Source organism: Marmota flaviventris, chromosome 5 (genome assembly GCF_047511675.1).
Source record: "Marmota flaviventris isolate mMarFla1 chromosome 5, mMarFla1.hap1, whole genome shotgun sequence".
Taxonomy (NCBI): Eukaryota; Metazoa; Chordata; class Mammalia; order Rodentia; family Sciuridae; genus Marmota; species Marmota flaviventris.
The window spans coordinates 34,350,974-34,412,618 of record NC_092502.1 but is presented as its reverse complement, the minus strand read 5'-3'; the positions used below and the strand labels follow the sequence as shown (position 1 = coordinate 34,412,618).

The 61,645-nt window shown below is 39.5% G+C and overlaps 3 pseudogenes; 2 read left to right on the top strand and 1 right to left on the bottom strand.

The window, feature by feature from the left end:
• The first annotated feature begins 9,033 nt into the window (after nt 1-9,033).
• On the top strand, nt 9,034-9,788 carry LOC114084551 (E3 ubiquitin-protein ligase TRIM52-like; annotated as a pseudogene).
• A 1,189-nt stretch (nt 9,789-10,977) lies between these two features.
• Nucleotides 10,978-55,699, top strand: LOC114083701 (zinc finger protein 354A-like; annotated as a pseudogene).
• Nucleotides 20,237-22,251, bottom strand: LOC114082454 (zinc finger and BTB domain-containing protein 18-like; annotated as a pseudogene).
• Nucleotides 55,700-61,645: the final 5,946 nt, after the last annotated feature.

Genomic DNA, 61,645 nt, shown 5'->3' with positions numbered 1-61,645 from the left:
CTTTCAAAACATAGGTTTTTGAGGGACATCTAAGATCCAAACCATAACATTATGTAAACATGTCCCTGCAGGGGACGTTCTAAGACCCTAGCTTGAACATCAGCTTGCTGGGGGAACACCTGCTGCTGACTGGGTCACAGAACGTTCAAGGTACTCTGTGACTTTTGGTCAGGGAGTGGAAAGAAAGTGGGGAAAACTAGAGGACACTGAAGGACCCCCAAAATATATATAATTTTAGGAATGGGAGGTGAAGGGCAAGTTAGGAGGGCTCTGAGCACCTTTGGAAGCAGAGAAGAGGCCTGCAAATCTGGCAAGGTCATGATGAAAGCTTTGCAGTTTCTTCCCCCCTGAGAAAAACAGCCTTCCCACCCAGCAGGGCACATTGATTTAAGTGTCCTGAGGGCACCACCACTGGCCACTGCTGGCACTGCTTCCCTCCCTGTGCCCAGACTGGACTGGCCTTGGGATCTCACTGTAGGAAGACAGGGGTACTCCCCAACTAGTGGAGTGCCAAGTTCTTGGACAGCCCTGAGATCTACCCCCTATTGGTACAAATCTCTCCTGCTAACCACTCAGGAGTTTAGTTTCAAAATAGCAACCGTGGGCTGGGGATGTGGCTCAAGCAATAGGGCGCTCGCCTGGCATGCGTGCGGCCCGGGTTCGATCCTCAGCACCACATACAAACAAAGATGTTGTGTCTGCCGAAAACTAAAAAATAAATATTAAAAAAAAAATTCTCTCTCTCTCTCTCTCTCTCTCTCTCTCTCTCTCTCTCTCTCTCTTTAAAAAAAAATAGCAACCATTTGGGACATCAGTATTCAGAGAAGTTTCTGGCTGCTCTGGTAGCTGGATGCTTTGTGATTATGTGAATGAATAATTGAATATATTTTTTTTTAATTTTTTATTCTTTTTAGTTATATATGACAGTAGACTGTATAACTTCACATTTCTATGGCTGTACATGATGTGGAGTTACACTGGTTGTGTATGCATATATGAACATAGGAAAATGTCTGATTTATTCTATTGTCAATGAATTTATTCATTACTGTCATAATGAATTTATTCATGAACAATAGTGAATTGTAGACATTCAATGGATAATATCAGAATCCATATACACCAAATGGAAGCCTTTCTTATATCCCTACTGTTCCCTGACTTGGAACAAACACCTTTCCACCCTGTGGCCTTCTGGAATTCTCCAAGTTCAGTTTCTTACTCTTCCAAGATTCTCATGTGGTCTTTCTGGATATCCCTACTGTGAGATTCTCCATTGTCCACAACCACGTCTTCCATGGGGCCATTATGAACCTATCACCCAAGTCAGACAATGAAAGCAGGGCCTGGGCCAAGCAGAGAGACAAGCACAAAGGCCAGCAGAACTTGTGAGCTTGTCTTTTTTTTTCTCCTCTTAACTTCTTAGAAAAGCTCCAAGACCATGGTGAAAATGGAAGAGGACGCAGGCTGTCTCACGTGTGTCTTTTTATTTTCTTTGCTACTGTACCAGCCCATCACCGAATACAATTGGCCCTCAATAACCACAAGTTCCTCTTCCATGGATTCAACCCATCACAGATCTAATATTCAGGAGGGAAATGCATTGGTGCTGAATATGTACAGATTTTTTCTGGTCTTTAATCCCTATATAATATAGTACAACAATTATTTGCCTACCATTTATAATGTATTAGGTATTAACAGCAATGTAGAGATTATTTAAATTATCTGGAAATATATACTTAAGTTATATGCAAATGCTATGCCATTTCATATAGAGGACTTAAGCATCTGACAATTTTGGTATAAGTGAGTGGTCCTGGAACCAATTCCCCATGGATACAGAGGGATGACTGTAGTAAGATCCAGAACAGAGCTCCAGAGCCTCACCTCAAGGTAAACAGCTGGGGAGAAGGGAGTCAGCTTTCCAGCTGCCCACACTTAAGGTTGAACTCCTAGCCAGGTCTCTTTCGACCCTCTTCCTCCACAATAGTGGAACTACATATTACAGCCTGTGCATTTCCCCACAGTTTGTCCCTAGTAATGTGCATAATTATCAATTGGAGATTGATCTACTCTCTCTCTCTCTCTCTCTCTCTCTCTCTCTCTCTCACACACACACACACACACACACACACACACACACACAAAAGATGGAGATTCTGAAACTGAACCAACCACTGACCAAGTCTGAGCATCAGGCACAAACAATTTCCAGCCTTCCTTTCTCTCCATGCCTCCAACTCCAGGTGCCCCAGGATCTAGTGGGGTAACCATACTACCAGAGTATCTTAAGTCTTCTCTTTGAAGGACAGACACACACACACACACACACACACAGAGTGACACTTATGTGAGAAGTGTGCCATCCCCACATATTTTGTCAACTTCTGTTTTCTAGCTGTTCTATCCATAGCCTGCCAAATAAGAAGTCCTCAAACCTAACACCTAAGGGAGTTTTGAGGGTCTTACCAAAGGGAAGCACGTTAGAAAAACAACTAAGATGAGGAATGGACCTTTCTTCTAGGCAGTTTCCTAAACCCACAACTAAAGATATAGACAAAACATATAGCCAGTACCATTCTTTGGAAGAGAAACTAAACATCATCTTCATATCCTCCTCCTCATCCCAGCAACTAGGATAAAAGTCCTCCTATTTTTATTTTCTTCCAGCCCTTCTTCCTCTCAGTGCCTCCAACTCCATGCTGGGGATTGAACCTAGGGCCTTATACATTCTAGGCAAGCATTTAACCACTGAGCTATATCCCAGCCCCTAGTCTTTCTCATTGTGGGCTGTCTTGCATTGAGCAAACATGACAAGAAAAGCTAATGCTTATATAGTACTAGCATGTGAAACTGTAAAAAGTTCCTTTCATATTAACTCATTTCACATTCACAACAACTTGGTAAATATATTCTTATTCCTATTTTAGGATGACACAACTACAAGAGAGAGTTGCCATAGGGCTGGGTGTGTAGCTCAATGGTAGAGTGCTGTCCTAGCATAAACAAAGCCCTGGATTTGATCCCCAGCACTGCTGAGAGAGAGAGAGGAGGGAGAGAGACACACATAGAAAGAGACATAAGCGCATGCCCAAAATCCCACAGCTAGGGAGCATCAAGGCAGACAGCAAAGGTTGCTCCCCAGTGTCTCAGAACCTTGGTAGAAAACATTAGGTGCTCAAAACATGCTAGCCAAGATATATAAATAATATAGATGAGAGGAAGAAACAGAAATAAATGGGTGAGTTGATGTCTACATATTTTAATACATAAATGTCCCAAAGCATCTATGTAACCTCTCAGGGTTCAGATCCCAGTTCTGTCACCTATCTGATCATGCGACTAACCATTTTGTTTCTCAGTTTCTATATCTGTAAGATGGAGTAATAATATTATAAAGATATGTGAGGATTATATGCCTTAATACCCATATGCAAAAGTACCTAAAAGTTTTTTACACATAGCAAGGGCTATATGAATATGTAATTTAAAAATACATTTTATCATTGGAAATAAAGTTATATAGAGAGGTTTTTCTACTAGGAATAAAATGTGGTGGATGACCTGGGCACTGTGGCACATGCATGTAATCCCAGTGGCTTGGGAGGCTGAGGTAGGAGGATCGAGAGTTCAAAGCCAGCCTCAGCAACTTAGTGAGCCCCTTAGCAAATCGGCAAGACTCTGTCTCTAATAAATTTTAAAAAAAAAAAGGTCTGGGGATGTGGCTCAGTGGTTAAGCACTTCTGGGTTCAATCCCCAGAACCAAAAAAGAAAAAAAAATGTGGTGGGTGAACTACCACTTTCAGCCAAGATGAACCAACAGATAAGATTTACCTTCCCACTTGAAAAAAAACAAAAAAACTTTTGGTTTTAAAGATACTTGGCATCAAGCAAGGAAAACTGATCTGAGACAGGAAACAAGGCAAGCCCTATAATCGCCCCAACTTAGTGCCTCAAATAAGTGCAGGGAGGGGAAACCCAGGCAGAATCAGGTAAGCCCCTGAGTTGAGATGTAGCTGAGATTTCAGGCTGACCAAGACAGCTGGAGTTCATAGGACAGGGTAACAGGAAAAGGCTGTAGGATTCAGGGAATCTGCAGAGGGCACTGAACTTTAGTCCTGAATGCATCTCACTGCTGTTTCTTTCCCAGTGCCTCTTGGATAGTGGGCACATGTGGCCCTAAGTGTGCCAGATGTACTTTAAGGGCCTGCTTCAAGAGCACCCTCAGCAGAGCTCCCAGCTGGGTTCAGGAGAAGGCTAACAGTCCTCCTGTGAATAGGACAGCTGCCTGATTGAAGAGATGGCAAGGTCGTGAGAGAATTGAAAAATAAGCCCCCCTTCGACCCTGGAAAATATCATCTCCCAAATTTTGAGGGAATCTAAATGAAATCCCTCTTAAGCTGCCACTCAGATCTGGGCAGCGGGTGGGGGTCTTAGTTCTTTTTCTATAACAAAATAGTTGGTATGAGGTAATTTATAAAGAAAAGATTTTGATTGGTTCATGGCTCTGGAGGCTGGAAAGTTCACAAGCACATGCCAGCATCTGCTCAGCATCTGGTGAGGAGGGCCTTCTTGCTGTATCATAAATGGTGGAAGCCATCACACAAACAAGGAGCAAGAAAGCCAAAGAAAGCTCACTTTTTTCCTATGGGTACATTATAATTATAGAAAATAGTGGGATTCATTATGCCATATTCATATATACACATAATATAATTTGCTCAGTCTCCTTCACCAGTACTTTCCTTTCCCTCCCCTTTTCCCTTGCCCTGATCTACTTGCTCTGCTGCTCCCAAGATAACCCATTAACCATTAATCAATGAATGGGGTTCATCTAGAGCCCTCATAGCCCAATCACCTCCCAAAAGTCTTTCCATAAATCAACATTGCTATATTGAGGACCATGTTTCCAATAAATGCACTTTTGGGGGGACACATTTGAATGGGGTTCATCTAGAGCCCTCATAGCCCAATCACCTCCCAAAAGTCTTCCCACAAATCAACATTGCTATATTGAGAACCATTTCCAATAAATGTACTTTTGGGGGGACACATTTGAACCATAGGAGGTAGTAATTTCCAAGTGAAAGCAAGATGAAAAATGTATGCACTAAACTTTACAGATGCTCATTTGCCTAGGTATTCTTGAGAATGAATGTTTAAGTTCCATTTAGGCCCCTTGTCTTCTATTATCTTTCTCTATCCATCTTCTTCAAGCCCAGCTTCTTGCTCTTTCCTTCAGTTATCCTTCTTCCTTCCTGAGCTCAGCATCTGTCTATTCCCTCAGTCTTCTCCCTAACTCCTTCTCCCACTTCACTAACTTCACCCTTTTTGTGAAAAGCAGAAGTTGAATTAAGGTATAGGTGCAGAATTCTAGTTTGGTTTTTTTTTAATCTGGCGACTGAACCCAGGGTACTTTACCACTGAGATACATTCCCAAAATCTTTTATTTTGAAACAGGGTCTTGCTAAGTTGTTTAGGGATTGCTAAATTGCCGAGGCTGGCCCCAAACTTGCAATCCTCCTGCCTCAGGCTCCCAAGCTGCTGGGATTACAGGCATGCTCCACCACACCTTGCTCAGTTTCAATTCTTGTTGTTCAGATATCCCCCCACTTCACCTCATGGCTATTTGGGCTCAATCCTGATCTCCAGGAAGGCTCCCAGATTACATAATAGAAATTAAAAATAAAACAACATGAATAGGTGTTCCATTTTAGGCAGGTAAAGCCTGAGTTTTAATTCCTTTCTCTCCAGATATAAGACCCTCAGAACCACTAAAATGACATGTGGTGAGCTATATATTACCACAATTTCCTTATCACTCCACTCTATTCTAAGTGGGAGTCTCTGAAGCCAATTTGTTACAGAAAAAGAATACAGCTAGGTCATGAGAATATAGAGATAAGTCCAGAGGGCACTGTTCCACTTTATAGATGTCAATTAATCCTACTGCACTACAACCCATGAGGTGTGTGCTACAATCATCTTTTATTTGACACATAGGAAAACTACATCACAGAGATGTTAAGAAATTAAGCCAAAGTCACGCATAGAGCAAGTGATAGAGTTAAGATCTGAACACAGCCTGGTACCAGCCTCAGGAAGAGTCTCATTTAGGAGTCTATGTCTGGGCAGAGCTGAAGAATAATTAGCAATATCCAGGTGAAGTAGTGAGACAAGTCTTCTAGGTGGGAGAATGTTATAGTTTGGATCTTAAATGCCCCCCACTGAAGTCCTCTGAATTGAAGGCTTATTCTCCAACCCATGATACTATAGGGAGGTGGTGAAACATTTAGGAGGTGGGGCCTAGTGACAGGAATTTAGGCTCTTGGGAGCATGCCCATGAAGGGATATTGGGACCCCCTTTCCTGCTTCTTTTTTGCCTCCCAGTCACCATAAGATGAGCAGCTTTGCTTCACTGACTACTCCCTGCCATCATGTTCGGCTTCAACAAAGTAGTGACATCAGAGTGGGCACTGTCAGTGATAAAGGAGAGGGACAAGTTCCCTGGTAGTCGATGATAGACATGGAGGTATGCTACTCTGATCTTCCTTCAAGAATCTGCCATTCACATTCAGGGGACTGAGGTGAGCCAATGGGATCAGCTCAGGGACTGCAGGATTTCGAGTAGAGCTGATATTCTCCCCACTTAGCTCTCAGCCAAAGACTAAGATTTTTATACTTTGAGTCCTTTTGTTCCAACAAAATCTCAGACAGAGCCTATTTTATAATGCAGATAAAGCTGTTCTGATTGAAGTAAGAGTGGAAGACCCAGGATTCAACTTTCTATGTTCACAGCACTCCAAGGTTATTCAAGGCAAAGTTGGGGAAATGATTGCCAGCCACTGAAGGAATTTTTTTAATTTTTTTTAATTTTTGTAAGCAGCAAAGAGGAGTTTATTGTGAGCTAACTCAGTCCTCTGCGCTCACAGCAACTGGTGACGCTGAGAGGCCCAGAGTCCAGGGTTTGCAGCAGTTTTATTCACTCTTTGGGGAAGGCAGGGACTTCACATACATCACAGCATCTCTTAGCAAATCATCACACACCGCAGGAAAATCATAAAACAACTCTAAAACATGATTAGCACATTCACTGGCGGGAACAAGTTGGGTAGGGGTGATTGGTTAGTACAAGGGGGGGATTCGTTTGAACTGATTGGTTTAACCCATGAGGGGTGTACGTGCTGAACTACATAGTTTCCCAACATGTTATCAACCACCATAAACTACTGGGAGGGTCACCTGGCATCCCAGGTATTTTCCCTGTCTCATGCTGATTGGTGGTTGCTAGAGGGTTGCTATATGGGTCCTCACCTAGCCTGACAGAGTCAAGGACACCTGGCACCACAGATCTCTCCTATTATTTGCAGACAAACAACTCAGCAGGGTGGGTATGTGCCTAGGAGTGCTCTGTGGGTTTTTCCAAGGACAAGGGCCATGCCCTCTTCCGTGGACAGGCTTTGCTCTGAGTTAGAGGCTGGTTTCTCAAAAATGGAGTCACATCAGTTTCTCGATGTCAATGAGTACGCCCTGGATGACTATTTAGGTTCCCTCCCAAAGCCTTCCTACAGACTGTTTTTAAGTGTGTAGCCAAGTTCACAAACACTCTGATTCAGCATACATACTCAAGGTTATAAACATTTGTTTATGAGCATGCACCCACTGATGTAACCTGCTGGCAATGTGCCTTCTCTGCTCTGCAATATAAACAGGCCTATGAGGGCTAAATGGAACTCGTTGTGGGGGTGGGGGGGTTAAAGCTGGAACTGGAGGCTGCTTAAAGGCTGCTGCCCTCTCTAAATAAAGTATGTCTACTATCCCAGCTGCATCTTGCATCTTCTTCCACCTGCCCAGATCCTGAATCTACTCCCCAGGATCTGAGCCTCGGCAGGACAAATGTGTATGATGTGTGAACTGATTACAAATGAATGGGATGGGACTGTAGCTCAATGGAAGAGTGTGTCTCCTGAATGCACCAGACTCTGGGTCAAATCCCCAATACTGGAAGAAAAAAAGCATGGGTGGTTGGGTAGATAGGTTCTGAATGAAGAAATAGATGAAAGATGAATGGAAGAATTATGAATGCAAGGAGGTGAAAAGATTTACAGAAGTCGGTGTAGGGTGTGCTGAATTTGCTGTTTCCAAGCTGTGTATGGGCAATGGAAATGGTCACAGATGTCAAGGTCGCAAGAAAGGTCAATGTTAGAAGACCGAGGCTCCTCCAGTAGCAAGAAAAGAGGAGGCAGAGAAAAGTTGGAGGTGCAAGACCCTTCAGCATCATGGCCTACTCTGCCCATTTCAAGCCCCACCGCCCCATTTCTGCAGGCCCAGCCGTTTCCTGCAGACCCCGCCCGCGAGCTTGGCCGCCTTTCACCCAAGTCCTCACACAAAGTCCTCAGGCCTTCTTCCTAAAAGAGTTAAGTAACGTAAAAAGCCCCCCACTAGAGCTTGACCGCAGTGCACGCCACCCTTTGGGGTCGGTTTCTCTACACCTCCTCTGCTGCGGCCTCTTGCTCTCGGTGTCTAGCAGACTACAATGAACTTTACGTGGTCGGTGACTTAATTGGATTCTGCGCCTCCGCCCGCCCGATCCAACCAATCAGTCTTTCCAATCAGTTGTGGCTTGATGGACTGCAGGAATTCCAGCCAAGGTCGTCTCCAGGAATGCCACGGAGCTGCGGTCCTCCGACCATGTACCCCAGCCCCTCTTAAGTGAGGCGGGATTGGCTTACGTCATTTCCGGTTGCCTGGGTCAGAGTGAGGAGCTGTGGTTGTGCAAATCCCGAGAGCCAGGAGACCGGATTTGAGACTTTACACTGAGACTCGAATGGAGCTGCTAATCTCAGCATGGTCGTGGACCTGTGGTTCTGATTGTGGACCTGAACTGCGCAGAGCCTGAGAAAGGAGATCAGGGTTAAGGAGGAAAACGGGTTGAGTCACAGCGTCAGGTCACAAAGTAAATCAGAGGCAGGCTTACAGGCAAGTCCCTGCTCCTCAGCTTTCAGTTGTTGCAGGGCTCAGCTCTATAAAATGGCTGGTTATGCCAATACTCCCAACACTATGCAGACACTTAAGGAAAAAGCGGAATGTGGCATCTGCCTAGAACAACACTTCAATAATCCTATGTCCATCAGCTATGGGCACAACTTTCCGCCGACCGTGTGTGACCCAGCCGTGGGGCTTGAAAGATGAGGCAGATTAAGATGAGAAGAGGAGGAGGCAGTGGCGGGTGTTCGGTGGATGGGTCAACTCCATTCGGGAGGTCTTGTATCGTAGGAATGCTTTTTGTTCCAAAACCGAGAGGATGATTGAACTCATTGTTGGTGACGATGGTATCAGGAATAGGGACAATGAGGACCATGTGTAAGACCAGGAGGAAGAAGAGGAAGTTTGGAACTATTACTTTAGGATTGGGACATGACCTGAGAATTGATGTCTATCCAGAAGAGATAACTAGAAGAATATGATGAAGACCACGAAGAGCTGTATCCTGTCACCCACTCGCTTTCCCCACTCCCTCCACCGCAGTTAACCTGTCCCGATGCCAAAAGAGCTTTACAGTCGCAGCTTTCTTCCTACCTTACAGCTGGCCAACAAAGTCCATATAATTTGCCAAATGTGCCCCACTATTTATGAACGAAGTAGGGGGAATGAGCTCCAAACACCAAGAAGCCTTGAAACTCTTCTATGAATTGGACAAAGAATCTATTTATGTGGTGTGCTGAGAATCAAGGAGCCACAAACAGCACAGCCTGGTGCCACTGGATGGAATGGCTCAGGAGTAAAACGTGAGAATAAGAAGACAATGGGGGAGGGGGTTGGCAAGGAAAGAAGGGAACTTGTTAATAGTGGCATCCCTTCCCCACACTGCCAGGTACTTGAAAGTTGAACTTTTCTATATTTGGAGGGGAAGGGAGCACAATGAAGAGAGATGGGCATTGTGTGGAGAAAGGAGATAAAATCATGAAGGCTGGAGCTGGCTTCCTCAGAAGAAACTGAGCAGACATATGGCAGTCATCAGAAACCACTAATGTTGATACTTTCAGTTTACCTAAGAGTAAGGGGTATGGGTAACAGATATTTAGTGCTTGATTTCCCTGTAATGTAAGTCTTGAACAAGTATAATTTGAATAACTTGACTAAAGTCTCAAAGACCCTCACAGACAGGAATAAAAGACCACAGTACATAGTAGATGTCTGGAACCTCAGAGCACAAACAATGTCAAAAACAAATGTTTAGTATACAAAAATGCCAGGTGGGAATCTTCAACTAATAGGAGCAACTGGCCATGCCTCACTCCCAAAATCTGGAGTTGCTTCCCCACCTTCTGTATAGTCCTTTTTCTTCTGGAGAAAGGCAGAAGACATAAACATCTTTGATAGATCACAGTGAATCTCATGTCCTGACCACTTTTCCTTTCCTGGCATTTTATCACAGTGGAAGGAGGAAGGCTTAGATAACATCTCTGCCACTTACTAATCTTGGGCAGGTCTCAACCTCTTTGAGCTTCTCTTTCCCCCTAGATTAGAGAACATGTATCTGAAAGTATTTTATAAATTAAATCACTAAACAGATATTTGCTTTTTTATTTAGCTTCTAATTTGCCTTCCTTTCCCTGGGTGCTGATATGGTTAATGTCTTGTCTGCTAGTCCTGATCTCCCTAAGCATTAGAGAATTGTTTTAATAGTCAGCAGGAGTACTATTTCCTTACCAAGTCTTGGTGAATTTGACCCCTACTTGTAGTATCCAAGGAAGAAGAGGTAGTCTGTAGGCCAATAAAGTTCTTAACTAGCTATTTAGTAGCAATTGCTTACAGCTTAGTAATGTTTTACAGTTTATAAAATGTATTTATTTCCTTATGTTTTCCTACAACAGTGGTTTTCAAACAGTGGTTTTTTTGACCAGTTAGGGGGTTTTATAATGAATGGGTCATGCCCAGCATTACTTTAAAATGAAATAAAAGAAAATAATGAAGCACATGGAGAATAGTAAAGGTAAGCACTCCTTTATGGAACTTTTATGTGTGTGTGTGTGTATGTATGTGTATATATATATATATATATATATATTTTACACACATGTGTATATACACATGTGTGTGTGTCTATATATGTTTATGCTTCATTTTAGAAAAATGGACTTTTTCTAGGTTGCATTGAAAACAAACACAGAACACTGCCCTATAAGCATCATATATTAAATATTATGATCATCCTTATTTTACAAATTTAGCTACAAAATTCACTGCTACCTTTATCAGATCCTAGCACCATCACTTCCTCAGGGTAATAATTAAGTTTGCTCATGGAAGAAACTATGTCCTGTGCTTCTGGGTTTTACTACACTGAAGCTAAGAAGGAAAACTTCCATTCTTCTTCTAGAATTTTCTGGAGAAGATTTTGAAATTAAAATTTTAATGGAAAGCTAACTTAAGAAAAAATAAATTATTCCTTTACTTGAGGAGACCAAATGATTCTTCAAACCAGAGAAGTTCCTTATATAGCATATCAGTAAATATAAACAAACATCAAAACTAAAAGAAACAAATTAAGATAACCCCTTTCTTAAATAATAGGATAGTGAAAAATAAATACTAGAGGTGTAGCTCAGTGGTAGAGTGCTTGCCCAGCATGCACAAGACTCTGAATTCCATACCCAGAAAAAAAAAACAAAACTGTACAGTAAAAGTACACTTTTATTTCAAACATACCAGGATTTAAATGATGGTGGTGCCAAATACAGGAATCATACTTACCAGGTAAAAATTTCTATTGTACGTAAGTCATATATATATATATATATATATATATATATATATATATATATATATATATATATATATAAACTGATAGTAATTGACATGTTCTCTTTCATTAAACAGTTCATAGTTTGTCACTTCCTTTCACTGGTGATCACATAAATTATAATAGCATGATTTAGAATTTGACTTAACTCATAATAGTTAACATTATAAAGAACTATTTTTGTATGATGGTCTACTTAGTGTGTATACATTGTAACTACCAGCCAGGTGTGGCTACATAGAATTCTCTCTTGCTAGTTACTAATTCAGCACAGATTTTTTTGTCTACTTTGGAAATAATCAAGCTTTTCAGTTTTAGGAGCATTGTGGAGAGAAGTTGTTATTAATAGACTTAAGAATGTCAAGTGATTTTCAGGCATAGGAGAAAAAGGCACTTCTCCCACACAATTGATATTAGCACTGCAGGGTATGGAGACAATAAAAGTTTATAAAATATTTATTGTTGTAATGTTTAAAAGAAAAAATGATTAATTTTCCATAATGTAGGAAATAAGTTTGGAAAGAATTCCTCGGCTGCTAAGTCTACAAAGGAGACAGAGTAAGAAAGTACTGAGTAAGGCCTATATGTAATCAATAAGGAATATTGGTCGGGTAGCCATATATGTTCACTGTGGGCATGGTATCATTTATACAGCTATTTCTCTTGCATATGCAGTACAAATGTTTTGTTTTGAGGTCCATGTTCTTTTTTTTTTTAGTACTGGGGATTGAACCCAGGGGTGTTTAACCACTGAGCCACATCTCCAGCCCTTTTTTGTATTTTATTTAGAGACAGGTTCTCACTGAGTTGCTGAGGCTGGCTTTGAACTCTTAATCCTCCTGCCTCAGCCTCCTAACCCACTGGGATTACAGGCATGCATCATCACGCCCTGCTGATGTTCTTTTAAAAATTTATTTTGTATAAGAAGAGGCTTTTTAGCTGTAAAAAGCTTACTTATTTACATCTTCCTTTTAGACTGTCCTGTAATGTAGAGCTCATCTTGACTCTGCAAGCTAGAATCAGGAGTATGAAAGGAAAATCATTTAAACTGAGTGGTGTACACTTCTGTAATCCCAGCTATTGGGGAAGCTGAAGCAGGAGAATCAAAAGTTCCAGGCCAACCTGGCCAACTTAGTTCTACCCTGTCTCAAAAATAAATAAATAAATAGATAGATAGATAGATAGAAAGTAAGATCATTTACATTTGACCATGGGCATGATTAGCTGGTCAATGAACAAAGATTTTCATTTCCTGAGGCGGAACTGGATGCCTTTATTGCTCTGCCACCCTGCCGCTGCCAATAAAATCATTCCTCACTCTGCAAGAGGGACCAGATGATTCCATCACAATACTCCTTGTTTTCTGTTTTCTCCTTTGAGGTAGCTAAAAAGGGCAGCCTCCCTAAAATCTTTTTGAGGCTTTTAATCAAGCATATATTCACGTTACAATGCAGAAGACAGGGTTAACTTCTTAATTTGATTTATCCGACACCATGCCAGACACTTAAAACAGGGGAGTGTTCTGCAAAGTGTAATTTTCAGCAACTGTAGGACTGAATAGTACTGGAATATTAACAGGAATCTTCAAAGACCATGAAAGTAGCTAGTTGCAGTGGCGCATACCTATAATCCCAGCAGCTCTGGAGTCTGAGGCAGGAGGATTGCAAGTTCAAAGCCTTGGCAATTTAGGAAGGGAGGGGAGGGGAGGGGAGGGGAGAAGAGGGGAGGGGAGGGGATGAGATGTACCTCAGTGGTTAAGCACCAGGTTCAATCTCTGGTACCAAAAAAAAAAAAAGAAAAGCCCGTGAATGAAAGCATAATATTAAATAGCTCTTTTAATTACAAAGAAGAAAATGAAGAAACTTATGATGCTTCACATTCCAAGTTCTACCACAACTTTGAAAGGAAATTAAGGAATCCCAGAATGTCTTCATCTACTTCAGTATTAGCTCTGAATTAATGACTAAGTTTATCAAACTTCAGGCCATCCTTTGTTGCTTTTAGTTGAAATTATCTACTAATGACAAAACCTACTTTGCTGACATTACAAATAAGATTCTCAGGGCTGGGGATATAGCTCAGTTGGCAGAGTGTTTGCCTCACATGCACAAGGCCCTGGGTTCAATCCCCAACACCAAAAATAATAATGTTCACAAAACTATGGATGTGCTATTTTCACAAGCCTTATACTTGACCACTAAAGTATATTATTTTTGAAGCTGTATCAAATGAACTGATTTTGGGAAAAATTTATAGGAGTCTATGCTTATGGTCTACAGCAAGGCCATGTTTTAGATCTGGAATTTTGTCAAAAACTGAAGAAACATGGTATTCAAGAAGTACTTCAGCAGTTATCACCACGTCTATCAATTATCTATTAGAAATCTTTCAACTTTGCCATCACCATGAACCATTGTAGAGGATAGTACATTCCATCCCGGTTTGCTTTAGAAGGTCTGAATATCATTCAGAGTTTTCTGTTATATACTGAAGTTCCTTGATCAAAGAGAACTATATTCATCCAAGCTTATGGACAGAAGAGCCCCAACATGAAATAATAGTGAAAAAGAATGTGTACTTTTCAGATTTTAAACATTAAAACTTTTAGCAGTTCTAACAAACTGGAGTGTAAAATACATTGAACCTGAAATATCAATGGGCAAACACCAACATTATTTATTATAAAATATTTCAAACAAAAATATAGCACATACATGTATATATGAGCAAATGCTAAAAGTGTCTAATTTTCTTGGCCAAGGACCAAATTTGAGAACCAAATTCATGAATATTATTTCAAGGAAAAAAGTGAAATATTCAGAATTACTCTGGGTGATGTGTTCCTGAATTATAACCTACCTATGGTAGTTTGGAAGAGAATTGTGTTTCATTCCAGTGTTCAGTTCTCATTGGAAAAGTTTTAAGCGTTTGTAGAATTCAAAGAAGCTTTGACTAGAAATTTCCAGATGAATACTCTAGAGAAACTTGGTATAAAAGGTCTAAACAGATGAGATGTCTTTATTCCATTCCATTCATTATTCCACTTTGTCATTACATCTTAAAAGATTTTTTTATTATTTTATTAATATAGATAACGTTAAAAGTAATTTATATTTTGTTGCATCTTCGATATGACCCAGGAAAGAAAAGTTTAGGATTAACAGTGACATGGTTTTCACATCACCTGAATAAATTTTTTCCTTCTAAAATTGGCATTGCTTTGATTATTGATTTAGTCATGCTTAATTTAAAATTTTTATGAAAATTAGGGTTATAGTACTAAAACACTGAAAAAAAACCCCCAGCATAACCATATGCATTTCTGTTGAATGAATGTCTTCCCTGTCGACTGATGTATTACAAATCAGACTTTTTAAAAATTTATTTTGATACCAGGATTGGACCCAGGGACACTTAACCACTGAGCTACATCCTCAGTCCTTTTTGATTTTGAAATTGTCTCACTAAGTTGCTGAGGCTGGCCTTGAACTTGTAATCCTCCTGCCTTCTAAGGCATGCATCACCGAACTCAGTCAGACAGCTTGGTCCTCTCTACTCCTGTGACTATTCCAGACCGCATCTTCAGACAGATTTACTGCACATCTGAAATCTTCAACTGCAACTGCACTGTGACCTTAGCTCTTAAGTACACTTAATCATCAATTACTCCTGCTCTCTAGCTTTATGGAGCCCACTATTCCATGAACTCCATATGTTTTGTTTTGTTACTGGGTTTGAACCCAGGGGCACTTAACCAGTGAACCACATCCCAACCCCCCAACCCCGAATTTTTTTTTTTTGATACCAGGGATTGAACCCGGGTGTATTTAACCACTGAGCCATATCCCTGGCCCTTTTTACTTTTTGAGACAGGGTTTCACTAAGTTGCTTAGAGCCATGATAAGCTTCTGAGGCTGGCTTTGAACTTGCAATCTTCCTGCCCTGGCTTCCTGAGCCGCTGGATTACAGGCAACACCCCACCCAGCTATGAGGATTTTTCTATATCAGCATTATTGATGCACTGAGTAACATCATTATTGGGGTAGGGGAGAATAAAATACTTAACAGTATCCCTGGACTCTGTCCAGTAGATGCAAGTAAGCACCCTACCACCATTGTGAAAACCATAAAAGTCTCCAGACACTTCAAACTGTCCCCCTGTGGGGTCACTGAAAAATTATCCCCAGTGGAGAAGTTCTAATCTAGATTTAAAATGTGATCATACCCAGTGCATGGCCAGGTGTTCAGAGTGTTCAGTAGAATGACAATCTGACCTAGCTGATACCTTATTAACAATAGATTTAGCATCAGTGGATTAATAAGTGTAATGCACTCTTCTTCCAGTTCTTGGAATGGATGTGGCAAAGTCAGCAAACTTTTTTAAAATGTTAGAGCTGTTCATGTCACTTCCATTTGAGAAAACGAAAACCGACAGATAAAGCAGTATACAAAAATTAAGATCTAGAAACTAAGAGTAATAAAAGGCAATTGCTTCAGATACTCCTCAATTTCAGTAGGACTATTGGGCATTCTTTAGTTCTTTTTTGTTGTTTAAATATTATGCAGAACCAATAAGACCATAGCCTCCCTGCTTTTGTCATAGTGGGAAGTGACCCAGGACTGAAACATACATCAGCCCTAAAGCTCTTCCTTAAAACCTAAGGCTCTGGAAGGGCAGCAGAATAGAATAGACAATATGACTGATGTATGTACATTCCATGTATGTATTATATGTCAAAATACATTCTGCTTTAATGTATGAATAAATAAATAAATAAATAAATAAATAAATAAATAAATCTTATGGTTAAAAAAAAAACAACCCTAAGGCTCCTCTGCTATACCCCCTGAAATCCCTATAGTTTGGGTGTGTTTATTTGTTTTTTTTTTTTTTGTCACTGGTGGAGAACAAACCTAGGACCTTGTTCATGATAGGCAAGCACTTTGCCATTGAGGTCTATCCCCAGCCCTGCCCCCCTTCTTTTTTGAATAGATCTCAGTTGGCCCAAACTGGCCTTAAACTCCCAGGCTTAAATGACACTCCTGCTTCAGCTTTCTGGGAAATGGGGATTATAGGCATGCATAATTATGCCTGGTTTAAGCATTGACTCTAAGCTGTTTCCCACCCCCAAGCATTGATCCCTTCCTTAAAATTTTTCCCATAACAGTGAAATTATTATTTATTGGCTGGTAAAATGAGGTTACAAGAAGGAGAAACAAGGACACTAGCCTTCTATATTAAATCTAATAGGACTTTCTGTAATAGTAAACCAGGTTAGTGGTACACACTGGTAATCCCAGTGATCTGGGAGGCTGAGGCAGGAGGATCACAAATTCGAGGCTAGCCTGGGCAATTTAGCAAGACCTCTCTCAAAAAATAAAAAAGAAAAGGACAGTGGTGGGGTAGAGCAGGGTGGCTCAGTGGTAAAGTGCACCTGGGTCCAATCCCCAGTACCAAAAAAAAAAAAAAAAAAGAAGAAGAAAAAAAAACTTTCTCCAGTGATCGAAGTGTTCTATATCTATGCTGTACAGTACAGTAGGTACCACTAGCTACTAGCTATATATGATTATTGAGCTAGTGAAAATCAGGAATTGAACTTTTTTTTTTTTTTTGGTATGGGGATTGAACTCAGGGGTACTTGGACAGGGTCTCAATGTTGCTTAGCGTCTCACCACTGCTGAGGCTGGCTTTGAACTCAGGATTCTCCTGTCTAAACCTCCCAAGTCTCTGGGATTATAGGCATGTACCACAGTGTCCAGCTAGGAATTGGATTTTTAATTGTATTTAATTTTGAGTAGCCACATGATGCTAGTAGCTATCAAATCATATTAAATAGTACAATTATATGCCAACAAGGTAGGTTGGACTCTGGTTCTTCTTAGGACCCTCAGTAATTGAGCTCCTGGGTATGGAGAATAGCTCACCTCTACATTGAGAAGTGCAGGAGATGTAACAAGGTTTGTTATTGGTGGATATGCAAAGAAGGAATAAAATGGCCCTTAAAACCTGTGTTCCCATTCCAAAGAAGGTAAAAAAAATGGATGTCTTAGGGATTTGAATTAGAAATAGTCCTGAAAAACAAGGAGGCTCACCCCTAGAATGCTATCTCCCCTGCTGAGTTTCATACTTAGGTCTTCCCATCCTTTCCTTCATCTTAGAGGACTGGGATCCAAATGGGGGAATCAAGTAGCACAGAAAAAGATTCCTAGAGATCACATCCCCCTATTTTTTTCCTGCCATTTTCTTCCTCTCTCCCTCCCCTACATCGAAGGATAAATTTCTCAGCAGATCCTTGCTGTTTAACCTATTTTTTTTTCCTCAGTTCATATAATTTATTGCAGTTAGCACACAGTTTAAAATTCACCAACACACCAATAGTACAAAACTAAACAGCATTATAAATTATTCCCCCCTCAGGAAAATAAAACATACTATGATTGTCAAAGCTAGATGTCAGTCTAAGTTTTAGAACAAAGGAAGAACATGAAACTAAGAAAAGGAAAAAGCAATCACTCACGATGACCACAAAAAGAAAATCCAAAAGAAAGTCCGTTTTCTCACAGACATTGATTGTCTTCTCTAAATTAATAAAAATTATTTTAACATAAAGTGTATTTAAAAAAACTCTAGAAACTCTTCAAGTAACTAAAGATAATGCTCCAAGGCCATTTTCACAGCTTTTTTTTGTTGTTGTTTGTTTGCTTTAAATGCCATTACAGCCAAATTAACACACATTTGACCAAATATTTCCAAAACAGTCCAGCAACACACAATGGAGTTTTCCATTCAGTATCTTAAGCACAAAAATAGGCTATGTTTACAGTAGTTAAGGAGATCAAATTTTAAACAAAAGCAATAAAAAAAAAAAAAAGGGAAAAACAGCAAACGTTTTCCATGCTACTCCCATAGACCTTATTTGTAAGTGAAAGACAGGAAAACAAACACTGTGCAAAATGCTTTTGCCCTGTGTGCTGGTCATTAAAACCACACGTTGGGCTGCAGCCTCTGCTGCCGATACACATAGTCTACTAACCCCCTTCCCCATGTCAATCAAGGCAGTCCAGTCCTTTCAGCCTGGGGCTTTTTCAGTCCATAGAATCTTTTCATGAGTTTGGGGGGGGCGGTGAGAAGGGAGGGAGGGTAAGGAAGAAGGGGAGAAAAAGAAAAGAGGAGCAAAAAAACAGAGAAAATGACCTATTGTCAATTTGTGCAGTAGTTATTCTAAAAATGCTCAACTGGGTAAATGTGTACACCTAAACTTTGAGCTGGTATGGGTTTTGTGCAATTAGAAGTTTGTTATAAATGCACACTGCACATGCAAATCTTTAAGCCGTTTGTAAACATTTATATGTTCCTTGTTATGTAGCAAAGTTATCAATTTGCAGCTTAAGTTTTTATTCAGCTTAACAGTTCAACTTAAAGACAGTGGGAAAGTCAATTTAAATTATATAAAATAAAAAAAAAACAGTGCATTTATGTTCTTCATAACACCAGTTTTTTTTCCAAATGGTGCTATTTTTCTAAGGAAATTAAATAATTTTAAACTCACTCGTTAAAGTTATACAATGCAAACAAAGACAAAAAATATATTGAACTCATGCATTTCTGTAGCGTTAATATTTACTTTTCAAGACTCAACTAAGAGCATTAACACAACCTGTCAAGTTCTTTGACATCCCCCCCCCCCAGCCCATGTAATCAATTACAGTAAAGAAGAACAGTAATTCACATTTTTAAACACACAGTTCAACACTGCTGAAGCTGCAATATCCTTTTTCATCCCAAGCAAACCTTCACAAAGACAGTATCCCAGTGATCCCAGTGTACTTGCAGAATTTCTCTCATTGGGAACCGTCAGAAAACCAGAAGTTGCCACAGAAAGTTTTAAGTCAACTGCTTGTTTAAAAATAGATAATCCAGCATTTCAGAAATTTTCCATTTGGGTCTAAAAGCATTCAGGTTTCCAACAGCCAGAAAAGATTCATGCAATTTGAGACATAGAGGCTAATAAAACTGGAGGGAATTTCTCTTTACTTTAAAAAACAAAAACAAAACAAAACAAAACAAATGTGGGGCACAAAGAGAGCTCAAAAGACAACACTGTGTTGACAAAATTAAGCCGTATGAAAGCATTTTTGTGATAGGACGATTTGTTTAGAAGTTTCTTATTGGCTTACTTTGCCTACCCCTCAAAGGAAAGACACCTCTCTATTCTCAGACTTGCTCTAAAAAGTTTCTTTTATCAGAATGCTAAATTAGTGAGATTCTCATGCTATTATTCTAAAGTGCAAAAACAAGTTAAGATCCCAACTTTTTAGTTCCAGGAAACAAGACTGCTTTTAGACCATACCACAACTATATATATATATATATATATATATATATATATATATATATATATATATATATATATATATATATAATAATTATTTCCAAAGTTCTTGAGAGCTATCTTCTAAGGTCCAGTCTCTGACAGTAGGCAAGCTCAGTGCTTCGCTTTTGACCGACAAGGAGTTCACCAACTCACAGTGGAACTTGCGAATGTGTCTGTACAGGTCTCCAGACTGCGTGAACCTGCGCTCATACCACTTGCAGGCATGCGGCTTCTCGCAGGTGTGCACCACAGCATGGCGGCTCAGGTTGTGCGAGTACTGGAAGCTGTTGCCGCACTGGGTGCATGTGTAGGGCTTCTCCCCCGAGTGAGTCCTCTCGTGGCGCTTGAGGGTGTACATGCACGAGAAAGTCTTCCCAGAGAGCACGTGGGCACATTGACATTGGCGGCGGGCTTGCTGCGGATGCCATCCTGCTCAGGAAAGTGAGTGCTCAGGTGGATCTGCAGAATGTGGGGGCTGGGGAAGACTTTGTTGCACAGGGGGCACATGAAGATCTGGCCCGCAGGGCTCAGGATGTTGGAGACATAAGGGAGCAGACTGCTCTCCATGCCCCCTTCCACCTGGACACGCTCACTCTCTGTGGTCATCATTTCATCATCGCTGGCTTTGTCCTCCCGATCCAGTTCCCTCAAGACCGAGTCCTCCTTCAGAGGAGCCAGATGGGCCGGCCCATACTGTACCCTGTTATTAGTGCTCACACTTTCTTTCACAGTGCTATGTTCCATGTCATAGTCATTAGTGCCAACATCACTCTCATCACAGGAAGCCTCTTTCTCCACCTTCACCTGCACCAGGTTACTTCTCAGCACGTCCTCTGGGACAAAGACTCTGTTGAGCTGCAGGGGCTGGCTACTGTTTTTCCAGCTGCTGTGGCGTGTGGCTCTGCCTCTCAGCCAGCCTGAGGGATGCCTGCTGAGTCTGAGGGCAGTCGCATCCACATGTTCCCAGGCTCAGCCGCCAAGTCCCTTTTGCTAGGCAGGATGTTCAATTTTTCATCTTCTCCTTCATCTTCATCACTGGGCAAGTCGCCTGCCATGTGGCTGCTGCCATCAGAGAGGCTCTCAACTTTGTCTGAACAACTTGAAGCATCTTCTTCCTTTTTGGTGCTGTCTGCCTCAGTGGTAGCTTTCTCTTTCAGCTTCTTTTTACAGACTTTGACAATGTCATACATGCGGAGATAACTGGCAGCTGCTAGCACGTCTTCAATGGGCAAGTCTTTGAACTGGAGTTTCCCTTCATACATGAATTCAAGCAGGAGAGCGAAAGCCGGGGCTGTAACAATGTCGCTGTTCAGATGAACAACGTCTCTTTTGTCCAGCTGGTCCTTGTGAAAGAGGTGGAAATGCATGCTGCATGAAGCCAGTACAGCTCGGTGGGCTCGGAACTGGGCATCTCCCACCAGAACAGTGCAGTCACAAAGAAAACCCTGGTGTCTCTGCTCGCTCAGACACTGCAGCAAATGTCTACTATGGTCTGGAAACTCCATACTGTCTTCATAACACGGAGCGGCCCTAAGTCACCGCGTCCCCGCTGCCGCCGCGTCCTCCTCAGAAAAGTACGGAAGGTACAAAGATATTTTCTTCTGTACTTCCTTTACTTTCATAGTCCTCCTCCATTATCAATGTCCACTACTAGGGGCATACTCTTGCTACCAATGATGAGCCTACATTTATACATTATTATCACTCACACATTTAATTTATATTAGGATTCTTTCTTGGTGCTATACAACCTGTGGCTTTTAGAAAAATGGATAATAGCATCTATTCATAGTTGTAGCTTCAGAAACAAAATGTTTTATTGTCCTTATCTTCTTCCTAATCACCTCAACACACACGTAACCCCTTCCAACCACTTATCTCTATTATATCTGGAATTTTTTTTTCCAGAGTAACCTTATATTTGGAAAAGTATAGTATATTTAAAATATGAAAGTTCCAACGAAATTAAATCTAATCATTTAGAAAATACTTTTTATTTTTTCTTTCTTTTGTGGTGCTAGTGATTGAATACATTACGTCATGTAATATAGGCACATTGTCTATGAATGGGCTACATTTATAACCCTTGTTTTCCAATTTTTGTTCACCGGTATAGACATGAGGACATATGGATTACATGCAGAAAAAGCAGGAAGTCTATAAAGATTTGCCACATAATGAAAAGGATTGGAAAAAAAAAATTGGATCATGCTGTACAAAACAGTGCTAACTGTAATATCCTACTCTACTGGGACCACATAAAATCTTCTCAGTGGAATCTGACAATCTCAAGAAGTCATAGTTTATACAATGGTCATCAAAATGTATTTTACAGCCTTGCCATAGGAAAACTTTCTAGAAAGAGAGTAGTAAATATGAGTTAAAATTATCTCCTCTTCAGTTGTCAGAATGAATCTTTGATGGTTTGGATGTGAGATGTCCCCAAAAAGCTCAAGTGTGATATAATGCAAGAATATTTAGAGGGGAAATGATTGGGCTCTGAGAGTCTTAACCCAGTCAGTGAATTAACCCCCTGATGGGATTAACTGGGTGGTAACTGAAGGCAGGTAAAGTGCGGCTAAGGATGTGCATCATTGGAGGTTTGCCTTTGATATTTTATATCTGGTGAGTAGAGTCTCTCTGCTTTCTGTTCAACAAGTGAGCTGCTTCCCTATGCCTTACTCTTCCACCATGATATTCAGCCTCATCCTCGAGTCCCAGGGAATGGAGTTGGCAGTCTAAAAACTGAGACCTCTGAAACCTTCAAATAAACTCTTTCCCCACTGTAATTGTTCTGGTCAGGTCCTGTAGTCACAGCAATAAAAAAATCTGACTAAAACAGAATCTCAATGAAATTTGCTATGTACATTTATGACTGCCCCATAGTGAATCTCATCAACATGTATGTCCCCAAGGTAGTATTTTTTTTTTAAAAAAAGGATATAAATAAACAGTTCACTACAGTAGATGAAAGGAAACAAAGCAAGGGGGGGGGGGGTGAAAAAAAGGGTATCTACTGGGGACTAAATTTAAAAGAAAAAAATGAAGCTTTAGAATTTGATCAAAATGAATCTTTATGTTTAAATTAAAAGAACCAATAAAAACAAAGAAAAATAATTACATTGCCACATGCTTGAGGTAGTATATTGAGTAAAATAATTCCATAAAGTGCTTTAAATTTAGCAAATCCAACACTGTCTAAAATTATGTCCCCTTCTTTGTATAAGCCCCTTCGGATTTATTCATACTATATGCTTTACATTTTTGCCATTACACATTAATGACATTCTTCAAATAATCTAAAAAGTAATTCTAATATTTTTAGAGAAGAGTATGAAATCAGACTATTTAATTTTAACAGAACTGACATTCTTTTAAAATTTTTGTTATTTTTATTACTATTATTCAGTTCTAGGGATGGAACCCAGAATTCATGCATTCTATGCAACACACTACCATTAAGCTCCATTCTGTATCCTATCAGTAGATTTTCTCTTGGGGGAAATGCCAAAAGAGTCACATTGTTTATTTCATAATTTAAATGCATTGGAAAGGACTTTTTCTCACATCAGAGAGACAATGGTTGGCACATTCTGAAAACATAATAGTTTACTTTTATACTTTCTCATATCAGCTATTTCTACATGACAACTTGCTGCTACCTCCCTAGTACTTCTAAGTTTTTCCTATGACAGCAAAGTATATACCAGAATGTACGAACTCTCAAGGATGTCATCTTTTTAGTGCCCCCCCCCCCCCGATTGATCCCAATCCCTGAGTATTCATGGTAATGCACACTTAGATTTAAAAGTTACAATGCTATTTTTAGTTCATATATACATATGCTTGTTCAGCTATTATTCCCAAACAGCAGAATTCTGTTTTGGCAACTTGGCCTCCTAGCTTTAGCCACACACATTAAGAACTCTGGCCCTGTCCCACAACTCAATCCTTTATGTGGAACAACCCCCATGTTAGCCTAGACCTTCCTGGTGCATTATCCTTTGAGGACTTTGTCTTTTCTTGCATAAACTAATCATCCAGAACTATCAGATAGCTTCAAATAATATCACTGAAGAGATGAGAATTTCCAATCATCTTTCCTAAAAGATCTGTTCCTCAAAACCTCTCATCCCTTGAAGTATATTTTCTTTTACTTCAGGAGTCCCAATATTAATGTTTCCCAGGTTGGATGTTTCTAGTGATTTGCTTTCCAAAGTAAGAAAATTTCTCAAACTATTGCAATCAGTCTAAAGTTTTCAGCATATATCAAGTTCTCCCTTACAAGGAAGAGATAAGTTCTCTGAGCTTAAAGTAGATTCATTGAATCTAAGAGCGCTAAGCCCCATTATGACTTATTAGTATCCATGTGTAAAGAGGATTTGGTTTTCCAAGTTAGTTAGAGGTCGACATGGAGATTTAGCTTCCTCTAAAAATTATCCGTTGATTCTTTTCAACTAGGTGGAGAAGAATTAGTAGCAGTCCAAACCAATTCTTGGCATTGGTTAATTTTCCATTTTTGATATTATTGATTAGTTCCACAATAGGGGATGAATATATTCTCTAAAGAGATATCATACTTATAAATAAATTCTTATAAATTATTTAATGTCTAATTTGCCCTGAGACATAAAGCACAAAAAAGACTACAATCAATAACGAAAATTAGAACTCAAAAGCATTTTTCAGTAATTTCAACACTTGAATATTAGAACCTGTGAAGAATACACATTGGAGGCGGGCCTGCGACCCACCGGCAGAAGAGGAGCAGTCGCCTGCTGAGAGGCTGAGCCGCCCCCTCCCCCTGCGCCGGCATAGTAGAGGGAACTGGGACCAAAGACAGAGCAGGCCCAGCGGCCTGCTGAGGGGCAGAGCCGCCCCCCACCCCCCTCGCCTGCCAGGTAGGGGAAGGGTGACCACCGACAGAAAAGGCCCAGTGGCCCAGGGCGGGACAGAGCTTCCAATCACTCCTGCAAGGTAGGCGGGCCTGCGACCCACCGGCAGAAGAGGAGCAGTCGCCTGCTGAGAGGCTGAGCCGCCCCCTCCCCCTGCGCCGGCATAGTAGAGGGAACTGGGACCAAAGACAGAGCAGGCCCAGCGGCCTGCTGAGGGGCAGAGCCGCCCCCCACCCCCCTCGCCTGCCAGGTAGGGGAAGGGTGACCACCGACAGAAAAGGCCCAGTGGCCCAGGGCGGGACAGAGCTTCCAATCACTCCTGCAAGGTAGGCGGGCCTGCGACCCACCGGCAGAAGAGGAGCAGTCGCCTGCTGAGAGGCTGAGCCGCCCCCTCCCCCTGCGCCGGCATAGTAGAGGGAACTGGGACCAAAGACAGAGCAGGCCCAGCGGCCTGCTGAGGGGCAGAGCCGCCCCCCACCCCCCTCGCCTGCCAGGTAGGGGAAGGGTGACCACCGACAGAAAAGGCCCAGTGGCCCGCAGCGGGACAGAGCTTCCAATCACTCCTGCAAGGTAGGCGGGCCTGCGACCCACTGGCAGAAGAGGAGCAGTCGCCTGCTGAGAGGCTGAGCCGCCCCCTCCCCCTGTGCCGGCATAGTAGAGGGAACTGGGACCAAAGACAGAGCAGGCCCAGCGGCCTGCTGAGGGGCAGAGCCGCCCCCCACCCCCCTCGCCTGCCAGGTAGGGGAAGGGTGACCACCGACAGAAAAGGCCCAGTGGCCCAGGGCGGGACAGAGCTTCCAATCACTCCTGCAAGGTAGGCGGGCCTGCGACCCACTGGCAGAAGAGGAGCAGTCGCCTGCTGAGAGGCTGAGCCGCCCCCTCCCCCTGCGCCGGCATAGTAGAGAGAACTGGGACCAAAGACAGAGCAGGCCCAGCGGCCTGCTGAGGGGCAGAGCCGCCCCCCACCCCCCTCGCCTGCCAGGTAGGGGAAGGGTGACCACCGACAGAAAAGGCCCAGTGGCCCAGGGCGGGACAGAGCTTCCAATCACTCCTGCAAGGTAGGCGGGCCTGCGACCCACCGGCAGAAGAGGAGCAGTCGCCTGCTGAGAGGCTGAGCCGCCCCCTCCCCCTGTGCCGGCATAGTAGAGAGAACTGGGACCAAACACAGAGCAGGCCCAGCGGCCTGCTGAGGGGCAGAGCTGCCCCCCACCCCCCTCGCCTGCCAGGTAGGGGAAGGGTGACCACCGACAGAAAAGGCCCAGTGGCCCAGGGCGGGACAGAGCTTCCAATCACTCCTGCAAGGTAGGCGGGCCTGCGACCCACCGGCAGAAGAGGAGCAGCCGCCTGCTGAGAGGCTGAGCCGCCCCCTCCCCCTGCGCCGGCATAGTAGAGGGAACTGGGACCAAAGACAGAGCAGGCCCAGCGGCCTGCTGAGGGGCAGAGCCGCCCCCCACCCCCCTCGCCTGCCAGGTAGGGGAAGGGTGACCACCGACAGAAAAGGCCCAGTGGCCCAGGGCGGGACAGAGCTTCCAATCACTCCTGCAAGGTAGGCGGGCCTGCGACCCACCGGCAGAAGAGGAGCAGCCACCTGCTGAGAGGCTGAGCCGCCCCCTCCCCCTGCGCCGGCATAGTAGAGGGAACTGGGACCAAAGACAGAGCAGGCCCAGCGGCCTGCTGAGGGGCAGAGCCGCCCCCCACCCCCCTCGCCTGCCAGGTAGGGGAAGGGTGACCACCGACAGAAAAGGCCCAGTGGCCCGCGGCGGGACAGAGCTTCCAATCACTCCTGCAAGGTAGGCGGGCCTGCGACCCACCGGCAGAAGAGGAGCAGCCGCCTGCTGAGAGGCTGAGCTGCCCCCTCCCCCTGCGCTGGCATAGTAGAGGGAACTGGGACCAAACACAGAGCAGGCCCAGCGGCCTGCTGAGGGGCAGAGCCGTCCCCCACCCCCCTCGCCTGCCAGGTAGGGGAAGGGTGACCACCGACAGAAAAGGCCCAGTGGCCCGCGGCGGGACAGAGCTTCCAATCACTCCTGCAAGGTAGGCGGGCCTGCGACCCACCGGCAGAAGAGGAGCAGCGGCCTGCTGAGAGGCAGAGCCGCCCCCTCCCCCCCGCGCCTGCAAGGTAGTCGGAACTGAGACCTCCATCAGAACAGGTCAGACCTGCAACTGAGAGACAGAACAGGCCCAGTGGCCTGAGGAAGGGTAGAGCCGCCCCCCCCCCCACGCCTGCAAAGTAGGCGGACCTGCGACCCACTGGCAGTACAGCCCCAGAGGCCTGCAGAGGGGCAGTGCCGCTGCCTGCGCCTGCAAAGTAGGCAGAACGGCGACCACCGACAGAACAAGCCTAGCGGCCCGCAGAGGGACAGAGCCGCCGCCCGCGCCTGCAAGGACGGCGGACCTGCTACCGACTGGCAGAGCAGGCCCAGCGGCCTGCCGGCGTGGTAGGCACATTGCCCCAATTGGCGGAGGGGCAGAGCCGCCGCCCGTGCCTGCGAGGGAGACTTTGCAACTATACAAGACCAATATAAATATATAGGGGGAAAATTCAATAGCACAACAGTTTCACCAAGAAGAAAGGAACGCGAACAGTATGAAGAGACAAGGAAAGAAAGGACCACAAGCATTGCAGGTCAACTCAACTTTAGAAGAGGTAATAGCTGCAGCTGATGGAATGTCAGATAAAGAATTCAGGATATACATGCTTCAGATGATCTGGAGTCTCAAGGAAGACATCAGACAGCAAAATCAGACAATGAAAGATCACTTCAACAATGAATTACATAAACAAATCCAAGAAGCAAAAGATCAACTATACAGGGAAATAGAGGTTATAAAAAACAAACAAACAGAAATCCTAGAAATGCAGGAAGCAATAAGCCAACTTAAAAACTCAATTGAGAATACTACCAGCAGAGTAGAACACTTAGAAGACAGAACATCAGACAATGAAGATAAAGTATTTCAACTTGAAAAGAACATAGACAGCTCAGCAAGACTGTTAAGAAACCATGAGCAGAACATCCAAGAAATATGGGATAACATCAAGAGACCAAATTTAAGAGTCATTGGGATACAGGAAGGAACAGAGTTTCAAACCAAAGGAATGAGCAATCTATTCAATGAAATAATTCGAGAAAACTTCCCAGACTTGAAGAATGAGACAGAACCCCAAATCCTAGAAGCCTACAGGACGCCGAATGTGCAAAATCATAAGAGACCCACACCTAGACACATTATAATGAAGATGCCCAACATACAGAACAAGGAGAGAATTTTAAAAGCTACAAGAGAAAGGAAGCAGATCACATTTAGGGGTAAGCCAATCAGGATAACAGCTGATCTTTCAACACAGACTCTGAAAGCTAGAAGATCCTGGAATAACATATTTCAAACACTGAAAGAAAATGGGTTCCAACCAAGAATTGTGTTTCCAGCGAAATTAAGCTTCAGGATGGAAGATGAAATTAAAACCTTCCATGATAAACAAAAGTTAAAAGAATTTGCAGCTAGAAAACCATCTCTTCAAAACATCCTTGGCAAAACATTACAGGAAGAGGAAATGGAAAATAACAATGAAAACCAACAGTGGGAGGTAGGACACTAAAGGGGGGAAAATAATCAAAGTGGAAAACAAACCATGTTTAGTAACATAAATAAACAAATATGGCTGGAAGAACAACCCATATCTCAATAATAACCCTAAATGTTAATGGCTTAAACTCACCAATCAAGAGACACAGGCTAGTAGAATGGATCACAAAACAAGACCCAACAATATGCTGCCTACAGGAGACGCATTTGATAGGAAAAGACATACATAGGCTGAAGGTGAAAGGTTGGGAAAAATCATATCACTCATATGGACTTCGGAAACAAGCAGGAGTATCCATACTCATATCAAATAAAATAGATTTTAAGCCAAAGTTAATCAAAAGGGATAAAGAGGGACACTACATACTGCTCAAGGGAACCATACACCAACAAGACATAACAATCATAAATATATATGCCCCAAACAATGGTGCAGCTATGTTCATCAAACAAACTCTTCTCAAGTTCAAGAGTCTAATAGACCACCATACAATAATCATGGGAGACTTCAACACACCTCTCTCACCACTGGACAGATCTTCCAAACAAAAGTTGAATAAGGAAACCATAGAACTCAATAACACAATTAATAACCTAGACTTAATTGACATATATAGAATATACCACCCAACATCAAACAGTTACACTTTTTTCTCAGCAGCACATGGATCCTTCTCAAAAATAGATCATATATTATGTCACAGGGAAACTCTTAGACAATACAAAGGAGTAGAGATAATACCATGCATCCTATCTGATCATAATGGAATGGAACTGAAAATCAACGATAAAAGAAGGAAGGAAAAAGAATATATCACTTGGAGAATGAACAATAAGTTACTGAATGATCAATGGGTTATAGAAGACATCAAGGAGGAAATTAAAAAATTCTTAGAGATTAATGAAAACACAGACACAACATATCGGAATCTATGGGACACATTGAAAGCAGTTCTAAGAGGAAAATTCATTGCTTGGAGTTCATTCCTTAAAAAAAGAAAAAACCAACAAATAAATGATCTCATACTTCATCTCAAAATCCTAGAAAAAGAAGAGCAAAACAACAGCAAAAGAAGTAGAAGGCAAGAAATAATTAAAATCAGAGCTGAAATCAATGAAATCGAAACAAAAGAAACAATTGAAAAAATTGACAAAACTAAAAGTTGGTTCTTTGAAAAAATAAACAAAATCGACAGACCCTTAGCCATGCTAGCGAAGAGAAGAAGAGAGAGAACTCAAATCACTAACATACGGGATGAAAGAGGCAATATCACAACAGACACTTCAGAAATACAGAAGATAATCAAAAATTATTTTGAATCCTTATACTCCAATAAATTAGAAGATAGTGAAGGCATAGATAAATTTCTTAAGTCATATGATCTGCCCAGATTGAGTCAGGAGGATATAGACAACCTAAACAGACCAATATCAATTGAGGAAATAGAAGAAACCATCAAAGGACTACCAACTAAGAAAAGCCCAGGACCGGATGGGTATACAGCAGAGTTTTACAAAACCTTTAAAGAGGAACTAATACCAATACTTTTCAAGCTACTTCGGGAAATAGAAAAAGAGGGAGAACTTCCAAATTCATTCTACGAGGCCAACATCACCCTGATACCTAAACCAGACAAAGACACTTCAAAGAAAGAAAACTACAGACCAATATCTCTAATGAACCTAGATGCAAAAATCCTCAATAAAATTCTGGCCACTCGGATACAAAGGCACATCAAAAAAATTGTGCACCATGATCAAGTAGGATTCATCCCTGGGATGCAAGGCTGGTTCAATATAAGGAAATCAATAAATGTTATTCACCACATCAATAGACTTAAAAATAAGAACCATATGATCATCTCGATAGATGCGGAAAAAGCATTCGACAAAGTACAGCATCCCTTTATGTTCAAAACTCTAGAAAAACTAGGGATAACAGGAACATACCTCAATATTGTAAAAGCAATCTATGCTAAGCCTCAGGCTAGCATCATTCTGAATGGAGAAAAATTGAAGGCATTCCCTCTAAAATCTGGAACAAGACAGGGATGCCCTCTCTCACCACTTCTGTTCAACATAGTTCTCGAAACACTGGCCAGAGCAATTAGACAGACGAAAGAAATTAAAGGCATCAAAATAGGAAAAGAAGAACTTAAATTATCACTATTTGCAGATGACATGATTCTATACCTAGCAGACCCAAAAGGGTCTACAAAGAAACTATTAGAGCTAATAAATGAATTCAGCAAAGTGGCAGGATATAAAATCAACACGCATAAATCAAAGGCATTCCTGTATATCAGCGACAAATCCTCTGAAATGGAAATGAGGACAACCACTCCATTCACAATATCTTCAAAAAAAATAAAATACTTGGGAATCAACCTAACAAAAGAGGTGAAAGACTTATACAATGAAAACTACAGAACCCTAAAGAGAGAAATAGAAGAAGATCTTAGAAGATGGAAAAATATACCCTGTTCATGGATAGGCAGAACTAACATCATCAAAATGGCGATATTACCAAAAGTTCTCTATAGGTTTAATGCAATGCCAATCAAAATCCCAACGGCATTTCTTGTAGAAATAGAGAAAGCAATCATGAAATTCATATGGAAAAATAAAAGACCCAGAATAGCAAAAACAATGCTAAGCAGGAAGTGTGAATCAGGCGGTATAGCGATACCAGACTTCAAACTATATTACAGAGCAATAGTAACAAAAACAGCATGGTACTGGTACCAAAACAGGCGGGTGGACCAATGGTACAGAATAGAGGACACAGAAACCAATCCACAAAACTACAACTATCTTATATTTGATAAAGGGTCTAAAAGCATGCAATGGAGGAAGGATAGCATCTTCAACAAATGGTGCTGGGAAAACTGGAAATCCATATGCAACAAAATGAAACTGAATCCCTTTCTCTCGCCATGCACAAAAGTTAATTCAAAATGGATCAAGGAGCTTGATATCAAATCAGAGACGCGCCGTCTGATAGAAGAAAAAGTTGGCTACGATCTACAGTCGGTGGGGTCGGGCTCCAAATTCCTCAATAGGACACCCATAGCACAAAAGTTAATAACTAGAATCAACAAATGGGACCTACTCAAACTAAAAAGTTTTTTCTCAGCAAAAGATACAATAAGAGAGGTAAATAGAGAGCCTACATCCTGGGAACAAATCTTTACTCCTCACACTTCAGATAGAGCCCTAATATCCAGAGTATACAAAGAGCTCAAAAAATTAGACAATAAGAGAACAAACAACCCAATCAACAAATGGGCCAAGGACCTGAACAGACACTTCTCAGAGGAGGACATACAGTCAATCAACAAGTACATGAAAAAATGCTCACCATCTCTAGCAGTCAGAGAAATGCAAATCAAAACCACCCTAAGATACCATCTCACTCCAGTTAGATTGGCAGCCATTATGAAGTCAAACAACAACAAGTGCTGGCGAGGATGTGGGGAAAAGGGTACACTTGTACATTGCTGGTGGGACTGCAAATTGGTGCAGCCAATTTGGAAAGCAGTATGGAGATTTCTTGGAAAGCTGGGAATGGAGCCACCATTTGACCCAGCTATTCCCCTTCTCGGTCTATTCCCTAAAGACCTAAAAAGAGCATGCTACAGGGACACTGCTACATCGATGTTCATAGCAGCACAATTCACAATAGCTAGACTGTGGAACCAACCTAGATGCCCTTCAATGGATGAATGGATAAAAAAAATGTGGCATTTATACACAATGGAGTATTACTCTGCATTAAAAAATGACAAAATCATAGAATTTACAGGGAAATGGATGGCATTAGAGCAGATTATGCTAAGTGAAGCTAGCCAATCCCTAAAAAACAAATGTCAAATGTCTTCTTTGATATAAGGAGAGTAGCTAAGAACAGAGTAGGGTCGAAGAGCATGAGAAGAAGATTAACATTAAACAGGGATGAGAGGTGGGAGGGAAAGGGAGAGAGAAGGGAAAATGCATGGAAATGGAAGGAGACCCTCAGAGGTATACAAAAGTACATACAAGAGGAAGTGAGGGGAAGGGGAAAAATAATACAAGGGGGACAAACGAATGTCAGTAAAGGGGGCAGAGAGAGAAGAGGGGAGGGGAGGGGAGGGGAGGGGAGGGGGGATAGTAGAGGATAGGAAAGACAGCAGAATACAACAGACACTAGTATGGCAATATGTAAATCAATGGATGTGTAACTGATGTGATTCTGCAATCTGTATATGGGGTAAAAATGGGAGCTCATAACCCACTTGAATCAAATTGTGAAATATGATATATCAAGAACTATGTAATGTTTTGAACAGCCAACAATAAAAAATAAAAAAAAATAAAAAAAAAAATAAATAAAAAAAAAAAAAAAAGAATACACATTGATTTATTTGGGATTCCAATTATAGTTGAATAAAAAGATCAAATTATGCCATTATATTTCTATTTCTTTTGACATGTTTTAATATTACCTCATTGAGTCTTCCTAACAACTTTGTAAACTAAAGTGGTACAACCCTTATTTTTTAGAAGAAGCCCTTAATTTTAAGAGAAATTAATTGTGCAAGAAGAAAGAGCTATTATTTACATGACATTTTCTGAGTTCTAGCTATATCAGTTAATATACTCACCTATATTGTTCTCGATTCATGATCATTTTATCTTACTTTGTTTTCTTAATATAAGCTTATGGGTGCAATGGCATGTGTATTTACCACAGCTACTTGGGGGAGAGAATGAGGCAGGAGAATTGCTTGAACCAAGGAATTCCAGACTAGCCTGTGCATCATTGTGAAATCCCATCTCAAAAACAAAAGAAAACCAAACAATTTACAAATAATTGTCAAGTTAATAAAATGTCTGGGCTTACAAATTTGAAGTGCATATTATAAAGTTCTGATATAAGATCTAATATTGTTTAAAATACTATTATATATTGAATGTTTGGTTACTGTTTTTATATCAATATTAAAATGCTAATTTGATTATTTTTTTATCTATAGCCTCAAGAAATTAATTCTTCAATATATGAAAGTAGAATCTAAACATCCTGAAAACATCAACCCAGGTAAGACTTCTGAAAGTGAATTGATCATGGTATTCATGGCTTATGTAAGAAAAGTAAGAGTATGGCAGGTGCAGTGTTGGCAAACCTGTAATCAGGTGGCTCAGGAGGATGAGGCAAGAGGGCTGCAAGTTCAGAGTCAACCTCAGCAATTTAGCAAGGCCCTTAGCAACTTAGCAAGACACTTTCTCAAAAATTACAAAAGGACTGTGATGTCTCTCAGTGGTTGAGCTCTCCTGGGCTCAATTCCTGGTACCAAAGTAAGTAAATAAATAGGAGTAAGAAAGTTTGGATTGCAAAGGAGCAGTGGAAAAATTAATTTTTTTCTTAATAATCTAGAATTCATGATTATTTAAGCCATTAATTGTAGGAAATTTATAATCTGAAATGATATTGTCTGAAGAAATTTTAGGCTAACTGAATCTTGGCCCCTGAAATCTTATATTTATGTGCATAAATAAGTAAAAAAATTCAAATTAGTATGTTGTCTTTCCTATATAATGACATTGTAGCAAAGTGGACTTGTAATAAAAACAGATGTTCTATTTTTACTATAGATATCAACTCTTACTGGGTATACAAATTCGTGGATTTTACAGTGATATTTCCATACATATGTAAATAGTACTTGAATCCCAACCACTTTCCCTACTTCCATTTCTATCTGTCCCTTCATTTCTTCAACCCTTATTACCTTCCCTCTTCCCTAATAACCCCTTTTCCATTTCCTAGCCATTCTTAATTTGTTTTCAAATTGCACATGGTATAGAGAATGTGATATTTGATTTATGTTTCTGACTTATTCTGCTTAACATAATAGCCACCCTTTCCATCCATCTTAAGTTTTTGTCTTTGTTTCTTTCTTTTCTCTTAAGGGCTTGAAATATAGCATTTCATGTTCCCTGGCCTTCAGAGTTTCTGTTGATAACTCTTATGTTCTTCTTATGAGTTTATTCTATAAGTGCTTTGGTCTTTTTTACTTCTTTAATGTACTTTTGGCAATTTTTATAACTCATTACTTTTCCTGATTATCATTGTGTAGTAAATGTGTTCATAACCGGTTAGGGAGTGTCTGTAGACACCCAACTAAAGTGAATAAGACTGGGATTACTAAGTAAGCCCAGTGATAGAGTATCAGAGTGATACTAACAAAGGGAAGGGCAAAACTGAAGAGAAACAGCACTGTGTTTAGTAGAAATAAGGGTTGTAGAAAATTGACCAAAACCTTGGGGTTTATGACCAGTTTGATTAACAGAAAATGGATATTAAGGACATAGAATATTGGAAGCTCTCTAGAAAGGCCTATTAAAAATAGGATTTGAAGGAAGTCCTGATAGGTTGTTATTTTCTTGTTTGTTTAACTGGAAGAAGTGACAAAATTCAAGGTTTTTCTTGAAAGATGTTAATATAATTTGAGCCATGGGAAAAGTCTCCAGAGTTTAGAGATGTGAGAGTGGCTTAGGGACTCTAAAAACCCAGGGGACTAGAATTTGTTGGACACATGGATCTACAGCCTATAGCAAGTGTCCATTCTCCTCTACTTCTTTTCTCAACTCATTGATGTCCTTCTTATGTGCACATATAGTAGATCATGAAAATAATTGGCTGGCAAAGTCATCGAAGAGCTTCAGTTAGGTAGTTGGTAAAATGTTTATGCTAAGGCCTGTGACTTGAGACTCCATTCAGTTTGTTTCCCACAAGCAGAAGGAACTGTGACTCTTGGTCCTTTGAGTGTAACTTGTATCAGGAATCTGCATCTTCATACAATGTAGGTTTAAAGTTTGGAGGGTCCCACTGAGTCCTACAGATGAGAGAATGGGGAGTGGAATCCCAGAGGAAGGAGGATATTTAGATAATATTTAGGGAAACACAGGTATGATTACCAGTACTCTGTTTTTCTAGCAATCTTTCCCCTTGGGTATCTGAGGGCCTGTAAAGGTTATAGGTGCTTGCTAGTTTATGCAGATTTGAATAAAGTGGGATTTATAATACATTTATAATAAGTATTCCCAATAACAACATATACATTCATTTCTTGACTTTGAACATTCAGTGTTCAAAATTTTTTTTTAAGGTTTCATGTTTTCTTTTTCTTTTTTTCTGGTACCAGGGATTGAACTCAGGGGCATTTGCCTACTGAGCCATTTCCCTAGCCCTACCTTTAATTTTATTTAGAGATAGTGTCTCACTGAGTTGCTTAGTGCCTCACTTTTGCTGTCTTCTTTTTGTTTTTGTTTTTCTTCTTTGCAATGGGGACAAAACCTAGGGGTGCTTGAACGCTGAGACACATCCCCAGCCCTATTATTTTATGTTTTGTTTTGAGACAGGATGTCACCAAATTGTTGGGGGCCTCACTAATTCACTGAGACTGTCTTCAAACTTGAATGCTCCTGCCTCAACCTCCCAATTTGCTGTGATTACAAGCATGCATCACCACACGCTGCACAGTGGAGTATTTTCAGTAGGTGATATCCATGCTGAAGAACTAATACCACCATTTTAAACTACCTTACTTGGTCTTTGATCCATGGATAACCAAGAGAGAAGGCACTGTGTTTCTTGCTACCTTGTCTTGGGTTATAAAATGGGTGTTCCACTTAAGGTTAAAAAAAAAGTGTGTGTGTTTGTGTGTGGATGTGTGTGTGTGTGGTGGCAGCTATTAATTGGATTTTAAGTTCAGCCTTCAAGACAGGCAGTTTCTGAGAATAAGTTATTCTCAAGTTCTGCCAATACATTGACTGTCAGTCTGAAATGGAATTAAGCCTACCATCATTGAATATTTCATAGTTTAAAAAAAGTGGAGGCAGAAAGAGCTTTATAAAACAGAGGTTATGTTTTAATCATATCAGTCAAGAAAAACAATTTAATAAAGTTAAATCTCAGTTTTTACTAGAGTTTATTAAAAATACTATCCAACTACTTTATTATACATTTTTGCTTTACAGGATTTCTAATAAAACTGATCCTGATGATCATTGTCTCACCTTGGATGAGGCCAACTATAAATATTAGGACAAGGTAAAGTGATCTTTTGTGAAATTAATTTTCTTGCTCTGAATTTTTGGTTTTGAGGTGTTAAAACTTAGCAATGGTTGTCTGAACTGTTTTATGCAAATTTGCTCAGACAAAACCATTTTAAGAGAATTATGTTGATATTTTTTATCTTGTACAAATGCCAATGTTCCCTTGAGGAGTTTAGTTTGGTGGGGGATGGAAGAAACAATTGTACTGGTAAATACATATTGATAGAAAAATTACATCAGGAATAAATTTCTTATTGCAGAAGCAATAGGAAATTTGGTCAAGGATTTTTTTTGTTAGATTTACATTAGTGTGACGTTTAAATCATACTTACATGATTTATAATAGTCATGGCCAAAGTAGTTTTTGTAGAATCATGTAATTTCCCTCATGCCTTTAATTTGAAATAAATGAGGCACATTGGATAGAGTTTTTTTTTTTTTTTTTTTTTTTTTTTTAATTAGACCCTTTATATTTTACTCAATATATTTCTAGGAGACTTTTCATTATTTCTGTCCTTGGTTCCATTTTTACACTAAAGTAACATTAGAAATTATGGAAACATACAAATTTAGAATAGGTATATTAATGTTTATATTAGAGGCTGCAGTTGCAGCTCAGTTGTACAGTACTTGCCTAGCGTGTACTGTGCAGCAAGGGGTTCAATCCTCAGCATCATATAAAACTAAGTAAATAAATGTATAAAAATGTAATAACATTATAAAAATGTGTGCATTAAAAAGGGATTTCTTCATGCCTTCTGACTCTTTCCACTAAGAGTATATTTGAAACTCTTTATCTTATTGAAAATTAGTTGTTCTTGTGAAAAATAATAACCACTACTGGAAGCATAAACTCTCAACATATGATAAGACTTTAGTTTTATATTTTTTGTATCATAGTATTTTAAAACATTCAAATACTTATGTCACATTCTGAGATCTCATGTTTTAGAAATTTTTTACTTAGTTATTTAAATATTCATTTAATAGCTTTTTAAATTTTAATAAGCTAGTCAAGGTTAATAAATATATTTGCATATATCCTGGAGCAGCTACAATATGGTTCAAATGTTAAGAAAATAGCTTCTTAATTTTTTGAACATTAATAAATGTGTAAAAACACATGAAAAAAATTCTTTTTTTTTTTTCATTTTCTTTTTTTTTGGGGGGGGGTTACTAAAGATTGAACTCAGGGGCACTTTACCGCTGAGCCACATTCCAAGCCCTATTTTGAATTTTATTTAGAGACAGAGTGTCACTGAGTTGCTTAGAGCCTCACCATTGTTGAGGCTGGCTTTGAACTTGCAATCCTCCTGTCTTAGCCTCCCAAACCACTGGGATTACAGAGGTGCACCACCACACCTGGCTTAGAAAAAAATTTCTATAGAATGAAGTGTTCTAAATAACATAGCATGCATGAGATGACTATTATTTAACTACTGAATTCTAAAAATATGCTTTAAGTTTGAATTTTCTTTTGATATCTGAGATGTATAAATTCAGGTGAGTTATCTTGAATTAGTGCCATAAAGAAGATGCAAACTAGTCAGGGAATTTTCATAAATATGAAAGTAGGAACCAGAATATTCTTCAAGCATCCTCTAATTATGAGCATAGATTTGGACTTAAGATGAACATTTGTTTCTCACTCTTTGTTTATTCTTTTAAATTATTAATCCAAGACTCAATATTCTCTTGAAGAATACTTCTCTTCATTGTATGCTCTTTGAGTCATCTCTGTCTCCATTCTTTGGTTATTTGGTTAATTTTTCCTTTTAGTATCTGTGAGGTTTTCATTCAGTGATATTGCCCCCACAAGGTTGTTTTTGTCATTCTTCTCTATCTTGGAAGGCTCAACATTTATATTAACATGTATTTTTAGCTATTTAACACACAAGATGGACAAAACTCATTCTGTTGTGATTTCTAACCGTTTTATTTATAAGATACTCTTAAAGCTTAGGTCTCCTATTTTCCCTCAAGAGATAATTTATGCCAATATAAGTCACAAAAACACATTAAAATATCACACATAATTATTTTTAATTTCTAAAAGTGTTTTTTTTCAAAAGCACTCTAAACTACAGATGGCTCCAATTTCATCCTAGGTCATTTGGATTAATAAACTAATTTAATGGATGTCAGTATTTGTGAAATTATCTTGGAGGTAAGGGGAATAACATTTTGGAGATCTCTCATCTTCCTCACCCCATGAACAGACATAGCTTAGTAAGTGGCAAGATTAAATTGAGTTTACATTGGAATGGCTCAGAAACATGTTCTCCTTCTCTTGTATCCTGCAGTAATGGAAAATATTAAGTTAATTTTTCAAATTTGGTGCATATTACACCTAAATATTTTTTTCCTTCCTAGGATATCCCCAAAGACAATGGAGAATTACCTCACACTTCTAATGAATCGAAGAATGATGGTAAAATATTTGAAGAGTATCTATTGCAGAGCTGATTATTGATTTAAAATTATGGAACTTTTTCTGTACTCTCTATTTTGCTTTTGTTTTTGTAGAAGAAACAAATGAAACTGAGGAATCCAAACTTAAAACCTTACCTGAAAACTGTGATGTTGATATTAAAAATAAAACTGTGATTGGAACCACTCCTGCGGAGGAAATCAATATAAAGAACTATCACAGTAATTTTTCTTCTTCAGTTGGCTCAAAGGTAAGATTTTTTAAGAAAATATTTTTCTTACTGTTTTTACATATCATCTCTCATATGCACATAATGATGCCAAACAGCCTAGAAATAAACATAAGGCCATAGAGTCCTAATAACAAGGATAGCAACAGTTTTAAGTATACCATTAACAATTATAGAATGTGGTGGGACTAATCGTCAGGATGGCCTTTGGCCTGAGCCTAAGCAACTCCATTTTAACTTCATTTTAAAAGACCTGCAGTTTCACCAGGCACATCCACAGATCCCTCCAGAATGGCCTCAAACAAGTTACTTCCCCTCACCCTGATAAAAGAGAGTGAAGCCTCTGGTAGGCTGTCCTCGCCTGATAAGAGGGAAAGGCCAGAAGATCAGGATGGAGACCACCAGACCAGATGGTTCTGACCCTAGGATAAATAATGTCACTGAGAAATCCAGTGGTAGTTCATAAGTATGAAAAGGGGGTCAGAAGCCCCCAAATTTAGTATAAATGATACAGCAAATGAACAGGGATTTGTTGAAGACGCTATCTTTTCTCCAGTGCATGTTTTTGGCACCTTTGACTAATTTAAGACAATTGTAATTTTGTGGGCTAGTCTATATGTCCTCTATTCTGTACCATTGGTCTACCAGTCTGGTAGATGAAAGGAAACAAAGCAAGGGGGGGTGAAAAAAAGGGTATCTACTGGGGACTGAATTTAAAAGAAAAAAATGAAGCTTTAGAATTTGATCAAAATGAATCCTTATGTTTAAATTAAAAGATCCAATAAAAAACAAAGATAAAAGAATTACATTGCCACATGCTTGAGGTAGCATATTGAGTAAAATAATTCCATAAAGTGCTTTAAATTTAGCAAATCCAACACTGTCTAAAATATGTCCCCTTCTTTGTATAAGCCCCTTCGGATTTATTCATACTGTATGCTTTACATTTTTGCCATTACACATTAATGACATTCTTCAAATAATCTAAAAAGTCATTCTAATATTTTCAGAGAACAGTATAAAATCAGACTATTTAATTTTAACAGAACTGACATTCTTTTTTTTCTTTTTTCTTTTTATTTCTTTTTTTTTAATGGTTGTTCAAAACATTACAAAGCTCTTGACATATCATATTTCATACATTAGATTCAAGTGGGTTATGAACTCCCATTTTTACCCCAAATACAGATTGCAGAATCACATCGGTTACACATTCACAATTTTACATAATGCCCTATTAGTAACTGTTGTATTCTGCTACCTTTCCTATCCTCTACTATCCCCCCTCCCTTCCCCTCCCATCTTCTCTCTCTACCCCATCTACTGTAATTCATTTCTTTCCTTGTTTATTTTCCCATTCCCCTCACAACCTCTTATATGTAATTTTGTATAGCATTGAGGGTCTCCCTCCATTTCTATGCAGTTTCCCTTTTCTCTCCCTTTCCCTCCCACCTCAACAAATGGGACTTACTTAAACTAAAAAGTTTTTTCTCAGCAAGAGAAACAATAAGAGAGGTAAATAGGGAGCCTACATCATGGGAACAAATTTTCACTCCTCACACTTCAGATAGAGCCCTAATATCCAGAGTATACAAAGAATTCAAAAAATTAGACAATAAGATAACAAATAACCCAATCAACAAATGGGCCAAGGACCTGAACAGACACTTCTCAGAGGAGGACATACAATCAATCATCAAGTACATGAAAAAATGCTCACCATCTCTAGCAGTCAGAGAAATGCAAATCAAAACCACCCTAGGATATCATCTCACTCCAGTAAGATTGGCAGCCATTATGAAGTCAAACAACAACAAGTGCTGGCGAGGATGTGGGGAAAAGGTACTCTTATACATTGCTGGTGGGACTGCAAATTGGTGTGGCCAATTTGGAAAGCAGTATGGAGATTCCTGGGAAAGCTGGGAATGGAACAACCATTTGACCCAGCTATTGCCCTTCTCGGACTATTCCCTGAAGACCTTAAAAGAGCGTACTACAGGGATACTGCCACATCGATGTTCATAGCAGCACAATTCACAATAGCTAGACTGTGGAACCAACCCAGATGCCCTTCAATAGATGAATGGATAAAAAAAATGTGGCATTTATACACAATGGAGTACTACATAGCACTAAAAAATGACAAAATCATGGAATTTGCAGGAAAATGGATGGCACTAGAGCAGATTATGCTAAGTGAAGCTAGCCAATCCCTAAAAAACAAATGCCAAATGTCTTCTTTGATATAAGGAGAGTAACTAAGAACAGAGTAGGGATGAAGAGCATGCGAAGAAGATTAACATTAAACAGGGATGAGAGGTGGGAGGGAAAGGGAGAGGGAAGGGAAATTGCATGGAAATGGAAGGAGACCCTCAGGGTTATACAAAATTACATATAAGAGGAAGTGATGGGAAAGAGAAAAAAATACAAGGGGGAGAAGTGAATTACAGTAGAGGGGGTAGAGAGAGAAGAGGGGAGGGGAGGGGAGGGGGGATAGTAGAGGATAGGAAAGGCAGCAGAATACAACAGACCCTAGTATGGCAATATGTAAATCAATGGGTGTGTAACTGATGTGATTCTGCAATTTGTATACGGGGTAAAAATGGGAGTTTATAACCCACTTGAATCAAAGTGTGAAATATGATATATCAAGAACTATGTAAAATGTTTTGAACAACCAACAATAAAAAATTTAAAAAAAATAATAAAAAAAAGAATCAAAGGCGGGAAATGTGACGATTCCCTCTGGTCCAGGATGGGAGTGTGTCGGTGGGGACCAGCAACCATTAGTCTTCATCAATGAATATTTAGGTTTTTTCCATTTTTTGCTACTGTAAACACCATGATAAGTTTTCTTGTATGTGCAATTTTGTGTACTGTTCATTATAGTACAAATACAATCATTGGTAAGTTAAGAATATAAACATTCCCAGGCTTTGTAATACGTATTATCAAATCTGTCAGATCGTTCTAATTAACACTCCCACTAATGGCCTTAATCCCTTTACGCATCTTTTGTAGTGGTTAACACAAGGCCAGTGTGTTAGTCAGCTTTCCATTGATATTACAAAATACCAAGGTAATAAGCTTGTAAGGAGGAAATGTTTATTTAGGCTCATGGTTTCAGAGGTTCAGCCCATGGTTACTTAAGCCTGTCATTTTGGGCCTGTGGTAGAACATTACTTCATGACCAGAAGTGCATAGCAGAGGAAGCTGCTCACATCATGTCTGCTGGAACATAGAGAGACAAGAAGGGGCCAAGGTCCCAAATCCCCTACAAGAGCTCACCCTATTGGCTTAACTTCCTTTCACTAGGCCACAGCTCTTAAAGTTTCCACCATCTCCCAATAGCATCTTGGGCTGGGAACCAAGCCTTTAACACCTGGGCCTTTGGGGGTCGCTCAAGATCCCAAGATATAGCAGCTACATTCATAATTCTTTCTGTTGGGTGGGTTTTTATCACTGGATGAATATTCATTAATTGAAAGACCTGGCATCTTGAGAACCTTAAATAGTATCAACAGGATTTCATGATAGCCTGTCCTCCTCCATTTCCTCCATCTACATGAATGTGAGGGCTGGTCCTGGGTGAGCTGGAGTAGCTTGTTCTTACAGGTATCTGACGTTCAAGGATGTGGCTGTGCTCTTTACTCGGGATGAGTGGAAAAAGCTGGATCCTTCCCAGAGAAACTTGTATCGGGAGGTGATGCTGGAGAACTATAGTAACCTGGCCTCACTGGGTAAGGAAATCCCCTCTGGACACAGTTCAGAAATTAGACTTCAGCACCTGCTTCCCTGAATAAAAGCTGTTGGCCATCAAAAAAGTTGAGGTTTGCCTTATGATTATACAAATCATATCTTTGTAAATAAATATTGAGAACATGTTCTCCTTACAGGCATGGAATTACCCTGTGTATAGGAATGGAGGAGGTGGTCTTGGTAACCATCACCTTCCTTCTATGTTTTTTAAATTTTAATTATTTTCTATTAGGAGGACTCCCATTTATCAAACCAAAGGTGATCTCCCTGTTACAGGAGGGAGAAGATCCCTAGAAGGTAGAGAAAGAAAATTCTGGAAGCACCTCTCTTGGTGAGTGGGTGGCACTATTTATGTTTAAAGAATATTATGTGTTTGTGAAATATGCAAATAAGCACAGAGAGGAATTGCTGCAGGTGTCAGTCTGGTTCAGAAGAAGGTGCAGCTTGGAGTGTGTTAGTTGGGAAACTTCCTTTAGGGTTCTCAGGCCTCAAGAAGTTGATGAGGAAGGGAAAGCCCAGGTTCCTAGACACCTGCTTCTGCTTTTTTGTGCATAATCACTTCACAAAATGAATCTCTCTAGAGCTCTTTTTATTCTTTCCTGTTATTTCTGAAAAGGGCTGCATTTTATGTATTCATTCAACAAGCAGTGTAATTTAAGGGAATATAAATAATTCATTCTAGCTGAAGCTGCAGGTATGAAAGAGATAAGGAAGACAATGAGATGGGAGGCTGTCTAAGGGCCACACTGTAAGTGCTTTGGTACAGTTCTAAGAGATTTGAACTGTTCCATGGATGACCAGAAATATTTGAGGAATTTAAGCAGAAGAATTTTTTTATCCCTGATATTTTAGAAAAATTGGTCTGAATCAGAAACAAATGTTCCTTAATAAAGGAATGGCTAAAGAAAAAATGATGTGTCCCTACTCTGGCAAACGTTGTCACAGTTTAGAAAGAAAGAACACCCTAATGTGGATGGAGCTGCAAGGCACATCAAGTTATAAAATATCACCATATGTTAATATTTATATTTAAAGAATATTAAGTGTTTGTGAAATATGCAAATAAGCACTGAGAGGAAGGTTCAGAAAACACACAAAAATTACAAGGACACACCTAAACTGGTAACAGCAGTTACTCTTGGAATGAATCTAATAAAAGGGGACTTTGTTTCCATGTAATGTTTTAATTTTCACAAAGAGAATATGTTCTCGAAGGTATCTTGACTGGAAGTTAATAAGAATGGTCACTTAGGAGGCATTATTGAAGTGAGGCAAAACTAGAGGTTGGAAGCCTCACAGAATTCATGGGAATCCAGGCAGGAAGCCAGTGGGCCTGGACTAGAGGCACCTGCTGTGAGGATCAGGGAGTGGAGGAGGAGTCAGCTTGATAAGGGAGTCTGAGGAATTCAGTGTGGAATGGTTTTTATTTAAGATGTAACATACATGGGTAGAGGTTACAGATGGGCAGTTATGTAAGGGAGACAGACTGGTTGGCGCTCCAAGTAGAGGGCAGGAACCCTCAGTTCAAAGGGGTAATTACCACCTTGAGTTGACCAGGTAAAGGAACAGAACAGAAAACAGAATCCTAGGAAACAAACATTTGAGAGATGGTTAAGCGAGAAAGGACTTTGTGACCAAATCTGAGGTTAAATTATCAGAGGAGAGAAACAGAAGAGGTGGCTGTCATCCAAGAAAGGCTGGGGATTTGAGCTTGTGGAGGCATAGGAAGTGGTGTCAGGGAAGGTCTGGAGAAAGGTCAGTTCAAGCAAGAAAAGTAGAAGAAACTGCAGAAGACAGCAGTGGAAACAGATCCTGCTGAGCCCCGGCCCTGTAACAGGATTTGGTCTGAGAATTGGAGAGCCTGGGAAGGGCTGAAGAGTTGTGAGTTTCCTGGAGCTGCACAGGTTCACCCTCCACAGAGCAGCTTCCAACTGACTTAGGGAGCCTGAGAACATAGAGAGGAGACACATAGGAGGCTATGTCAGAGACAGCCTCCCATGTCCCAGCCTAGGGAAGAGCATGGGACAGACTGCCTTGGTACAACAGTGCCTATGCTGGGGGAGTTCTCTTCTCAGTTAAGGTGACAATTTTTGAGATGAAAACCCCAGTTGTCTATCTTTTAACCCTCATTTTGGAGAAATTAATTCTTTGGAAATTGCCAGAAACCACCCCAACATAAAAAGAGAGCCGGGAAACTTTAGAGTTAGGAGGCATCAGTCTGGCTATTATATGAGACCTGACTCTGGTTTGAAAGATCAGAGTCCTCTGAACAGCCCTTCCCAAAAGGAGCTCACTCCCCAAGAGCACAGTTGAAGGACCTGGATGTTCTTAGAAGTACCTACTGTTATAATTCACTTTCAGCCAGAACCAAAATCCTAACCCTTGAAAAACCAGTTACAGAAAAGCTCATGCTCTGAGACCAGGATTCTCTAGAACTTCCAGTAGCCTCAGAATGCACTTTTACAAAGTTACTTTTCAATTCAGAACTGTTAATAAATAGGAACACCCCCCCCCCAAAAAAAAAAAAAACAACAAAAACTTATGAGAAAACAACTGTGTCATCCCTGGCTTTCTAAGTTTAAGTTAAAAGACAGGAGGATATGGCTCAAAGGGTCTGCATCTCTGATTTGGGTCTCTTGCTTAGAATATGAACCAAAAGCATAATCTTTTGAGGTTGTGCTTTTCTAGAATAGTTGTACTAAGAATAATGGAGTTAAACTTGTTTGTAAAGCTCATAACTTTGGTTCCTACCCAAATGTAAAAATATTAGATTCCATGCAGTGAAAGATAATATTTTCTTCCCATTGTTTCCTCTTCTTTTGTCCTCGAAAAGCAAGAAGCATCTAAGATGGACTGAAATACAGGGTGGTCACCTCAAGTGTTACCTGCTATGCTCTAGTGAGGTTTGCCTGGGCAGCATCTGCCTGAAGGAAAAGCGTCTTTTCCTGATTTGCACAAGCTGCTAAACAGATTAGCAGCAGCCCTACCAAAGTGGTATGCAATGGTTTTAAAAAGCAACTTCTTATACAGTTTCAGTGGAGTCACAGTGCTCTGCAGCCCTGTTTAATATGTATGAATTAGTGCTGTTGCTGTCCCCCTGCCCTCCAACAAAGACCCATACATGGGCCCTGTACCTCCCCCTGCTGCCATCAACTTATCTTTCCTTTGTAGCTATCACAGGGATCTTTTTAAAAAGTAAATTATGTCATTTTTCTGCATGCTCAAAACCTTTAGAGGCTTCCATCCCATGGAGTCCAATCAAGAATCTTTATTGTGGCCTTTAGAGACCTATAATGGTCTAGCCTCTTGACCTTCATCTACTTCTTCTCTTCCCTTTATGCAAGAACTCTAATCACCCTGGCTCTCACCTCTGGGATTTTGCACTTACTTTTCCTGTCTGATACCCATTCTTTTTCCTGATGACCTCATGCATACATGACTCATTTCCTCATGTCCCACAGGTTTCTTCCCCTCAGCATGCTTATCACTGCATAATAGTACATATTTATTTACAATCTGTCTCTTTCTTTGCATTTTTAGCTCCCTTATGCAGAATTGCCTCTTTCATCCATTCCCACTTCCCTATTTTCTAAAATAGTGGCTGGCCAGAGTGGACTTTCAGCTTTATAGTAAATGCAGAAATGACTAAGACTAGGTTAGTTCTGATGGACATAGAAAGAAGCAAACCAATTCCAAAGATATCTGGAAAGTAAAAACAGGACTGAGAGATTGATTTGATAAGGAAAATAAAGGAGATGGAATTGTTAGGGATACTTGCTTAGTTGGTGGCTCATTCTGGAAAGAACAAAATACTATTCACTGGAAGGAGATCAAGTATGGGAGATAGTATGAATTTGGTTTGGAATTAATTAAATTCAGTTGTCTTTAGTTGGCCCAGTTATCCGACTGGAGATGTCAGGACTGAGTATGAAATGTAAATTTGCAAGAACCTCATCCATATAGGATAATTAAAACAATGAGTGAGGTTAAGATAGACTAGGGAGAAAGCTTAGGTTACAGTAAGAGGAAGAAAAAGGCTAGGATTGAATATTGAGCCACATTGAAGTCTTATTGATGTTAGGTGGTAGGGGCAGAAACATTTCAGGCAGTCAGGTAGAGAAGAATGAATCCATAGGGAGGTCAAGTATAGATGTACTGAAGGAGTAAATTGGAGAGAGTTTGGTACCATCAAAAGCAAGATGCATAATAGAATGGTAGCAGTAGAAATAAGAAGTGGATGGATTTGGAATATATTATATGGTCAAATAAAAAAGTCTTGGTAGTTGATGAGATGATGGGAACAAGAAGCTGCTTCTTGAGGATTTGATTGAGAATAGTGCCATTTACAGAATCCAGGGATTAAACAGGTTGGACGAAGTGATCATGAATCTGGTTCTAGGCATATTAACTTTGAGGTGTCATTAAAGCATCTGAGTTGCTGTTTTGAGTAGATAATCTGGAAGTGTGTGTGGCAAATAGAGTATTCTTGCCTAGAGTATAAGTTTGTAATTGAAGCTAGCTAGTGGAAAAAAAATAAAGAGAGAAAAGTTGGTCACCAGGAACTAAACCCTAAGGAACTCTATGAATTAAAAGAGCAAGTAATGAGGTCACTGAAGCTTAGGAAGAGAGTGTCCCAAGGAAAGCAAGGGATTGTTGTCAGGTGTTGCTGGAGGTAAGTTAGGAGAAAATCGAAGAAAGTGTCTTGTCTTAGTGGCATTAGGTGGTAAGAGCAGAAAGCCAGAGTGGATATGATGAAGGGTGAGTGAGAAGAAGCAATGGATGAATGTAGAATACACTACATATAGGAATATATTTAGATAAAAATACTATGTAATACACCTTATTCTGCCCCTTTCACTTGGTGCATATTAAAACTCTTTCTGGTTCACTACACAGAGAGCTTCCTCACTCTGGGCTGGCTCTATGCCAGCTCTCTTCTCCACTGGGAAAACATCTGGACTTGATTACATGCAGTTTTGGGTAATGATAGCAGGCAGGCCCACTTGAGATTAGGATTTTATAAATGTTATTAGCAATGTGGGAAATTATTTAAAGCTATACCTTTATCAAGTACCAATGTAAAGTTTTGATGTATTAAAATTAGAGTTAGCCCAAAGGTTCATCAGAGTAATCTAGTTGAATAAACTTTGGTGTGTACACATAGTGAAATTCTCTGCAGCTGTATAAAGGAAATAAAGATGATCTTTGTAAATTCCACTGTCATCTAAGAAGGGGCTGAGGAAGTACCAAAAAAAAAAGTAGGTGTATTATGTATGTACTTATAACTTTTTTTAAAAAAGATAGAAACAGTAAAAAAAGGGTAAAAGCAGATCAATAAAAATGGTTTTATAAGGTAAAGGAAGTAAGAGGATGAAGGGAGCAGGAATAGAATCTAGAATTTTTTAAAGATATCTTTTCTTAATTTCACTTTGGAAATACAAAGACATTTCAAAAAATTATAAAGTAAAATTTAAAAATGAAAAAGGATCCCCCAGATGTTGAGAGCAAAATGAAACAAATGATCCTAATTGTGTTTCAGGTTGGTTAGTTTAGCAACATAGATAATTATTTCAAATTCCTTTACATCACAGCAATTTCATTATTTGTAGTTTATATCCTAAGTATAAAAATAATTACAATCAATAGTGTGCATTTCAGTGACAGCGATAAGAGTAACTTTGACACACTTATGCATGAAACAATTGATGTCTGAGATCTCCTGTAGCATAATTTATTGGAAGAGAGTAAGGGTTTATATTATTTTGCTATGGCTGTATAAATTACCACAGACCAAGTGGCTTAAAACAACAGAAATGTATTGTCTCACGGTTCTGGAGGCCCAAAGTCAAGGTACTGGCAGAACCCTACTCCTTCTGAAACTGGGTTTTTCCCTCCTTGCCTCTTCCTAGATCATAGTGTTGCCAGCAGTCCTTGGTAATCCTTGGCTCCTGGCTGCATCAGTCCTAACTAACTCCTCTACCTTCACGTTGCATCCTCATTTTTCTGCCATGTATTTCTGGAAAATGGCCAGATTTTGCAATTTTCCAAGGACTCTAGTCATATTGCATTCAGGACCACCATAATGTCCTCATCTTAATTTGATCAAACCTGCAGAGACCCTATTTCCAAACAAGGTTACCTTCTCAAGTACTAGAAATTAGGACTGTAACATATTTAGGGGATGTGACAAATCAACCCATTATAATATATAGATGGAACAGTATTAGTGGTGGTTGAAACTTGCTTGAAGTTTCATTGTACATTTTGCTCTTTTATATTGCTGCAAATTTTCCACAATTAATTTATTTTTAAATTAGGTACCAACCATACAATTTCTAGAATGTTTCTCTTTTCCAGAAACATAAACATCTGGAGGATGTTTACAAATGTGCCATCCTACCCTCTATCATGGTGATATATATAATTCCCTGCATACAGCTCCTTCATTCTCTAACTTAGAAACTTTGTGAGACTGCAAATACAAGCAACATTTTTATAGAAATGACTTGGATCATTTTATGAATCTGGCTGAAGAATAAGGTGGGGAAGGACACTTCAGGAAATAAATCTGGAAGGTTGACTTAGGTTCAAAGACTAATGATAACTTCACCCCCATCTATCCTATCACTGGTCCTTTAAAGTCTCATCTTAGATATCAGAAAACTCTAAACAGTATCTGCATCCCTTGCCTACCTGCACCCACCACCATCTAAGGACAGTTTTGATGGTGGTCTAAGCTCATGTTTGCATCCATTTCTACCTTGCGTGTTTGTTGTAGAAATGATCACATTGTGTTGTAATTGTCTATTCATTTCTTTATTTCTATGCCAAACTATAAACTCCTCGAAGAAATTAACTGTTTCTTTTCACTACAGGATCTGTAGTATACTGTAGATTACCAGTACCTACCTTATAGCCTAACATACACTAGGTACCTTTTAACTATTTGATAAATAAATAAAGTAAGGAGCAATGAATACTTTTTGAAATAGCAAGATGAGCTTTCTGTATAAGAAGGTAAATCCAGTGGGAAATAATACTAGAAAGGTGAGATACTGGGGTCAAAGGAACAAATTGAAGGTCAGTAGCAATAGTCACTGTAGAGTAAGGAAATTCTGATCTTGGGTGGATCAGTAATGGCTGTTGGAGGCCTTTCACCTAATGGGATTTAAGAGAACTTGGTGACTGCCTAGACTTGAAATGCAGGGGAAAGAAGATTTCAAGATGAAACCAAACATTTATAGAAAAAGTCATTGAAATGGTTATGATGTCGTTTTGAACTGGGAAACATAGGAAAAAAAGCTTTGAAAAGGAATTGTTGGTAAAACCCAATGTTCAAGAACCAGCTGCGAAGATAGAAGGTGCTGAAAGATGAAAGAACAAGCCAGACTGACACAGGATTGCACCAAGTGCAATTTATTAAGGACTTACAGACAGAAGTGTGCTTCGGGTGGCAGCAAGGCAGAAAGATGCCCATACCCTGAGGAAAGGGAGTATATACTAAGCAAAAATATCCTGTGGCTATCTGAAATTTACCTGAACTTTCTCAAAACTATTAACATGTTTAACTACAGTTAAGAAACAGTTCCGTGCCAGTGGCAGGCTAGAAAGAGAAAATTCAGGGTTGTCCTTCACATAGGAGGTGTGGGGATGGAGAGAACATTGAAGAGACACTCTCAGTATAGGAAGAGCCCTGGGAGGATAATCTAGACTAGTGACAGGAACTCATCATGGCGGTGGTCATTAGCAAGGTCATTCTGAGCTCAAAACTTTTGGCCTAAGTTTTAACCTTATTCATGAGGTAGCTCAGGCCTGTGCTTGATCTTGGAACAGAAGTTGAACTGCACCTTAGGAGATATACTTGTAGACCTGTAGCAAATTCTGAGCAGATCATGAGGAAGTTAGGATGTCCTCAACGAAGACTCATATCTGTTTCAGTGGAAAATATGAGACTAAGGCATTGGCACTTTAGTGCTAGGATGAGTTTACCACAATTGATATGGACCCTTGTAGCAATAATTACTTTCATTACAAATAAAAATGTCCATGTCTCATTTTCCTTATTCTCCTCTAAACCAAACTTTCAAAAACATTTTCCATTTGATGTTTTTGCTTTCTCACTTGCCATTGTTTCCTCTGTATACTCCAGTAGGACCTTGTTCCTAACTATTTCACTAAAAGACTGTACTAAGCTCTACACTGCCTCCATCTTCCCCGTAGTCAGGGTTTTTAGTCCTCAAGGTATTTGCCGCAATTGATTATTCACTTTTTCCTGGAGTACTTTTTATTCTCTTTGGCTTCTGGAACATCATACTGTCCTGATTTTTTTTCTTAACTTCTAAATGTTGTAGTAATCAAGTAATTTCTCTCCATTCTTTGTCTTTAAATAAAATCTGTATGCATATCTTCAGCTCTGACCTTTTCCCAGCTCTCCAGTATAATCTATATAACTGACTATTTCATTGTCTCCCTTCAGTGCCTACTAAGTCATAAGGCAGTTTTTGTTGTTACCTTATGAGCTAGAATCCAGAGTGCAAAATCTTACTGCTTTCTTCCCAGCACATGTACAAACCTATAAACAATGCCAATAAACACAGGGGAAAGTGTTCCAATACTTTAGGCCCAGATAAGGAATTAAAATCTGATTGTTTAATTTAGTATATCTTAGGTCGATAGGAACTAGGAAGATATTAAGCAGAGAATTTAAAAATTCTCTTTCCCTTATAATAAGCACCAAAAGTATGGGTGTGGGTAAATATAAAACCAGTCAAGGGGGATGTGCTATATGAGAAGAATTCAATACCTTTAGGAATACTATTTTTAAAGCGGGAAGAGAAGAAGAGTTATTCATGAAGAAAACTAAGAAAGAGAAAAGCAAAATATATAATGTTCACTAAGCAGAAAAAATGTGTGAATGTAAGAAAGATGAGAAAGAAAATGTCAAATAGGAATCTCAAACACAGTAAGGAGCAAGAATCAGCCAGGTGTGGTAGCACATGCCTGTAATCCCAGTGGCTTGGGAGGCTGAGGCAGGAGGATCACAAGTTCAAACGCAGCCTCAGCAAAAGCAAGGTGCTGAGCAACTCAGTGAGACCCTTTCTCTAAATAAATACAAAAAATAGGGCTAGGGCTGGGGCTCAGTGTTCAAGTGCTCCTGAGTTCAATCCCTGGTACCCCCACTTCCAAAAATGAGAAAAAGCATCAATAATCCCTTCAAACAATAATGTCTAGCTTAGGGAAAAATGACAAACTACAAGTACAACCATTCTTCTCACAAAATTTAATATTTAATGAATTGTATTCTTATCTAATTGAAATATTTATTAAATTCAGGTCTTTGCCATTTTTCATGTTATCCCTGCTTTACATTTTTATATTCTTGCCTACTGTTGATCTTGGACTCTTTTCAGCCCTCCCTGCATAGCTTTTCTGGCTTGATGCACGAGCTGCCTTTCCAGCTCACAACTCTTGGCTTCATGCCTACCTTGTGGCCCCTCTGTAAATTAACTCAGTAATGCTGTGCGAACTGGCCCTAAAACCTCCCTGACCACCCATGTGCTGTCCTGAAAAGAAGTTTCTACAAGGGGCTTAAAATATGTGTATGTGAATGTATAATGTATGAAATTAGTATGTACAAATATCTAACATTCTAGAAACTAGGAATATGTAAATAATTAAGAAAGATTAATAAAACAAGTTTTGTGTATAATTGGGTTGCTATCAAGAGGATCTATAGGAAGATAGGATGTGCTGATCTGCTTATGAAGAACACTTAGAAAAGTAAAGTGATCTATAAGGAGAGAAATATAGAAAGATACATAATACAATATGTATGTATATACATACAATATGTATATAGTGTATGTGTATGTATTTGTGTGTGTATATGTATGTATATATATGTGGGTATGTATGTGTATAAACACTCTGGTAAGTGCTAGGATAAGGGGAACAGAATATGAAAGTTCAGAGTCAAGCAAGGACTCATAGAGTTAGCTTTTGAACTCAATCTGAAGGGTACAAAGGAATTTGGGCATAAAACAAAAGAAAACTTTCCAGATTAGGAATACTTACACAAAGAAAAGGAATGTTGAGATGATACTTTAGGAGTTCTTCATGCGCTTTGGATTCTGATCCTAGACTGTACTTTCTAACTCATGTTCCCCTTTTGATATCTTCTGTCTCACTCTCTTTAAATGGGTTCATTTTATTCATTTCTTTCATACCTTGTACTTCTACTCCATTGATTTTTTTTCTATACTGCCTAACTCTCCAATTTTTTCTCTTCTTATATTTTTTTGCAAGATACCAGGACCTTCTTTAATAGCATCAATATATATTGGTTCTTCACATTTAATTCAACAAGCTGAATTCTGTGATATTATGATATTCACATTTAATCCAAAGAGCTAAATTCTGTGATATTACATGGGTCACCTTCAATTTCTTTTTTTCCCCCTCCAGCATGGAAGAACTATCATAAGACCACAAAGTCAACTCAAACACAGGACTCTTCATTTCAGAGATTGATAATGAACAGATCCAGAAGGAATGGACTTGGACCCTTGGATTTGAAATCAGAAAAATCTTGATATATGAAGGCAAATTAGAGAAAAAACAGGATTAAAAAGGAAATTTTTCAGATAGTTTCAGTCACCCACAAAAAAACCCTAACTGTAGAAAGAAGCCATAAAAATGTTGAATTTAGCCAGAACTTCAACCCAAAGTCAGTAGTTGTTAGGCAACAGATAGTTCCCAGAGAGAAACCACCACCAAAATGTGAAAAAAAGTCGAACACTTTGAAACATAATTCAAATTTACCTAATCAGCCAAAAATGACAGCAGGTAAATGCTATCAATGTAGTATGTGTGAGAAAACCTTTATTAATACTTCTTCCCTTCATAAACATGAGAAAAATCATAGTGGAGAGAAATTATTTAAATGTAAAGACTGTTTCAAAGCCTTTAGCCAAAGTTCAGCTCTTATTCAACCTCAAATAACTCATACCGGAGAGAAACCTTACATATGTAAATAATGTGGGAAAGCCTTCACTCTCAGTACATCCCTGTATAAGCATCTAAGAACCCACACTGTCAAGAAATCTTATAGATGTAAGGAATGTGGTAAGTCCTTCAGCTGAAGGTCAGGGCTTTTTATACATCAGAAAATCCATGCTGGAGAAAACCCTTATAAATATAATCCAGGTAGGAAAGCATCTGGTTGCAACACATCCCTTCCTGGTCAAAGAGTTCATCCCAGAAAGAAGTCCTATTTGTGTAAGGAAATGTAGCAACACCTTTAAATCTAGTTCATCCCTTCATTATCATCAGATAATTCACACTGGAGAGAAAACTTTCAAATGTGGTGAATGTGGGAGAGCCTTCAGTCAGAGTGCATCACTTATTCAACACGAATGAATTCACACTGGCGAAAAGCCCTATCGATGTAATGAATGTGGAAAAGGCTTCACTTCTATTTCACGACTCAATAGACATCGAATAATTCATATTGGTGAGAAGTTTTATAATTGTAATGAATGTGGCAAGGCCTTAATTTCCCATTCAACTCTTATCATTCATGAGAGGATTCACACCGGAGAGAAACCATGTAAATGTAAAGTGTGTGGGAAACTCTTCAGGCAGAGTTCAGCTCTCATTCAGCATCAGAGAATGCACACTGGAGAAAGACCCTACAAATGCAATGAGTGTGGGAAAACATTCAGGTGTAACTCATCCCTTAGTAATCATCAGAAAATCCATACTGGAGAGAAACCTTATCAATGTGGGGAATGTGGGATGTCATTTGGCCAAAGTTCAGCCCTTATTCAACATCGAAGGATTCATACAGGAGAGAAACCCTTTAAATGTAATACTTGTGGGAAAACATTTAGACAAAGCTCCTCACGTATTGCACACCAGAGAATTCATACAGGGGAGAAACCCTATGAGTGTGACACATGTGGGAAATGTTTCAACCATAGGTCATCCCTTACTAATCACTATAAAATCCATATGGAAGAAGAACCCTAGAAAGTAGATTTGCATGTGTAAAAGCCTTAAACCAAAGCTCATCAGAGAATACATACTTCAAGGGTGATGTAATAAATGTAATGGATATTGAAAAAGCCCAAAATCATTTAGTGCCCATTAGCTATCAAATCCCATGAACAAATCTTGATTATGTAATAGCTAAAAGGAAAGCATTCATACCTGTTGCTTTTTAAAATAACTTGAGGATTCATAAGTGGAGACACTAACTTTGGGCATTTGTAAAATAAAAGGTGTTTGATTTTCCTCTTTCCTACAGCAGTGTAGTCTAGCTATCACATGTGATCATCATAAACATCAAGTGGATAGGGATTTCTCTGGTTTTCTCATAAAAACACCAAACTCTACACATGATATTTTTTATAACATTTTAGTAGCATATGAGTGAATGAATCAAAGAAATTATACATTTTTAATGAAAAGGACCAAAATAAAAGATTAAAATAAACTGTAAACTACCTCTCAGTCTCTGGGATTTATCCTTTTCTTGTCTTAATGTCAAACTTTGCACATGAATTTCATTTAAAATAAAAAAGATTTCAGGGGCTGGGATTGTGGCTCAGTGGTTGAGCGCTCGCCTTGCACATGAGAGACCGTGGGTTCGATCCTCAGCACCACGTAAAAATAAATAAACAAAATAAAGATATTGTGTCCATGTATAACTAAAAAAAAAATTTAAAAAAGTTTTCATTAAAGGAGAAAGAAAAATCTGGTCTCTGATTTAGTAATTACTGTGAATTAAAAATTTCCACCTAATTTTTCTTTTAAGAAAAAAAATATTGCTTTGAAATTATTTATTATGAAGATATACCCACTAATATCTTGTGAGCTGTCACCTAGGGGTATTAAATACAAAATAGGCAACTATTTCAATTTTAAAGCTACTATGAGGTTTTCTCATTAAAAAATAAAATAAAATTTAGCCAGCCTCAGTAATTTAGCAAGGCTCTAAGCAACTCAAAAGCTCGAAAAATGTTTTTGTGGTGTGAATGCTCTTTCTCAAAATGTTGAAATTCTAACCTCTGAGGTTATATTAAGAAATAGGGCCTTTGGGGAAGTGATTAAGTCATGATAGTGGAGTCCTTGTGAATGGAATTTATGCCCTAATAAGATAGTCCCAGACCTGGTGAGGTGGCCCACACTTGTAATCTCAGCAGCTTGGGAGGCTGAAGGCAGGAGGATCACCAATTCAAAGCCAGCTTCAGCAACTTATCCAGGCCCTAAGCAACTTTGGAAAGACCTATCTCAAAATAAAGTTTTGTTTTTCTTTTTAAAGGGTTGAGTACATAGCTCAGTAGTTAAGCACCCCTGGGTTCAATCAATGGTACCAAAAAAATACAACCCTGGTGTAACTTGCTCTGCCCTTTAATCAGAGGATGCCATCTTTGAACCAGATGACCCTCACCAGACAACCGACTAGCACCTTAATCCTGGACTTCCCAGCCTCAACTGTGAGAAGTTTCTATTGTTCAAAGTTACCCAGTCTTGGATATTTTGTTATAGCAGCCCAAATAGACTGTCATATTATTTTGTAAATTATTTTATAAACTTGGTGTTTTTCCCTCCAAATGCTAGTGATCAAACCTAGGGCCTCCTGCATACTAGGCAAGCACTATATACTACTAAGCTACACCCCGCAACCCAGTATTTTTTTTTATCCCTGCTTCAAGATGTGTACTGTATTACACATTGCAAATTTTAAGAAAAAAGGCACAGACCTTCCTTTAAGAAGCCATGGAGTAGGGGAAGAGAAGGGAGTTGAGGGACTATGAAAGAAATAGGGAAATGTGTCACTGTATATAACTGCTTGTTTTATCAGACAAAACAGTTTAATTATGACAATATGTTGCAGTGCAAGAATGTTGTAAAGTTTTGCACTGGATGAAAAAAGAGCTGTAGGGGGCCTGGAGATATCAAAGAAAGCTTTGCAGAGGCAATGAGGCCTGAGCCATTTTGGATGATAAAAACTCTTGCAAAAGTGAGATAAGCATTTCAAATAAGTAAACTACATGTTCAAGAGTACAGGTGAGTAATATGGCACATTAGGAAACGTGTAGAGCTAGTGAGCAGAAGAATAAAAGATATTAAATCCTGAGGAGAAGGCAGAGGCCACATAACAAAAGGCCTCATTTGCCATGGTAAGGAACTTGTGTTTTATCCTAAAATTAATATTCAGCCAAATGTGTGGGGCATGCCTGGAATCCCAGTGACTCTGGAGGCTGAGACAGGAGGATCACAAGTTCAAAGCCAGCCTCAGTAATTTAGCAAGGCTCTAAGCAACTTAGCAAGACCATGTCTCAAATTTTTAAAAAGAGATGAAGATGCGGCTCAGTGGTAAAGCCCTTCTGGGTTCAATCCCAGTACTAAAAATAAATAAATAAAATTATATTACTATCAAGCAAGGGAATTTGTTCAGCAACAATGTATAGAGGATCAATTTAGGAGGAGGTTAAAGAAACCTAGATAGACTGATGCCTAGAAATTTAGACTATTGTGATTCAAGTGATAAATGAATGAGAATACAAATTCAAGCAAGTGCTGCATGGATGAAGAATAGGAGACAAATAATCCTTTATTAGAATAAACAGGGTTATCCCAGGCAAATAGGAGAGGGTGTTGAGTAACAAGAAAGCTAATTTGGCCCACATATAAGGCTGCCAGACAGATGTCCTAAATTTAATGATTACATCTTGAATCCTGCACTGTCAGGACACCCTAAATGTATTCAGAAATTTTCTTCCAATTAGTAAAATATCAGCAGTTAGAGCTATTTTTTCTGCCTCTGTAATTGTCATTTAAATCACCTAAGTAGCAACACAAGCTGAAATCACCTCTACCAAGTGATCTGAGCAACCCTTTATGGTGTCTTCTGTATGTTTGGCTAAGGAAAGATGAAAGAGAACTAAGAGTTGAAAATACTTGCTTTCCATCTTAAAGAAAGGATAAGAATATTGTTTTGGCCAAAGTCCCAAGTTGTAAACAAATAATTATTAATAATTAGATGTCCAAACAGCACACATGCTCTAAAACCAGGGCCAGCCTTATTCCAGTGGACCTCCTTCTGAAAGTTAGGAAGTTAATGCCAACCTCTAGCTTCTGAAAGACCATCATCAGTTTCATGCTTCTAGTCAACAATCAGAAAGGACCTCACTTCAGAAACCATGTTCCTGAAAGGACACCAGTCAATACCCTATTCTAGTGACCACATTAACACAGTTGAAAATCTGTCTGTTTATAAACGCTCCTGCTTCTAAAAATCCACCAATCCTGGATACTGAACTTTAGGAACCTTGGATAACATCAGCTTTGGCTTTCTTCAGAGAGACTGTTCTTGCAAGTGCAGCTCTCCCGTGCAGGAACACGTGAAGCTCACCTTTTCTGCATATCAAGTTTAATTTATGGTTGAGTTTGCAAGTCTGCAACCATTTCAACAGTTCAACTTACTGTTAATTTACTGTTAGCCTCATGAATGAGACTATTAAATTCAGTATTTTAAATTCTTGCAATGATTGCTATAATCTATTTTATATTTTTTGGTAAGAACACTTAACTTTACATCTACCCTATTATCTATTTTTATTTGTGTATATTTGGATCTCAAATTCAAGTGCAAATTTTTTATTAATTTTAAAAACTTTGGGTTTCTGTTGAATGAAGGGAAAATCCTTTGAAGCTCTTCAATATGCAGTTGGTTATTTAGAATCAAAAACAATGGTTAGTCAGATGTATACTCCAGCATACACTAGTAGTTAAGCTAAGAGGTATATTATTTCCTCAATTTGTCCTGTAGAAATGGATAATGTAACAAATTTCCTGATTTAAAAAATTCAGATGAAAATAAAATCATCACAGCAGAAGTTGTAATGACCTTCCACACTATATTTCATCTCCTCAATCTTTCCAGGACAAATGACCAGCTGAACATACCAAAGGTATTCTCTGATTTTGAAATTGCAAACAAATTTTCAAGTGCCAGAAAAAAACTGCAATAATAAAATGTAATAGCTCTTCTTACTATTATTGAGATTATTAAAGATTTAAAATGCCTCTTCTTTTTTTACAAATATCCCCATAAGGGGAAAAATTTCTCTGAGTGATGCTTTACTCCTGAAAAATCTTGCTTGGTAGGCTATTTTATTCCTTGCAGATGAGACCTCAGAAACAATACAAATTTTTTTTCAGAAACTCATTTAATTGAGTTGAGTGAAGTAAAATTGTATCACTTTGGTTGAGAACAAATTTAGGTAGATGCATAAAAGTGCAAATAATTTTTAGTCAAAATTAAAGCAAAGTATAAAAGATTCTGTGAAAGGTGTTGGCTGTCCTTCCTGTATTCTGCATTTCTTCATAATGCTACACAGACACCTGTTAGCCTCCTATTAACACTGGTCTAATCATCTGGAATTTGTTTCCTTAATTCAGCATTTAAACTGAGCAGTTAAAAGGATTTTTGTTATTTTGTGGGCATTCAGAATTTCTTGATTCAAAACTTATTGGGACTTAGAGTTTCAGCCCTGATATGTAAACATCTTGGAAGTCATCGCTCCTCCTTACAACAGAAAAAGTTGGTCAAACTGAAAATCAATGACAGTTTCTTTCTGTTACAGGAATGGGACCTTCTAAAAAACTGAAGCCACATGAAGACACCCCCACTGGATATGTCAAGAGCTTTGTAATGTTTTGAACAACTAATAAAAAAAAAAAGACACCAGCACTTGGAAGCACTGAGTCTTGTGATCAAATCATAAAGATTTTAGACATGTTGCTCAGAGTAACAGGCAATGAGTTTATTAGGACTAGGAAAGGGGACACCCTCAAGGGAAAGGGGGACAGTGTGCCTCTCCTGCACTTGAGTTTTATTTGTGATTCCACAGAAATTTCCAGAGAGTCCCGCCAAAGTCCACCTCTTGACTTTTGACTGACAACAGATTGACATCAGACTTTCAAGTCCCCACTGCCATGACAACTCTAGGTCACCTTGGCCCATGCTGACAGTTCTAACTTGGATATTTAACTTTAAATTCTTAAAGCCAAGAAGGGCTGCGGGTAAATTGTGACATTATTTTAGGCCTGCATTTGTCCTGTAGATAACAGATAGTTTGCTGAGGAATGTGACATATCCTGTCCACTTAAGCCAGGCAGAGCTTCAGGTAAATTGCTTCTTGGAAAAGAAAGCAAGTGGGGGTCAGCACAGTGGGCCCATTTTATAGAATTATTCCCTTATCCTCATGTTCCCATCACTGGCATCCGTGTGTCCCCACTCACTTCTATGTTTCTGAGAACTGAGGTCACAACAGTGTAATCTGGTGATAAAGACATACCCAGAAATAGCTGAAATCTGTTTGTTTGGAGCAGAAACTACTGGAGCCTTAAACTGGTGGGAAAACTTAAATGGTAATTTTGATGAATTGCCAGGTGTTGAGTATGTAACAGATTGAAAGTGTGAGAACCTGCTGGGGCCCACAGTCTTATGGGATTCCACCATACTTCCATTGCAAACTAGATTGAATTCCAGTTGGTTCCAGGAACCCAACTATATTCACATAGTGATGATCTGAGAAATATCAGCTCTGCAGCAGGTGAGTAACTGTTGTGAAATATACACAGTCTTCACCATAGGGTGGGTGGGGGGTGGGGAAGAGAACTACAGTCCATCAGGGGGAGAGTTTGCTAGATTCTTAGGCTTACTGGGGGAAGGACATTCCTTCCATTTTTCTCCCTCTAACCTTCAAGGACAGATTTGGGGATGTTGCAACCAAGAAAGAAAGGCAAGGAGGCAAAAAGCTGTACCACCAGAGGGACACCTGAGCAAGTCCCAGCCACTACATGGATACACAGACACTCAGACTTAATTGGAAGGTGTAGAATGCACTCCACAACTTGCACCCATACAAATAGTCCACTATAACACTAAATTACACAGAAAGAGCCACAAGACACAGACCCTCCTTGTGGAAAAGTAGTTAAAGTTAAAGTGATGATAAAAACAAAATGCCAGAGGAATTTGAAGCCTCTTGTACCTATGGCTAGCCAATTCTCAGCCTAGTAAACATGAAGCTAGCAGCATATTAGAAGGATCGTATAGCATGATCAAGGGAATTTACCCCAGAAATGCAAATCATTGATTGATTTTCCATATATGAAAATCTATGAAATATAACAGAGCAAAGGGAGAAAAACATGTTTATCTCAATGCAGAAAAAGCATTTCACACTCCAACAGACTTCCATGATAAAGGAACTGAACTAACTAGGAATAGAAGGGAACTTCCTTAACATGGTCGAGGACTCTTATGTAAAACACACAACTAACATCATACTCCAAACTTTTCCCCAAAGATCCTGAATATGACAAGTGTTCATTTTTTGCCACTTCTACTCAACATTGTACTGGAAATTCTACCCAGAGCAG